This window comes from Lolium perenne, chromosome 1 (genome assembly GCF_019359855.2).
Source record: "Lolium perenne isolate Kyuss_39 chromosome 1, Kyuss_2.0, whole genome shotgun sequence".
NCBI classification, from domain to species: Eukaryota; Viridiplantae; Streptophyta; class Magnoliopsida; order Poales; family Poaceae; genus Lolium; species Lolium perenne.
This window is the reverse complement of record NC_067244.2, coordinates 160,314,788-160,386,876: the sequence shown is the minus strand read 5'-3', so window position 1 is coordinate 160,386,876 and position 72,089 is coordinate 160,314,788. Positions and strand designations below refer to the sequence as shown.

The following is a 72,089-nucleotide window of genomic DNA, read 5'->3' as shown; positions in this document are numbered from 1 at the left end:
TTATTTTCAGATTTTTATGAAGCTTAGAAATATGATTTTTAATTTATATTTCGAAGTGGGATCACTGGTGCTCATGTGCACCAAATCTCTATCCGTTGAATTCTCAAAATAAAACACAACATACCTCGAAATTGAATGAAATTAAGTAACCACGGGACTAATTAACTGATCGGATTAACCACGCACATTTGCATTTCTCTACATGTGATGTATGTTTAATTAGAACTCAACCAATTTATCAATTAGGCTGTTGCTGCTTCCACGTGTTCTCTTGTAGTCATCTTCGCATACTTCAGCATCGCCAGAGGATCCACCACCTGCAACAACATATCGTGCAAATAATTAAAGCGTTGATCATTCATCCTTTAATATTTTCTAAGCGAGCCGTGACACGATGGCAGTAATTATTTTCGTGATAATGACTGAAATCCAATCTACTACAAATGTTGAGTTCCCTTTGCATTCGGCCCTAATTCTTATTGCTTGGAAGGGAAAAAAATTGATTATGAGCACCATGTGTACTATAAATCAAAATGACTCGTATTTTTTTAACTTTAGTGAAACTTTAGAGTTTAGAATAAAAAAAAAGTGTAGTGCTCTCGGATTTGTTTGCAAGGGAGAAATGTTGGATTATCGTCTAATTTACTACTCTACTGATTAAATTACCTGGGTCATGTTCGATGAGTAGACAATGACGATGTTGGGTGCTCCATGCGTTTCCACCCTTCGTCGCTCGCCACGCCCGCCATGTGCTCGGCAGCCTAGTCGAGCAGCGCGGCCTTGGCCAGTGTGAATTTCCCGCACAGCCTCCAGGCCTCCTCCTCCTCCGACGCGCACCAGGCCACCTCTTCCTCCAGTAGCGCTTCCAGGAGTGTGCCTGGGAGCTCCGTGAACCACTCCTTGATGAGGCCCGTGAGGTAGTGCACGTCCGCTGCGGCTCCATCATCGTCATATTCAAGGATGATGCCGGCAAGGTCTAGGTGGTGTCGGACGCACTGCTCCTATAGGTGCCGTTGGCGGCCATGCGGAAGAGGACCTCCATGGCGAGCCTGCCCTGGCTGTAGAGGCGGCACTGCCAGTGGAGAATGATTGACGGGATATTGTTTTCTCGGGCATCATGCTTGCACTGCGCTCCGTCGACAAGCCGAATGCCATCTTGTTGCATACACGGCAGCGATGCATGGTTGGTCTGGGTGAAGGAGAAGCGTTAACATTTGCTCGAGCCTTCCTCTAAATATATGGAGAACCGGAGACCATTGGGAGCAGCACTGAACCGATCAATACGCCGTCAGGGTGAGCGCCGCCGGCGGCCAAGATCAGTGCCACCTCCGCCCGCCGGCCTGAAGTTGGACGATCCAATTTCGTCATCCCCGCGGCGAGCAGAAGAACGGGGAGTCAACATTGCCAAGCATGCCACCCTGCTCTGCTCTACTAACGGCTCATTCACAAACCGACTGGCTTTTTCGTCGAACGGCTAGGACACCGACACCCACGGCAACGAAGAGAGCTACACAATCTTAAAACGAGAGCTACAAGCCTAGAAGGCTAGAACGTACATGCTGGGTGAAAGCTCGTCATTCTCCATGAGCAAATACTCCAGCCGCGAATTAATTTTGTTTGAGAAAAAAGGGATATGGTGCCAAGAAAACAAACATCGTTGCGTGACTATACTCTGTATAAACGGAAAGAAGAAAACTGATTTAATTGCATGCTAATGATTTAGGAAAGAGAAAAAATGATCTGATTCAATCCGGATTTACCGTTGTAGGATATGCAATGAATTAATTATTTAATTGCATGTGGACCAATAGTAGGAAAGGAATACAGAAAAATTGATTTGGTACGGACTTAGCAGTAACAAAGAGAGGGCAGCAAACGAAGAAAAGAAATCGGATGGTACGGATATGATGCTTCCAATCTCCTTCATCAAATATATTGTACGACCTACGATCAACGCAAATATAATAGTATAGAAGAAATATATATAACAGATTGCGAAAAAACTTAGCTAGATGTGACGATGGCATTGCTGATACTGTAGAGACGCAAAAAAGATTTTCAAGCAGGTCCTTAGCAACCCCATGCCCAGCGGTTGGAGCTCGAAATCCATGGCTTGCATGTCGGAAGCTCTGAACGACGTCATCTTCATCTCCTGGGCTTGCTCAACTGAAGGCATCTTGCGTCCCAGCTGTGACGACTGCCGACCTTCCGTTTGGTCTAGAAGATGTAGAGTTCAGGACAGGCCAACGCTTGAGCTGATTCTTCCTTGATTCTTCAAGGCACTGTATTTTTTATCCCTCTCTTACCTTCACCTGTTTTTCATTAACTACTACCATGAAACAGATCACAACCGGTGAAAAGTAACCCCCGGCCATTCTCGAAAGAAAATTGGCTGCATAACTAATACGCATCAATGGTCCAGTCTGCAATATGATGATTTCTCAAATATAAATTCTTCAGAAAGATAAACGAAAGCAAAACTAACAAAGAAATTATGTACTCCCTCCGACCCGAAAAACTGGGCGGGCGGGCGTTTTAATTCAATTTTACAGAAAGCCCCTTAAAATTTTAAAAACTTTTACAATCAGGTCCTCCCGTCCTGTTCCTCGCATCCGGCGACCGCGCGCTGCTGCTCCCCGGCGACCGCGCGCCGCTGCTCCCCGGCGACCGCGGCGCCCGCACGCCGCTGCTCCCCGGCGACCGCACGCCGCTGCTCCCCCGGCGACCGCGGCGCCCACACGCCGCTGCTCCCCGGCGACTGCGCGCCGCTGCTCCCGTCGCCGCTGCTCCCCGGCGACCTTGCGCTGCTGCTCCCCGGTGACCGCGCGCCGCTGCTCCCCAGCGACCGCACGCAGGTACGCGCCCACCGTCCATGCTCACCTTGACGTACAGCCCACCGCCCGCTGGTTTCCTGTACACGCCCACGGGCGGCCAGCCCACCACCTGCACCCTGGAACCAAGAAGTCACGTAGCTGGGTCATGTTCATCTGTCAATGCACTGGCGTAAAGCAGATTACTATTGCTATTGCTCTGGTTCTAGAAATTGAGAACGCTGGCGTAGAAGGGAGACAAGCAGAGGCTCTCCATCCAGGGGCTCCTCAGCTGCGTCAGGAATGGGTCATCTGTCAATGTTCATCTGTCAATGCTGGTTAGGAGGAGGGTCTCACCTGTTTCTGCAGTTGGGAGCTCCTTTCCCTGGATAGGATCATGCAACTGCAATAGACTGCTCCCATCATAGCCAGTACCAAATATGCCACTTGTATCTTCGCTACTCCAGCATCAACTAACCTGCGCTGATCCAGCATATCTTTTCCAGTGATACCGCCAGTTATCTTCAAGGATGCCACGGCCTCCCTACACATTTCAGTTTGAACTGTGAATATCATGTCTGTAGGCTGCTCTAAGGGAATATCATGTCATTGAATCTTAGTTTGGCCAAAAAAAAAAGAGAACTTCAACTGTAAATTGGCAGGACCCAATAATCTACAAGTTGCACCTGGCAGCACCCAATAAATTGGCACCAAAATCACACAAACACTACCATGACTGAATATATCAACATAAACAATACATAAGCAATCCATACTACTCCTTACTAGCCTTCCTTACCTGCTCTGCTGCTTCTGGTTGCCATTACTACCATGGTAAAACTGACCTGTATATTTAAACAAGCAAAAGATGACACCACAGAAGAAGGTTGGTCCAGGAGCTCGGAGCCCTTGAGCACATACTCGCCGTCTGTGGCCGGGAGGACGAGGTCATCCTCGGCGAGGTCGTGCCACATGAACCCGTTCTTGTAGCTCCTGAAAAACGTGCACATCTTCTTGTCAGGCTCACCAAAATTCAGAGAACTCAAAATTTGAGGTCGTCAAGGGCATGAGTAAACCGCATACAGTGAGCTCGTCAAGGACATGAGTGGACATACCCAAGTCACCGAGCGATAATTCCTCGGAGCTAGAGAGACCAACCTGCGTGCACTGCTTCGCATTGTGTCCAAACAATCCACAGTTAAAGCAAGTTTCCAATATAGTTTCCCCGGGATCAAAGTATCTTGGTATCCGCTGATCATAAGCAGAAACAGCATAACTACCAGGTTACCACGTTGTTGGACACAGGGACACCGACGCCATCTTCTGCTTGTGATCTGCATCAAAGGAAGTAACAATCAGTATAAAATCCTGCAGACCATGTAATCATGTAATGCTTAGTTTAGGTAGCTGCCATGAATCACTATTATCATGCCAGAATCTCGATGTAAAGCAGATGTTCATGCAATGGACAGTAAGGTAACAATCATATTAGTTGTCGTGCTTTTTGCGGCGATGTTGGTGTGCTTCTCCACTAACTGCTCCTCCTCATACCTGAAGTGGAACAAGAAGATTAGATGAGCTTACACAATACTAACCATCAGTAGTATGCTACAGTCATGCTTATAATATGGAACATTGTACTGACATGGATTTCTTTTCTGCAGCTGGTCCATAATACGCGAAAATGGTCCTGCTCATTGATATCAACTCAACTCCTCCAGAAGTGGAGGATGATGTAGGGAGGGTTCTGGATCTGAACTTCAGTCCACATACTCCAGAAGAACAAGAACAAGCTGCTCAGCCAGGTCACATTCCAGACGAACAAGAACAAGAACAAGCTGTGGAGCTAGACCAGAATCCAGAACAAGAACAAGCTGCGGAGCTAGACCAGAATCCAGAAGAAGAACGTAATTTGCAGCGGCGCCGTAAAGATGTGCCAGAGAGAAGCAAATTTGCCTCATATATTGCATTGAAAGCTTTAGGCAAAGATAGACCTGTTGTGAAGGCAGATAAAGAAAATGTGGCTCAACTCTTGGGAATAAGTCTTCGGTCAGTCGAGAAGGCATGGAAGAAGGCAATGGATCAAGAGGCCAGGAATGAAGTGGTTGATTTCTCCAATAATCGGAAGATGTGTGGAAGAAAGAGGAGAGAGCTTAATCTGGATGAAAGGGTTCCTCAAGTTCCATTGAACCAAAGGGGTACACTGAGGGCGCTGGCAAGGTCCCTTGGTGTCCCTTTCTCAACACTACAAAGACGGTTGGCATGGGGCGATTTAAGGCGCCATACTAATAGTCTGAAGCCATATCTATCTTTGGAAAATAGACTAAGAAGACTGCTATATTGCATCTCAATGATAGATGAACCATCAATAACAGATGCAAAGGTTATCTTCAAAATGATGGGGAACATAATGCATATGGATGAAAAATGGTTTGATATGACAAAGCGCAATCGAACATATTACCTAACTCCCGGAAGAACCGGATCCAGTTCGCACTATCCATAACCATAACAACATCGGTAAGGTGATGTTCCTAACTCTGGTTGCAAGACCAAGATTTGATGCACAAGGTAATATGACATTTGATGGAAAGGTCGGAATTTGGGCTTTTGTCATAGAGGATGTGGCCAAGTACAACTCAAAGTATCAAACAAAAGGCGATTTGATGCTAAAGAATCTCAATGTTACTAGAGAGGTGATGCGGGAATACCTCTGTGAGAAGGTAATTCCAGCAATTGTTGAAGTATGGCCCGACGATGGAGACGTGGGAACCATATGGATACAACAGGACAATGCAAGAACACATGTTCCGCCTGATGATCCTATTTTTCAAGCCACCGTAAAAGCTTCAGGATTGGATATTAGGTTGACTTTTCAACCTCCTAACTCCCCAGATGTGAATGTTCTGGATCTCTGCTTCTTCAGTTCAATCCAATCCTTGGCATTTGAGAGTGCACCTAATACTCTCAAAGAATTGATAGAATCAGTAGAACAAGCTTACGATGCATATGACGTGAATACACTTGCCAAAGTGTATGTCACCTTGCAGTCTGTCCTTGTGCAGATTATGAAAAACCAGGGTGGAAATACGTACAAGCTAATTCACATGGGCAAGGACAAAATGATAAAGGAGGGAAACTTGCCTGACACACTAGAGGTTGATAGCGAACTATATGAAGAAACCTTAAAGTTGATAGAGGAATATGAGAAGCAACTAAAGGAGGAAGAGGAGAAACAAATCAAGGCTACAGAAGCAAAGAAAGCATCAAAGAGAAAAGGAAGATCCCAAATAATTGTGGACGATGACACCATTATCGCAGCACCTAACTCTGGCTACCATTTCAGATCGAACCCAGGGTCAAACTGTAGGAGTTCAGACGGACTAAATTATGCTGGCAAACGGAACATCTGCAACGGCAAGCCTAATAAACAGTTGACTGAATTGAGCAGCAGCGAAGCGGGTAAGGAGGATCTGGACCTGGAACTCACGCTCGACGGCGTGGGCGGACTGGAGGATGGCCCCGGCGGGCTTCTTCCGGAGCACGTAGCGCCGGGTCTCGGTGGCGGAGGCGGCCCGGAGGCAGTAGGTGGGGTTGGACTGGCCGTGGCCGAACTGCGTGAGCGCCAGCGCGGGTGCCGGCGCGGGGAAGCCCTGGACGTGCGCGGCCGCGTAGCGCAGCAGCCAGGCTCGGGTGCTGCGCTGGGCAGCTGTCGGCCACGCGCGCGGCGACCGGCAGACCCTCCTCCTCCGGTGAGCTGGACGACGGCGACCGGCAGACCCTCCTCCTCCGGTGAGCTGGACGACGGCGCCGGCGAGGATTTGTGCAGCCGCCGTCGAAAAGAATCGAAATTGGATTGAAAAACATAGCCTTGATGAGCCTCGGCTAGGGTTTGTGGAGGGGCTGCGTAGCCAAGCTTCCAGGCCATGGGATCTACAAGGATCGACCGGAGATGGCCTGGGCGGTGGTCGCGCGGCGAAGTGGTGGGCGGAATCGACCGGAGTTGGCCTGGCGCCGGCGGCGGATGAAATGGGGAATGGGAGGCGAAGCTGGCTCACGAGGGACGAACTGATTTCCTCAGGTGAAAAAGTGCGGGGGCGTTTTCGTAAAATTACCCGCCCGCCCAGTTTTTCGGGTCGGAGGGAGTATATCATTTAACTGCACTCAAATTGAAAGTGTGTCTGGACTCTCATGTGCTTGCTGAATCCTGCTGAGGAGATATGGCGATGACAAACTTCTGGTTGGCTGAGAAGCTGCATTCTAGAGAGCATGGCGTGGCGACTCGAGGATGGCTCGGAGATGGCCGGCGGCTACTGCGACCAAGCGAACCAAACAGGAGATAATTAGAAGTCTGCTTGCAAATTACTTTAAGGTCTGCTTGTGAGGAAAGTTTCAATCGGGTACCTGGCAGCCTCGTGCCCATGCCCATCGAGTAGAGCTTCAAATCCATGGAAGAAATAGGAAAGACACAATATTAAAATAGGAAAGTATCTTCTCATACCATAGCTCCTGGACGTAATTACTGTAGGCGTGATTGATGATACTATAATTGCCTTGAGGCCTGATTTGGTGTGAAGTTAAATCGGATGAAGCGGAGACGTTAGATTAGATCGAACAGTCAGGATGTTCCCAATCTCCTTCACCAAACGCGTTCTATGACGTACGACCAACTGCAATATAATAGTAAAGATTATTAACATCATCATTTTCAGAATTAGTTTCCCAGAGATTTTCAATATCAAAAGTACTGTGCTCTTTCAAATCATGATCACTAATGTAGGTAAAGGGCATATGAAGATCATTGTACTCAGATTCATTATCATAATAATCATTAGGAGCAACATACGTACGGTTACCTATCGTTATCTCATACACGCGGGGATATGACGTTACCTCTTTCTCTTTATTCCCCTTCTTCTTCTTCTTCTTCTTCTTCTTCTTCTTCTTCTTCTTCTTCTTCTTCTTCGTTCCCTTCTTCTTCTTCTTCTTCTTCTTCTTCTTCTTCTCTTCCTTCTCCTCGTTCCTTTCTTTAGGAGGAAGAGGCTTGAAGGTAGGCTTCTCCACATAACCTGATTTATTTCCAGAAACAATAGAAGAAACTTGGGAGGATTCCTCCTTTTCATTAATAAGTTCAAAACACACAGCGGTCCTATCATATTTTGGCAAAGTGTCATCTTCTAAAATATTTTGTATGTAAGTATTTGTATGGCAATTATCAATGCAATAAGAAAAACACCCACGCAGGACATTGATACGTCTCCAACGTATCTATAATTTCTGATGTTCTATGCTTGTTTTATGACAATACCTACATGTTTTGTTCACACTTTATGATGATTTTATGCGTTTTCCGGAACTAACCTATTGACGAGATGCCGAAGTGCCAGTTCCTGTTTTCTGCTGTTTTTGGTTTCAGAAATCCTAGTAAGGAAATATTCTCGGAATTGGACGAAATCAACGCCCAGTATATTATATTTCAAGGAAGCTTCCAGAGCACCGAAGAGGGGCCAGAGGAGAGCCAGGTGGGCCCCACACGTGGTGGCGGCGCGGCCAAGGGGGGCGCCCCCCTGGTGTGTGGAGCCACCGTGGCCCTTCCGACTCCGACTATTCGCCTATTTAATCCTTCCTGACCTAAAACATCAAGACGAATAAGCCACGATACGGAAAACCTTCCAGAGCCGCCGCCATCGCGAAGCCAAGATTCGGGGGACAGAAGTCTCTGTTCCGGCACGCCGCCGGGACGGGGAATTTCCCCCGGAAGGCATCTCCATCCACACCACCGCCATCTTCATCACCGCTGCTGTCTCCCATGAGGAGGGAGTAGTTCTCCTTCGAGGCTAAGGGCTGTACCGGTAGCTATGTGGTTAATCTCTCTCCCATGTACTTCAATACAATGATCTCATGAGCTGCCTTACATGATTGAGATCCATACGATGAGCTTTGTAATCTAGATGTCGTTATGCTATTCAAGTGGATTTTACTTATGTGATCTCCGGAGACTCCTTGTCCCACGTGTGTAAAGGTGACAGTGTGTGCACCGTGTGGGTCTCTTAGGCTATATTTCACAGAATACTTGTTCACTGAGTTATGATTTGAGTTGGATGTCTCTATGAAATTGTGGTGTGTTAGTACCTCCTATGAATGCTCACAGTGACAGCATGTGGTGTTTATTAGTACTTGGGAATACATCTTTAAGGTTTGCCTACATGATGAATTAGAGTTTGTTATCTTGCCAGAGTAATTCAGAATAGCATAGTGAAGTGCTTATTTATATTCCATTATGATTGCAATGTTGAGGGTGTCCACTAATGAAAGTATGATCCCTAGGCCTTGTTTCCACACATCGAATCTCCGTTTATTTACTGTTCCACTGCATGTTTACTCGCTGCCATATTTTATTCAGATTGCTATTACCACTCATATACATTCATACTACTTGTATTTCACTATCTCTTCGCCGAACTAGTGCACCTATACATCTGACAAGTGTATTGGGTGTGTTGGGGACACAAGAGACTTCTTGTATCGTGATTGCAGGGTTGCTTGAGAGGGATATCTTTGACCTCTTCCTCCCTAAGTTCGATAAACCTTGGGTGATTCACTTAAGGGGAACTTGCTGCTGTTCTACAAACCTCTGCTCTTGGAGGCCCAACACTGTCTACAGGAAAAGAAGCGTGAGTAGACATCAAGCTATTTTCTGGCGCCGTTGCCGGGGAGGAAAGGTAAAAGGCACTCGCACTCCGGTTCCCGGCAACTAAGCTATTTTCTGGGTGAGTGCTCGAAGCTATTTCCTTTAGATCCTGCAATTGCATCTTTTTGTTTCTTGCTTTTCACTAGTTAGGCATAATGGAAAATAACAGTGAGCTTTTTTAATCTATTTCCTGAGTTAAGACATGGATTGTTTGATGCGAAAATTAAAAAACCTATGGAACCTTATTTGCATGCTAGTAGCAATGATATTAGTATGAACGCTTTGAACACCATTGTTGCTAATACTATGGAAAATTCTATGCTTGGGGAAGCTGGTTTTGATGAGCATGATATTTTTAGTCCCCCAAGCATTGAGGAGAAAATTTTCTTTGATGACACTTTGCCTCCTATTTATGATGATTATAATGATAGTGGTCTTTTGGTACCGCCTACTATGGAGGACAAATTTTATTATGATTATACTATGCCTCCTACACTTGATGAGAATAATAATGATAGCTACTTTGTTGAATTTGCTCCCACTACAGTTAATAAGAATGACTATGCTTATGTTGGGAGTAGTAATTATTTTATGCATGTAGCTCATGATAAGAATGTTTCATGTGATAGTTATATTGTTGAGTTTGTTCATGATGCTACTTAAAATCTTTATGAGAGAGGAAAATATGGTTGTAGAAATTTTCATGTTACTAAAACACCTCTCTATATGCTGAAATTTTTGAAGTTACACTTGTTTTGTCTTCCTATGCTTATTGCATTATGCCTACATGACTTGTTTATTTACAAGATTCCTTTTCATAGGAAGTGGGTTAGGCTTAAATTTGTTTCATATTTGCTTTTTGATGCTGTCTTTTGCTTCAACTCTTATTTCTTGGGAGTGCATCATTGAAATTACTGAGCCCATCTTAATGGCTATAAATAAAGCACTTCTTGGGAGATAACCCATGTTTTTATTTTACTACAGCAATTTTTGTTTTATATTTGAGTCTTGGAAGTTTTTACTACTGTAGCAACCTCTTCTTATCTTTATTTTATTGCATTGTTGTGCCAAGTGAAGTCTTTGATATCAAGGTTGATACTAGATTTGGATTACTGCGCAGAAACAGATTTCTTGCTATCACGAATTTGGGCAGGGTTCTTTGTAGGTAACTCGGAAAAATCTGCCAATTTTTGTGCTTGATCCTCAGATATGTACGCAACTTTCATTCAATTTGAGCATTTTCATCTGAGCAAGTTAAGTGCCAATAAAAAAATCGTCTTTACGGACTGTTCTGTTTTGACAGATTCTGCCTTTTATTTCGCATTGCCTCTTTTGCTGTGTTGGATGGATTTCTTTGTTCCATTAACTTTCAGTAGCTTTGTGCAATATCCAGAAGTGTTAAGAATGATTGTGTCACCTCTGAACATGTGAATTTTTGATTATGCACTAACCCACTAATGAGTTTGTTTTGAGTTTGGTGTGGAGGAAGTTTTCAAGGGTCAAGACAGGAGGATGATATATGATTAAGAAGAGTAAAAAGTCTAAGCTTGGGGATGCTCCCGTGGTTCATCCCTGCATATTTCAAGAAGACTCAAGCGTCTAAGCTTGGGGATGCCCAAGGCATCCCCTTCTTCATCAACAACTTATCAGGTCACCTCTCTTGAAACTATATTTTATTCGGTCACATCTTATGTACTTTACTTGGAGCATCTGTGGATTTTATTTTCGTTTTGTTATTTTCATTCTCTGAATAAATGCTTGTGTGGGAGAGAGACACGCTCCGCTGGTTCATATGAACACATGTGTTCTTAGCTTTTAATGTTCATGGCGAAGGTTGAAAACTGCTTCGTTCATTGTTATATGGTTCGAAACAGAAAATGCTACATGTGGTAAATAGGTATATGGTCTTGAATAATTTGATACTTGGCAATTGTTGTGCTCATATAGATCATGTTTAAGCTCTTGCATCATATACTTTGCACCTATTAATGAAGAATTACATAGATCTGGTTAAAATTTGGTTTGCATGATTGGTCTCTCTAAAGTCTAGATATTTTCTGGTAAGGTGTTTGAACAACAAGGAAGACAATGTAGAGTCTTATAATGCTTGCAATATGTTCTTATGTAAGTTTTGCTGTACCGGTTCATACTTGTGTTTGCTTCAAATAACCTTGCTAGCCTAAGCCTTGTACTGAGAGGGAATACTTCTCGTGCATCCAAATCCTTGAGCCAAAAACTATGCCATTTGTGTCCATACCTACCTACTACATGGTATTTTTCTGCCATTCCAAGTAAATACTTCGTGTGCTACCTTTAAACAATTCAAAAGTTATTACCTCTTATTTGTGTCAATGTTTTATAGCTCATGAGGAAGTATGTGGTGTTTTATCTTTCAATCTTGTTGGGCAACTTTCACCAATAGACTAGTGGCTTCATCCGCTTATCCAATAATTTTGCAAAAAGAGCTGGCAATGGGGTTCCCAGCCCCAATTAATTAACCTTCATAATTTTACAAAAATACACTCCTCCATGGTATGTGATTGTTGGAAGGCACCCGAGGATTCGGTTAGCCATGGCTTGAGAAAGCAAAGGTGGGGAGGAGTGTCATCTCTAAATAAAAACTAAAATAAATAGACACTCCTTCATGGTATGAGATTGTTGGAAGGCACCCGAGGATTCGGTTAGCCATGGTTTGTGAAAGCAAAGGTTGGAAGGAGTGTCACCCAAAAATAAAATAAAAGATTTTTCATGGGAGCCGCTCTTTGAAAGTCTGTCTCGCAAGGGGGTTAGAGTGCCCACTACCATTCGTTGACAACAACAAACACCTCTCAAAATTTTACTTTTATGCTCTCTTTATGATTTCAAAACTTGAAAAGCTCTAGCACATGATTTATCCCTGCTTCCCTCCTCGAAGGGCCATTCTTCTACTTTTATGTTGAGTCAGTTTACCCACTTCCTTCCATCTTAGAAGCAAACACTTGTGTTAACTGTGCATTAATTCTTACATGTTTACCTATTGCACTTATTATATTACTTTATGTTGACAATTATCCATGAGATATGCATGTTGAAAGTTGAAAGCAACCGCTGAAACTTAATCTTCCTTTGTGTTGCTCCAATGCCTTTACTTTGAATTTATTGCTTTATGAGTTAACTCTTATGCAAGACTTATTGATGCTTGTCTTGAAAGTACTATTCATGAAAAGTCTTTGCTATATGATTCAGTTGTTTAGTCATTATCTTTATGATTGCTTTGAATCACTTCATTCATCTCATATGCTTTACAATAGTATGATCAAGATTATGTTGGTAGCATGTCACTTCAGAAATTATCTTTGTTATCGTTTACCTACTCGAGGACGAGTAGGAACTAAGCTTGGAGATGCTGATACGTCTCCAACGTATCTATAATTTCTGATGTTCCATGCTTGTTTTATGACAATACCTACATGTTTTGTTCACACTTTATGATGATTTTATGCGTTTTCCGGAACTAACCTATTGACGAGATGCCGAAGTGCCAGTTCCTGTTTTCTGCTGTTTTTGGTTTCAGAAATCCTAGTAAGGAAATATTCTCGGAATTGGACGAAATCAACGCCCAGTATCTTATATTTCAAGGAAGCTTCCAGAGCACCGAAGAGGGGCCAGAGGAGAGCCAGGTGGGCCCCACATGTGGTGGCGGCGCGGCCAAGGGGGGGCGCCCCCCTAGTGTGTGGAGCCACCGTGGCCCTTCCGACTCCGACTCTTCGCCTATTTAAGCCTTCCTGACTTAAAACATCAAGACGAATAAGCCACGATACGGAAAACCTTCCAGAGCCGCCGCCATCGCGAAGCCAAGATTCGGGGGACAGAAGTCTCTGTTCCGGCACGCCGCCCGGACGGGGAATTGCCCCCGGAAGGCATCTCCATCGACACCACCGCCATCTTCATCACCGCAGCTGTCTCCCATGAGGAGGGAGTAGTTCTCCTTCGAGGCTAAGGGCTGTACCGGTAGCTATGTGGTTAATCTCTCTCCCATGTACTTCAGTACAATGATCTCATGAGCTGCCTTACATGATTGAGATCCATATGATGAGCTTTGTAATCTAGATGTCGTTATGCTATTCAAGTGGATTTTACTTATGTGATCTCCGGAGACTCCTTGTCCCACGTGTGTAAAGGTGACAGTGTGTGCATCGTGTGGGTCTCTTAGGCTATATTTCACAGAATACTTGTTCACTGAGTTATGATTTGAGTTGGATGTCTCTATGAAATTGTGGTGTGTTAGTACCTCCTATGAATGCTCACAGTGACATCATGAGGTGTTTATTAGTACTTGGGAATACATCTTTAAGGTTTGCCTACATGATGAATTAGAGTTTGTTATCTTGCCAGAGAGTAATTCAGAATAGCATAGTGAAGTGCTTATTTATATTCCATTATGATTGCAATGTTGAGGGTGTCCACTAGTGAAAGTATGATCCCTAGGCCTTGTTTCCACACATCGAATCTTCGTTTATTTACTGTTCCACTGCATGTTTACTCGCTGCCATATTTTATTCAGATTTCTATTACTACTCATATACATTCATACTACTTGTATTTCACTATCTCTTCGCCGAACTAGTGCACCTATACATCTGACAAGTGTATTGGGTGTGTTGGGGACACAAGAGACTTCTTGTATCGTGATTGCAGGGTTGCTTGAGAGGGATATCTTTGACCTCTTCCTCCCTGAGTTCGATAAACCTTGGGTGATTCACTTAAGGGAAACTTGCTGCTGTTCTACAAACCTCTGCTCTTGGAGGCCCAACATTGTCTACAGGAAAAGAAGCGTGAGTAGACATCAGACATCATCAATATCAAGATCACTCATATGTAACAAAGAGATTTTTCTTGATAACTCTTCACACCACAAAAATAAAGTAAGTTCATCATGCTGATTAGGAGTAATTTCATCATCACAATACAAATTTGCAGCACTCATGGGGTGCGAATTATCATTGGAGGAGCATTGAAAATTAAAATGACCCACTTTATGACAAAGTTCACAAATAAAAGGATAGGTGGCACAAACTTTTTTACCAAGATCATCTAGAGCCCTAGACCACTTTCTAGTTTTTTCATTCATATGATGGATACAATATTCATCTTCGATTTGATTAATTCCATAGGGTCTATGCATTCCACAAAAATTAACATGCTTATAAGAAATAGCATTTTCAGAAGTTTGGGCATGTTTATTGCAATCATTAATAACAATTTCATTTTTCATGCGAGCCTCTTTAAAAGGTTCATGATACTTATCAAAATTCTTCCTAGGCAATTCAAAATGAGAGGAAAAAGCTTTATAAAGATTTGCAGCAACTTGAGAGTCAAGACCATAAGTAGCACTCATATTTCAAAATTTACTAGTATCCATAAAAGTTTCAATGCATTCATAATCATAATTTATACCTGATTCTTTACCTTTGTCGTTCTCCCAATCTTCAGTATTCTCCTGAATCCGATCAAGAAGGTCCCATCTAGCTTCAACCTCCTTGCTTGTGAAAGATCCTTCCAAGCAGGCATCTAGGTAGTCCTTGTGATGTCCTGAAAGCCTTACATAAAAATTATTAATAATAACATTACGGGGAAGCTCATGAATGGGACATTTGAGCATTAGTGACTTCAATCTCCCCCATGCTTGGGAAATACTCTCTCCATCACGAGGATAAAGTTATAAATGTAATTCCTATCAATATGCACTTCATGAGGAGGATAAAATTTAGAATAAAAGAGAGATACAATTTCCTCCCAACCAAGAGAATGACTATTCTTCAGCAATTTATACCAATGCGCCGCTTTACCAGACAGCGAAAAAAAGAATATTTTCTTCCTCACTTCATCCATAGAGATACCTGCACACTTGAATAATCCGCATAATTCATGCAAAAACAGTAAATAATCTCCAGGATGGACAGTTCCATCCCCTTCATAGCGGTTATCCATAACACGTTCAATAATTTTCATGGGTATCTCGAAAGCAGTGCTTGCAGTAGGTGGATTTAAAATATCACAAGCATCATTAGAGTTATCGCATATGGGAGATAAAGTATTATCAGGGCAAATTTTCTCCCCTAAAGATGGGAAGCTAAAAAGATCATAAAAATTAGCTTCCCAAGCTTAGACTTCTCCATAGCATTAGGAGTGATTGCGTTCATACTAATAACATTGCTACTAGCATGGAAATAAGGTTCCATAGGTTTTTTAATTTTCGCATCACACAATTCATGTCTTAACTTAGGAAATAAATTAAAAAGCTCACAGTTGTTTTCCATTATGCCTTACTAGTGTAAAACAAGAAACAAAAAGATGCAATTGCAGGATCTAAAGGAAATAGCTTCGAGCACTCACACACCGGCAACAATGCTAGGAAATAGCTTAGTAGTCGGAGGATGTGAATACCTTTTACCTTACATCCCCGGCAATGGCGCCAGAAAATAGCTTGCGGTCTACTGTTGGCTTCTTTTCCTGTAGACAGTGTTGGGCCTCCAAGAGCAGAGGTTTGTAGAACAGCAGCAAGTTTCCCTTAAGTGAATCACCCAAGGTTTATCGAACTCAGGGAGGAAGAGGTCAAAGATATCCCTCTCAAGCAACCCTGCAATCACGATACAAGAAGTCTCTTGTGTCCCCAACACACCTAATACACTTGTCAGATGTATAGGTGCACTAGTTCGGCGAAGAGATAGTGAAATACAAGTAGTATGAATGAATATGAGTGGTAATAGCAATCTGAAATAAATATGGCAGCGAGTAAACATGCAGTAGAACAGTAAATAAATGGAGATTCGATGTGTGGAAACAAGGCCTAGGGATCATACTTTCACTAGTGGACACTCTCAACATTGATCACATAATAAAACCATTCTACACTCTCTTGTTGGATGACAAACACCATTAATTGTGTAGGGCTACAAGAGCACCTCAATGCCAGAGTTAACAAGCTCCGCAACATTCGATGTTCATATTTAAGTAACCTTAGAGTGCATGATAGACCAACGCAATTATACCGAGTACTAACATAGCATGCACACCGTCACCGACAGGCTATGAAAAGGGGAATAGATCACATCAATACTATCATAGTAATAGTTAACTTCATAATCTACAAGAGATCACAATCATAGCTTATACCAAGTACTACATGATGCACACACTGTCAACATTACATCATGGAGGACGAATAGACTACTTTAATAACATCACTAGAGTAGCATATAGATGATATTTAACTAGATCACAAAGAGAGAGATGAACCACATAGCTACGGTAGAGCCCTCAGCCCGGGGGTGAACTACTCCCTCCTCATCATGGGAGACAGCGATGGCGATGAAGATGACGGTGGAGTCGATGGAGATGACTCCGGGGGCAATTCCCCGTCCCAGCGGCGTGCCGGAACAGAGACTTCTGTCCCCCGAATTGGAGTTTCGCGATGGCGGCGTCTCTGGAAGGTTTTCCGTATCGTGGCTTATTCGTCTCGATGTTTTAGGTCAGGAAGGCTTAAATAGGCGAAGAGTCGGAGTCGGAGGGGCCACGGGGGCTCCACACACCAGGGGCGCGCCCCCCCTTGGCCGCGCCGCCACCACGTGTGGGGCCCCCAGGGCTCCCCTCTGGTCCCACTCTGGCTCTCTGGAAGCTTTCGGGAAAAATAAGGTTCTGGGCGTTGATTTCGTCCAATTCCGAGAATATTTCCTTACTAGGATTTCTAAAACCAAAAACAGCAGAAAACAGGAACTGACACTTCGGCATCTCGTCAATAGGTTAGTTCCGGAAAATGCATCAAAACGATGTAAAGTGTGAACAAAACATGTTGGTATTGTCATAAAACAAGCATGGAACATCAGAAATTATAGATACGTTGGAGACGTATCACACCTCCTCTTGAGTTATCGCTGCAATGAGAGTGGATTTGGTAACCGCGTGTATACGTGAGCACGCATCTATTACCGTTGGATGCATATCACCACCGCTGGATCGGCTAACAGCCACTAAACGTCTGTTTGTGCATTTGTGAGGACATGTCCTTTTTGGTTGGTTGAAACATCCGCCAATCCCCTCTTCCCCTGCCTATCTCTCCACCTCCCGGCACGTACGCGGCCGCCTCGTGCCCTCCGCCACTCGTGGCGTCGTGGTCCTCCCGCCGGCCGGAACGGACGCGCTCGTCGAGCACCCCCCGTCGCTCTCTGCCGTCGTCCTCCCGCCGGCCGACACGGACACGCCCGCCGCTCCTCCACAACCTCCTCCTAATAAATCGAATCGAAATCGCATGGAGGCGAAACTTGTCCAGTATGTCCAGGGAGGGAATGGAACGGAGGAGGTCCTCGCTCGAGCCCTGCCCTCCCGCGCGCCTCCAAGGGCCACCACGCCCACCAGCACACCGTCGAGCCGCTCCGGCAGTCATGGTCGCCTTGAGCCAGGGGAAGCAGCCAAAAAGGGGGAAATAGGGGCTGGGAAGCGATGCAGGGAAAGCAGCCAAACCGATGGTGAGCTCCGTGGTGAGCAGCGCTGCTCTTTGCCGCCGACGTGCTCATGCGCGCTCATGGAATATTATGGGAATTGCTTTGATAAAACAACATGGTAATTGGAATATATAATCTGATGGCTCTGAATGATTAATCTGGTAGTTGAAATATATATCCTGGTAGCTGTGACCGATTAATCTGGTTGTTCGAATATATAAACTGGTAGCTGTAATCGATTAATCTGCAACCAATTTCTGCCATCGTTCTGACGCACAGCTAGGCTGCGAACAACTGCAGGTCGTCACGGCTTCGGCGCCCATCTCCGGCTCGAACGACGCCGACATGAGGCCTAGCGAGCGAGGCCACAGGATGAGCGGCGCGAGGTGCCGCATCAAGTAGTCCCCGCAGTCGAGCAACGCCTCCCCCATGGCCCCGCCGCCTCGGGACCTCTGTGGAAGCTATTGTTAGCCAGACCACTCAAATTCAACGATTCCTTTGCCGGGGACATCTCGCTCAGAAAATCACCTGACCTCAGGCGGGGACGACTACGCCGCTCCTCACTGCACCTCCACAAATCCCCCAAACCGGTTGCTCAGCTCAGGGCACCTCCTCTCGATTCCTTTGCCGGGGACTAGCAGAAGACAGCCGTGATTTGCTCGGCTGAGGGCACCTCCTCTCGATTCCTTTGCCGCTCGGCTCAGGGCACCTCCTCTCGATGGGAGCTCATCTTCTAGCAGCACGACTTCGATGCCGCCGACCACCATGGTCATCTCGACGGAGGGCAAAGCTGAGCAGCTGCGAAAGAGGCAGGTGAGGCCGAGGTAGGCGATATAGTGTCGACGTCGAGGTATTCCTTCGTGTGGCTTTGGGGGCGCGATGGCAGCCGGCGGCGGACGGTCGATCTGAGAGCTGGATGGTTGTTGCGGTAGGGAGAGTAGTATGTGGAGTTGGGAACCTGGTCAAAATGAGTTGCGGTAATCAGTTTTAATATTCCTCATGCTTTTCAATCTTCTACAGTTCCACCCCTATGCGTCATCGAAGATCCATTTTCGTGACTTGTCTACCCGTCAAAAGAACAACACGCCAGCGTTTCCACGCGCCAATCTCACAGAAAACAAACGTCCGTTAGATACGTGGCAGTCAATCAGCGCGTGCTCACGTATACACCCGGTTACCAGGCTTCATCCGTCGCTGCAATAGCCTCATCAATAGTAGGCACAGAAGTTTGATGCGGAAAGGATGCTTTCTTCCATCAAAGCAATGTTTGAGACCCTCCAAAAGTTGCAGCACATGTTTGCGTGTTATCCATTGTTCCCCGACTCAATGCATGACACATCATTGATCTCAAGATGGCCACAATTATCTTGGTCTGCCCACAATGTCTGCAGCTCTGCCACGTATGCCATCACTGATTTGTCATCTTGGCACAAACGACGAATCTTGCCATCAGTCTAAGCAATGAGAATGACATTGCTCTTGCCAGAGTATTGGGTGGACAAGGTCTTCCATATGTCAGCAGCTGTGGATAGACCCTCCATAGAGTTTCCAAGGGAGGGCACCGCTGAGCTCTCAACAGCCACCCAATCAGTAAGGTGTTGATGGCCTTCCACTTCTTTCCCTCCGCACTAGCATTAACTCTTGGTTATCCAACAGTACCCAACAAGTGCCCATCAAGATCCTTTTGCTCCACAAGAAACATTGCCCTCCAAGACCAACTCACATGGTTGGCAGCACCCACAAGTTTTATGTCAGTTGGCAACAACACAAGTTTCTATACCACTTCCCGTTGAGGAACGATGGCCCTTGAGGTCGATCCATCTGCCTTAGAGGTGAGGAACATCGCAAGATTCTCCAAAGCCTCAGCTAGGATCTTTGCATCGGCCATCTTCTTCCCTTCCAGAGCAGCTGCACACAACAACTTTCTCAACAGCAGCCCCCCTCAGCCGCCACCACCGCCCGCAGCTCTGATACCATGTAGAATCACACTGAGGCTCACCTCTTTGTTCCTAGTAGCACTAGCGGATGGGGCTGTGTTGTGTGTTAGGTTTTGCTCTCCTCCAGCTCCTTTATATAAGTCAGTTCCCACACTGGTTTGGGTCTCTTGGGATGCAATCTTTTTTAATATGTTCAACATGCAGTTTGATCTCTCTTTCAATCAAGTATGCACATAAAAGTTTCAGAGTTCACCTAAATTAGACATATGTTTTGACTACATTTGTTAAAGTATGTACCTTTTAGAATAAAACACACATATTACCTACCGATATCTACGACGCGTGGTTGGTAACATCGATGTTGCCTTACTGATGTAAAGACCCCATTTGTTCGTAGTCCATGGGTATACCGAAAATGACATCATATCTCTAAATAATTAACCAACAAAAATTAGCAGGTAGAATCTCATCAGGATGATCTTTACTTAGACAGTTGCAGTCATCAATCCTTGCATAGAAATCTAATTAGTCGTATACATGAAAGCTTGAGAATAACTTCTTAGTGTCTTAGGATAATAATTTTTTAATCTGTAGCAAATCAGTTTTTTATCTGCAACAAAACATAGGGTTATTTTATGATGGTTCAAATAACATTTATTTGATATTACAGAGAGTGATCCTTTTGTATCCCCAGTCTTCACTTGGCTTGTAATAAACCATAACTCTTTTTTATTCAATGAATGCGGCAAAGCTTTTGCCCCCCCCCCCCCCCCCCTCCCCCTTGCAAAAAAAATAAAATCTTGAAGAGACAATATTAACAAAGTACCTTTCATGCATACATTAGGATAGTACAGATATTGTCTCGTCGAAGTAGCTTGAGAGATTGGAAGGAACATAACTCGGTTGAAAGAATTGCAACATTTCACCAAAACATTGTGCACAAGATTCAACCGTCAGGCTCCCGGTGTTGACGGTAAGCAGCAACGTTGTTGCAGGGTACGAGTTCATCTTCACTACCAGGATGTAAACAGTATTGTCATCACGCAAGCTCAGGGTGAGGGTGCCGGAAGAAAAATTCTTCCAGGTGAGCTCCTTCTCATCGACCAAGATTTCAGGCAAGAGATGCAGGAAGCCTGAGTCATTAGGGACCGATATGTCGGACGTATCAAAGGTGACGCCCTCGTGCCAAACATCCGAAGTAATCAGCCTGGTCCATACGGTAGCCATCCAGCCTTGATCGTCCCGTCGCTTCACGTTGAAGGCGGCTTCCGCGTGAAACTTCAAATCGACAAACTTCATCACGCCATTGTACACTGTCACATGGCGGTGTCGCCGGGGGTTAAAATCGGCTTCATACTCCAAGTCGGTGGGTGTTTCGCCGGGCTGCGGCACCGGCAGCGCCACGAAGCGGACGGTGGGTTTCTCGTCGAGGACATTGCAGAGAAGAATCCCCCGCCAGAGATCGATCCAGCCTATAAGCCCGGATCCCGCGTATACCGCGCTCGTGGCCTCCATTAGCGGGTCGAGGATGGCATCCAGTGTTTCCGTGCTCTCGTCGGGCACCACCTGGGTAGCGCGCCACGCTTTGCCATCATCGGAGCGGTAGACATGCAGGGTGTATCGGATGCGCTCGGGGGACTCAAACGGGAAGAGCTGTATATCAGGGAGCACCACGGCGAAGTGTTGGCTGTCATCGTCGTCGTCGTTGCAGATGGGCAGGACGGCGAAATTGCTCGGCTGGAACGTGGTCGGGTAGGGGTCCCGGGAGAAGGTGGAGAGACGGGACGCCTGGCCCCGCTCTGTAGACGAAGAAGTCCACGTCGCCGCCGTCGGAGAAGGGGACGGACAGAAGCGCCAAGCCTCCTGCCGCGCAGAGGATATTGGTCAGCTGCTGGGCACAGCGCTGTCTCCCGGCGGCGTCGTAGCAGCGGGCGAAGCAGAGCGAGAGGGCCGGCGGATCGCGGATTTCGAAGGACACCTCGACGGAGAGGCCTTCCCTGTTCTTGGTTTTGGCAGAGGTGGAGTTTTGACAGGAACCGATACGGCAGTTCTTGTCCAAGAGGATCTCGGGGCGGAGGACAGGCATGTCGGAGGAGTGGGACGGCGGCGACGAAGACATGGATCTCAAGGGGGAGGCGAGCGGCGGAGATCGTGGGGGAACAAGAGGGATTCCGTGTAGACAGCTCTGTTTTCTAGGGCTGAGCAGAAAAAAACTGAAGCTTAACCAAATATAGCCGGCCAGGCGCGGTTTCGGTGTGCCATATAGAGAATCAATCAACACCGACGCTCAGTCCAGTATCGTCAAAGGCCCAAAGCCCAACAAAAGCCCACATACTCTCCCAGGCACCTTTTCTTCAGAAAAAAAAGTCCACAATAATTACCTGCGGCTTCCCAACAGAGTCTCCTCGCCGGCCGTCGTCCTCGCCGCCGCCCTACCCGCCTCGCCGGCTGCGTTGCGGTCCGCGGAGGAGCATGGATGCCATGGAGGAGAACACGTCTCCGCCGCCACCTCCACCGCCCACGACGTCAGTGGGCGCCTCCCCTGCCTCCCCTGCCTTCTTGCCCTCCTTCCATTCCCTTGCTGTCTCTAGGTCACGCGGAAGCAAGCTCACATCTCCCCCTGATTGGGGCGTCGCGTGGTGTGCAGGGGCGCGAAGCCGCCGCCGTACAAGGATCCCGACGACGGGAGGCAGCGATTTCTCCTGGAGCTGGAGTTCATCCAGTGCCTCGCCAACCCCATCTACATCAACTGTACTTTTCCTCTCCCCCTCTCCTTCGCTCTCTCCCATTTTACCTAACTGGTTAGGGTTCACCTTATTTGGGTCATGCTTGCTTTCGCGGAGCGAAGTTGGGGAGAAGGTAAAGCACAGACCAATACAAGTTTCTTGTTAGTCAATTTGGGGGTTAAGTGCTGCTGCAAGTAGTTAGCTCATTGACAATACAGAGATTTGTGTGATTTGATTGTGTTAGTCAGTGAGTGTTATAATTTTGTGATTGGCAATGACTCCGATGACTGCTTAGGGCCACGTTTGGGAGCTATGCAAGCTAATAGCCTGGTAAACAGGATACCAGTGTGTTTCACTAAGCACCGTGGAAATCGGTGGTCACGGGACCTTTTTTTTTTTTTGATTAGACTTGTGTTTGGATGCAGTTTAAATCTTGTCACTTACAACCTCTGGAGTGAGCTAGAAGATAGATTATTAAAAGTACTGAACTGAGACAACAGTACGAGCTCATTTCTGAAGTAAGCTCTTGAGCGGCCGATATTCTAATTGATCTGAGTGTTAGAGTTTGTTAGTGCGTTAGTATCCTGCACTGAGCTGCTGCCAATTTCTCAAATGTATATTATGACAAGAACAAATCAAAGAAGGAACTAGTTATGTGCTCTAAATTGTGCTATTGTCATTTAGCCCACTTTGGATGTCATAATTACAAGCGACCAGGTGAGGACGCGGGCGCATGTCGGGGACTGGCGCGAGAATGACCTGGGCCGGGACTCATTCCTGGTGTGCGATTCCCTGGTATCCGTCAGTTTGGGAAACCGACCTTCCCCTCAATTTCCTTTTTCCACTGAAATCGGGAATATTCTGGATTCGAACTGACTCAAAACCGGTTTTCCAAGCAACACTTTGTGACTTGTGCAAATTTAATTTTGGGCTTGTAATTTACTGTCGTATCAGGCCGAAAACTGCTTTTCCAAACGAGCCCTTAGTGGGGGGGAAACCAGGGTGATTGAATTATGTATTTTTTTTGCCTTGCTCCTTGTGCATCTGATGTTTTATGAATCGATCTGCTGCACACGTATCAAACTAAATTCTGCATGGGAGAAGTCATCATCTATTATTTGTTATGTTCGAGCAGATCTAGCTCAGAATCGATACTTTGAGGATGAGGCATTTATCGGATATCTCAAGTACCTCAAGTATTGGCAGCGTCCGGAGTACATCAAATACATAATGTGAGTCAGCCTATACTTTTGATTTGCCTACAAGTAGGTATGCTTGCAGACAAAATAATGTGCTCATAATTGTTGATGGTGCAGGTATCCGCACTGCCTTTTCTTTCTTGAGCTCCTCCAAAATGCAAATTTCCGAAATGCAATGGCACACCCCGCAAACAAGGTGACCTGACCCCATTTTGCTAGAGTTGCACTCAAGCACCATTCTCACCCTTTTATTTTACTGTTTTACAAGCTCCTTTTCTCTTTTCAATTCCTTTCTTCTGAATCTTCTCTTTGGAGAGTATTACTTTTACTGTACTATAGATTGCTAGTGGTTAGGAAGGAGCAAGAAATGATAAAATGTTGGTACGAATGCTCTTGCAGATATATAAATGGGTATGCTTATTTGCTTTGGAATTAATTAAAGAACACCACATGTTATCGAAGCATATTAAGCTTGAAGCACACTTTCAGATTTTCATGATTTTATCTGCATAATATTCTGTTAGCATTCTAAGTAGATCTGTTTAATCAGTTAGGACTTGTAATCATTAGTATGAAACTAAGTCTTACCTGCAAATTGCTTGACAGGAAGTTGCTCATAGGCAGCAATATTTCTTCTGGAAGAACTACAGGAACAATAGACTGAAGCACATCCTACCCCGTCCTCCTCCGGAACCAACTCCTGCGCCAGCACCACTGCCGACACCTCCACCAGTGCCTGCACCACCGTCATCTTTGCCAACTATGTCAGCTGTTGGTGCATCTGCAATGCCCCCCATGCAGTTTATAGGAACTCCTGGCACCAATAACCCAAAGAACGACATGAGAAATGTTATGGGTGGCAGAAAGAGAAAGTATGTACCTCCCTTCCTTTCAATCATTAAATAAGATCTCTTATGCAAGTTATTAGTTGTCGGTGCAGTGTTACTACAAAGTTATTAGTTGTAAATTCAATTCCTTTTCTTACAAGTTTGTGTGTTGGAGCATGGTCCGCCTCAAAAAGTGTTATCTTCATTCTGCCAACCTAGATTATGAACTATGAAGTTCCTATGTACTGATACAAGGAAGATGGTCGAGGCTCTCGACATGCTTCATATATAGGGGAGCTGAATCAATCCTCCTGTATCGGAGCAACAGTCCTCCGTTGAAGAAATGGAGGAATCTGTTCTACTAGCTTCTCTTTTCTTAATCCATGATTTAATGAATCGTGAGATTTTGTGAATAATGCAAGGCTCACAGTATTATTGTGCCCTTGCAGCTTGGTAGTCAATTTGAATGTGAAAGACGGCAATATGTGATTTTAGTTTGAGCTACAACAGCTTATTTCTTTTCGCTCTTGTGATGTATAGCTTGAACTTGGGATTATGATGTGTCATGTTCAATAAAATTATTTACAATGACTGATTGTGCTCTGTGCATGTTGGCTGCAGGATGGGCTAGCGTAGCATATTGGTCAACCTGACAGTGGACAGCATTTCATGGAAGCCCAGAGTCGCCCCTGTGTCTTGCAGGCCTTTGAAGTTGCGGACAAGTTAGAAGCAAATGCTACTGTCTAGTAGTTGGAGATATCTATATGGCACTGCACCCTATTTGATCGAATGATTTCTTGGCCTTGTTGTAGTTAAATGAAATATTTGTTTGGTGAAACTTTGTGCAAACAATGGGAGCAATAACATTCAGCACCTGTTCTTAGATAGAGCCATAGCAACTGAACTTCATGAATGCTCCATTGCTTGTTCATGATTTTGCCGTGCAGTTTGTGCCTTGTTTTGGAGTCTAGTAATCAGCCGCACTGTCAATTCGACTGTGATATTCCATGATCGAAACTAGTGAAGTGCTAAGAGATGAATGTCATTGCATTGTGTAGGTAATTAAGCCAGTGCCATATTTGTACAAGTGAACATTAATTGGGAACTCTCAATCATCAGTAACGTGGAAGTATTCATAGCGACTTGTTATTAAGGAAGTGTAAAATCACTAAGCACGCATTTGAGCTTCATCTCTTTCAAAAAGGTGGCAAGTCGTCAAAACTTTTCAAACACTAATCAGGCAATTTGGCCATTGGCCCATTGCTCGTCCGAGCATATGAAAGAAGAGGAGAATAACCGTACCATCAATGGCACTGATCGAGTGATCTTTGATCGTAACCAACACAAATGATAGCGGTACTCCTTCCTGAAGACTCTAGGCTCCTCCAGTCCTCTCCAGAACCTTCTAACCCCTTCTCCATCCCCTTCCCCAAGAAATCATACTGTAGTCCATGGCACCTACAGCAGCCAGCACGAATCCTAAAGCCATGGTTCTGGAAGACTCGAGGCCCATCCGGAGCTCTCCAGAACCTTCTAACCCCTTCCCCATCCCCTTGCCCAAGAAAGGCGACGCCTTCAAAACCCCCCTTCATTCCGCTCCTCCTCCTCAGTCACAAGAATCCAAAATCACAAGAGAGAAAGAGAAAAGAGAGAGAGAGAGATCCATGGCTACCGCCGTCGCTTGCGCTGATCCCGCGCTGGCCAGCCTCAAGAAGCTGCTCGCCGAGCCGTCGCCCACCGGTGCGCCCGTGGCCTACTGCGCGCTCAGCCCGGCCGCCGTCCGTCGCCTCTGCAGCACCCAGGGCAAGGAGGCCCGCCGCTCCAACGACGACGACGACGACACCAAGGGCGAGCAGGAGGATGCCGACGCCGCGGGTCGCCGCCGTGCTCGCGACTCCGACCTGGTGCCCAGCTTCTTCTCCCACGGTATGCGTGACATGCGTCGACCTCGCTTTTCTTGCGTCTGTTCTCTGCCTTCGCTCCTGTGAATATTGTGGGACAAATCCGTCAACTTTCTTCTTTTGCGTTCTTAATTCTTCAGACGTGTTCGACCGGTTCGGCGCGCCGACGAGCCTGCGCCGTCTGCTGGGTCTGATGGAGGACGCGGTCGCTGCTCCTGGTCTGGGCGGCCTCTCCTCCACGGCGCAGTGCGGGTGGTCGGTGGCGAAGGAGGACGACGAGGCGGTGTACCTGAAGGTGCCGATGCCGGGGTTCGGGAAGGAGCACGTCAAGGTGTCGGCGGAGAAGAACATCCTGGTGATCAAGGGGGAGGGCGAGAAGGATGCCTGGGACGGTGACAAGGAAGACGCCGCGGTGCCGAGGTTCAACCGCCGCATCGAGCTGCACGCCAACGCGTACAAGATGGACAAGATCAAGGCCGAGATGAAGAACGGCGTGCTCATGGTGACCGTGCCCAAGCTCAAGAAGGAGGAGCGCAAGGACGTGTTCCAGATCGCCGTCGAGTAGGGAGGGAGATGAATCGATCGTGAGTCCTAGATTCCTACTTTCCTAGTAGTAGTAGTAGTAGTGCTAATGGAAGGGCCGGTGCTAGTGGAGTTGAGAGACGCCTTGTTGATGTTTTAGCTTCTGTGATCGTCTTTCGTAGCTCAGATCTGATCGAGTGGTGGTGAAATTGGTCAAGAACTTTGTTGATTTCGAACTGCTTTGGTGGTGAAATTGGTCATGAACTATTTTGATTTCAACTTGATGGACTGCTTTGTTGCTGAAATTGGTCAAGAAATTTGTTAGTTTCCTCGTGCTTTAGAAAATGTGACTGGAGTCGCTGGACGATTGTTGTAGCTCACTGTTATGAGAAATGCTTGCGTTTATCCTGTGTTCATTTTCTTGGAAGAACAGTAACTGTACACGTTTGTAGGTGTGACGTTCTCTTGATCACAATTCCTCAACTTTGTCTGCAGATCAAACATATTTTGATTGGGCCTGTGCGTTTAAAATTTTGTGGTGATAAATCAAGATAAAATTAAAATACTTTCACTTGTATATTTATGGTGATAGTGCTAAACAAGTTGTGCTTCCTGTATTAGTTGTGGTTTCTTGCTGTTAACCTGTTGCACACACTACTTCTGGGGCAATGTGAAGCTAATCTCGGAGATTTTGGTGACGAGCTAAACCACTGAATCTTAGTGGTGATGAACCATTGGAACTTTTTTATCTACTGGGCTATTTATCTGCCATGTTTGCAACTGGGCAGTGTTCACCTTGGATCCAGGGAAATGTAGTATTTTAGTTTCCTCGTGCTTTAGTGATAAATGTTACTGATCGTTAGTGCTCACTAGGTACTTTGTGAATTGTGAAATGCTTCCGTTTATCCTGGAAGAACAGAAACTGTTCAAGTTTGTGGTTGCGGTGTTTTCTTGAATCTTGAGCAACAATTTACGAGCTGTGAACAGGCATATAACGGTGGTGAAATGGATCACAAACAATATTGATTTCCGCAACATTGTCTGCAGATAAAACAATTGGGCCTGTTAGTTCTAAATTTTGCAGTGATAAACCAAGATGAAATTAATGTACTTGCACTTGTATATTCATGGTGATAGTGCTATGTCAGTTGTGCTTCCAGTATTATTTGCGGTTTGTAGCTGTTGCACAAATTACTTTTGGGGCAATGTAAAGCTAGAGATTTTGGTGACGAGCTAAACCACTGAATCTTAGTGGTGATGAACCATTGGATCTTTTCATTTACTGAGCTATGCATTTGCCATGTTTGCAACTCGGCAGTGTTCACCATGGAAGCAGGGAAATGCAGTGTTTTGATTTTATCAGGTGAGCCTTACAGAACACTACATCGCCATAGTTAGCTGCTATTTGTTCATATGAAAGTTCCTTCTCTCTCTTGAATTCACATAGTGCAGGTTCCTTTCCTTTCTCAAGGTATTTTTCCATGAGAGCTCAGAGTTGTTCCTATTAATTCCAGTTGATAGATTTTTTTAGATATCCATTCATTGTTTATATACTGAAATTAGTGTTATTTTAGTTTTCATTCATGGTGCTAACTTTGCAAGACGGTTCTCCAAAAATGAAGGTATACACATACCCTTAAGGTTACTGAATGTATGCAACAGCCATGTGATGTGTTCTTTTATCTTATCATACTCTGAAGGTATACACATACATACTCCTAAGGTGTTCTCTAATGCGTTGTACTCCTTTATTTTATCATTTTTTTAATCATGAGCCAATTTAAAATCCATATTGTTATTCTCCTGAAATAATTTATCTACGAACATATTAAATTCTACTATACAATAGGAGATTTAGCAAACAATATTATTGTTGTGCATGATCAATTGAGCCTATATATTTTGGGGACTTCAAAACTCTTTTCTAATTAGTTTTCCCTTCAAATTTAGGAGTGCATTGCATACACAACCATACACACATGATCTGATGGTAGTTTATCAAGTATAAGCGCATACATATTTTATTATCCTTATGTTCATGCATACATACATATTACTTTTATATACAAGCATTTAAATTTATTTTGAGTCGGTCACAAACCATGTATAAAAAAGAAGACACAAATTGGGTCAGTATAACGGAAAAAAAATATTGATACGATGCTATTTATTTTAAAAATGACAAATGTGGACATCAAATAAATTGAGCATATCCGGCGTTCAATGCAAACTTTATAATAATGTACGGTTAGAGAAAAATTGTAACCAACATAGTGGTACATTATTGCACCGATCTCACCTAGTTCAACAATCTTTTTGGATAGAAGGTTAACCAATTACACTCAGCCTCTGCAACAACGCAGTACCCTAATGGCATTACAGATGCACAAAACAAAAAAGAGAAAAAGAAAACTATGAAATAAAAGTCCCGCGCTAAAATATCCTAGCCTTACCAACAACAATACATCCACCGCCAAGACAACACCTGAAATTCAGACTCTCCAAAAGCGACGCCTCCAAGAAGGGAATAGTGCACCAGCGCCGTCATCGCCTGATCAAAGATCTTAGGTTTTCATCCTCAAGATAGTCCTCGCTCTCAAAACAATGCCTTCAACAAGGAAATTGCCAGGCACAACGAGTTAAGGCCAGACCTTGGATTTTCACCCTGAAAGATAAGACTCTGAACTTCACATGTGATGCCGCCCCCACTTTCATACCACTGTTACGAAGCCCGGAACACCAACAAGTCCCTCAACAGTGCAGAGACTTGAACCTTCCTTAGCTAGTCCTTCAGCCTTCATGATATTCTCTTCTTCTGACTTCACCATGGACTAAATGTCACTTGATGTCAAAACAGAACAGAGCTTCGCGCAGCTCCCTCCAGAACCAAACGGTCGGAATAAAAGCATGGGTGCGCATGACCGAATACCACCGATTCGGCAAACTCCAGGCAATAGAAGCACTGTTACATTCGCCGATGGTGCCTAACAAAACTGAACACTCCGGCCAGATCAAGAAGGGCAGGCCTCAGGTAGGTCTTCATCTTCGCCCAGAGACCCTAGGACCTCCGCCTTTATTCAGGTCGGGCCCCCACGCCGGCGACCATCCCATGCTGGCCAAGGTTACCGCCGGAGACACCAAGCGGAGATCGCGTAGTCCGGAGACACCGCTCATGCCTGGGCAACGCCGCAGCCGAAACGCTAGCCCCCACCGCCGGTGGTCGCGAGGAGAAGAGGACCTAGAGTTTCCCTCCGCCGCCTGCATGGCTCACCACCGCCCTCGGCCACACCGCCCGCGGCTCTCGCCGCCCGAGCGGGGAGTGAACCACCACCTTGTCGCTCGTCGTGCCGCCGTCGAGCGGAGGCCCCCGACGAGAGGGCCGCGCCCTGGCCCGATGAGGGAGACCCGCGTCCAACCCCCAGGCGCGAGAGGACGAGAAGTCCCCGCCGCCGCCGACCAGTCTTTGCCTGGCCGCGCCCCCCGGCGGCGGCGAGGGAGAGGGGGGTGGCGGCCGCACGGTTTTTAGGGTTTCTCCCGGCCGCCACGCGGGGGCAACTCGGGAGCTCACTCCTTAGATCTTTCTATCGGATAGAAGGTTAATGAGTGTCTAGCTTTAAATTATTAAAGCCTCATAGCCAGGTTTTACAATGATGTTGACGAACAACTTACAAACAACAAATACAACAAAAGATAAGCATCGGTGTCCTCAAACGCGAATGAAGCACCAGGGAGCAACCAAGGGAGATCTTGGGGTGGGAGCATCGTCAAAGAAGTGTTGACCTCGCTGGTGGGTATCTGGCAACACCTTTCATCATTTTGCGCAGGTGAGATTTTGTATGTTTCTTCTCTTTTCCTCTTTAGTTCTTACTCTTTCTATTTCTTTTTTTCTATCGTAGGTTTTCATATGGGGTTGAGCTACCTCTTGGTTTCCTTGAAATTTTCAGGGATGATTTAGGCTACATAATATGAGCCTGTGATTACTTAACACTTTTGGACTCTGGTCATGAGAAGACGCAATTCTGGGAGGATGATAAGAAATGTAGGAGCCATGGTTGTGGAGCAATGATAGTGTGCCTACAAGCTTGGGGTGTCACCAACGTGGTGATGAAGAGTGGACATGGAATGGTAGAATACAACTACAAGCTAATTTTTTATCTTCATCCCAAGGTCATGATTCATGTTCCTTCTCCCCACCGAAAATTCAACATTTATGCAGGGTAATGGAAACTAATTTATTTCTCTTGCTATGTGGTTTTATCATTGCTAAGGTTATAAATATGTTTATATTCTGTTGAGGCTAGAATTTCTTTCAATATTCATCTTTCATACATCCTCGGAACTTAATAAACATTTTTCATTATCCTAGAGCGCATCATTGAATGAAATCTCGTTGTTTATATTAATGTTAGTGTTACTCTCCTGTTTGTGAAATTTTGATTTCTGGTCTTATTGATCATTGGATGGACTATATATTTTCGTTTCATGCATAATTCTTTTACCATTTATAAAGTTGGTTGTTCCTTTTAGACAATATAAAAAAATCTAGGCATGATTTTGTTCTCCTTTGCCCTTTCCAATCGTGGGAAGAAACTAAAACTGAAAGATGGCCACCAATATGTGTATGTTGCTTTTTGATATTTCCATTCGTTTTTTAGTTAGACCATAGGCCATAGTTGGTTTTTTGAATTCTGATTTAGCTGAGAATGAAAAACATGTTGTTATTTCCATGTATAAACCTCCACTTCTAAGGTCCATTGCTTCTTCACAATCTCGATTGGCCTACTGTTTCCTAGAAGAATTTCCAACGAGTTGTTTACATATGTGGGAGCGTTAAATTTCAAATTTACATGCTAGGATTCGCAAACATCACATATGTAATAGGTTGCAGTTAGGTCTGGATATATTAGTTTAGCTCATTTTTTTCTTAGCTTTTTAAATATATTGACAGTGCTTTCATACTACAGTATAGATGTGAATATTTTTTGTGTTGTTTGATCTTCAGATTTTTGATTTTCACTTATGCAGGGTTGGCACTATTCTGATCAGCCGAACTGACCCCATGGATTTCAGGGTGTCATGTGAGTTAGCTATGCAAATGTGCTTATTTGTATCAAATCACAAACAAAACAAAGTACATAGATTATGTCTATTTTATACTTGAGTTGATCACAGCAAACTTATTCTTTGCATCAAGTTTTCGGTACAATTACCGCAAGGTCACAGTTCCCATGTAGTATGGTACCTTCATTTGTTACGCCGTGTTTAGGTTCTAGGTACTAACTGGTTATATTTGGATGTACACCGGAACTAATTGGCAATTTTGTTTTGAAATTAGATAAAGCAGTGCTACATATTTGATTGTTTATGTTATAGATTCCAGGTTGAATCAGATTCATCTATAGCTATGATTGTGCTACCATACGCGTGTTCCTTTTAGGACTTCTACTGGCTGGCAAAATTATCATTGCAATTAGCTAGCACAATGCTACATATTTCATTGTTCTGATATAGGTTACATGCCAAATTTGATTCACATGTATATCTTAGTACTGATAATTGTGATACCGAGTTCCTCAGTTTGTTAACTAAATTGGGATTTCAAGTAGATTTTGTACCTTTGAATAATTGCTTCAGATTCTAGCTGATATACCTATGTCTATTTTTTTTTAATAAATCAACCCTACCGGTGCTTACAACCCACTTGAATTGACCTACTTCTAGATGTGGTCTAATTAATCCGTTGATATCCACTAAAATACGCATCCACAGCTGGCCCTAAAGGAGACTGACCTATATGTTTGGTCGTGTAAATATATTCAGGTTCAACAAACATACCAGTGAAATGGAGGGTTGTGCTAAGTGTTTTTATGGATACAGATACAAGTTACTCTCATATTTATGATTTTTTCCTTTGAGATAGCTTAGATTTACTGAAAAGTCATATAATCATTTACAAGTGAGATTTGGGAAAATTACTAATCATTTGCAGCTTTGGGATCAGCCCATGCCACGGCAGAAGCTGCTTGCACGTTGTTGGACTTGGATTAGGTACAATCCTCCTATCCGTTGGTCCAATGACTGTCATATGTGGAACTTTTAGACTGCAGATTTATATTTCATGAAACAACAAAATCAGCCTACAAGACTATTATTTTCGGTTTTTAATACCACACAAATGCCATGAGAAGGTAACCTCACTGATGGTTGGATTTTACACTATTCGGTCATAGTTATTCTGTCCTACAAGTACAATCAAGGTGAATGGTTATAATTTTGTATTGGAAAAGTTACTATGAAATTCAAATAATAGTCCCTGAACACCAGTTATTATCTCAAATTGATTATTTAGGATATTTTTTCAAGAAGAGCAAATTCAAGCTTGAACTTCCGCATATTATTTCTGAGAAATTTCCGTCATATAAACTAACGCTGTAAATGTTGTAATTCTCTGAACCCTTATATCTTTTAAGAAACCATTGCTGTTCTTTGTAACTTAAGGGTAGTTCTATTTCACACTGATGCTTCTCTGTATTATGATCAGGATTTTTGTTGAAGGCTTGGCCACAGTAGTCATTCCATCGCCTTTCAAAGAAGATAGAGATTTACTTAATTTTTTCAAACGATCCGTTTCAACATTTCACTCTAATTTAAATCTCATTGTGCTTTTAAGTTGATATTGCACCACATGAGAAACACAAAGCCCCAAAAAACAATCCAACCATTTTCCTTCGTCTTACATAGTTCACTGCCATATGACTTGTGCCTTGTTATGCAGTGCTAGAGCCACAGCAACTGAACTTCATGAATGACCCACTTCTTGTTCATGATTTTGCTATGCAGTTTGTGCCTTGTAGCCCCTGATCGTACATCAACAAACACGAATCCTAAAGCTGTGGTTCTGGAAGACTCGAGACCCATCCGGAGCTCTCCAGAACCTTCTAACCCCTTCTCCATCCCTTCCCCAAGAAAGCCCTTCCTTCAAAAACCCTCCATTCCGCTCCTCCTCCTCCTCCTCAGTCAAAAGAATCCAAAATCACTTTCACACTTTCACAGGCGAGAGAGAGAGAGAGAGATCCATGGCTTCCGCCGTCGCTAGCAGCGGTCCCACCCTGGCAAACCTCAAGAAGATGCTCGCCGAGCCGTCGGCCACCGGCGCGCCCGTTGCCTACTGCGCGCTAAGCCCGGCCGCCGTCCGTCACCTTTGCAGCACCCAGGGCAAGGAGGCCCGCCGCTCCGACGACGACGACGACACCAACGGCGAGTACAAGGATGCCGACGCCGTGGGCCGACGCCGTGCTCGCGACACCGACCTGCCCAGCTTCTTCTCCCACGGTATGCGTCGATCTCGCCTTTCCTGCGTTCGTTCCTGTGAATATTGTGGGACAAATCCGTCAACTTTTTTCTTTTGCGTTCTTAATTCTTCAGATGTGTTCGACCGGTTCGGCGCGCCGACGAGCCTGGGCCGTCTGCTGGGTCTGATGGAGGACGCAGTCTCTGCTTCTGGTCCGAGCGGCCTCTCCTCCGCGGCGTGGCGCGGGTGGCCGGTGGCGAAGGAGGACGACGGGGCGGTGTATCTGAAGGTGCCGATGCCGGGGCTGGGGAAGGGGCACGTGAAGGTGTCGGCGGAGCAGAACAGCCTGGTGATCAAGGGGGAGGGCGAGAAGGATGGCTGGGACGGTGACAAGGACGACGCCGCGGTGCCGAAGTACAGCGCTCGCATCGAGATGCCCGCCAACGCGTTCAAGGTGGACAAGATCAAGGCCGAGATGAAGAACGGCGTGCTCATGGTGACCGTGCCCAAGCTCAAGAAGGAGGAGCGCAAGGACGTGTTCCAGATCGCCATCGAGTAGGTAGCTAGGGAGACGGAACGATCGAGAGTAGTCCTAGTCCTAGTAGTTGTAGTGCTAATGGCGAGTGGGGTTGAGAGACGCATTGGTGATGTTTTAGCTTCTGTGATCGGCTTGCGTAGTTCCTGATCGAGTGATGGCGAAGTTGGTCCTGAACGCTGTTGATTTCGAACTGCTTTGGTGGTGAAATTGGTCATGAAGTTTGTTGATTTCGACTTGATGAACTGCTTTGCTGGTGAAATTGGCCAGGAACTTTGTTTGTTTCCTCTTGTTTTAGTGATAAATGTTACTGATCGTTAGTGCTCACTGCTATTGCTATGTGAATTCTGAAATGCTTGCGTTTGTCCTGGAAGAACAGTAACTGAACAAGTTAGCTGTTGTGGCGTTTTCTTGAATCTTGATCACAATTTACGAGCTATGAATGAACAAGCATGTCGGTGGTGAAATTTTCGTCAACATTGTCCGCAGATAAAACAATTGGGCCTGTGAGTTCTACATTTTGTAGTGATAAACCAAGATGACCTGTATATTCATGGTGATAGTGCTACGCCAGTTGTGCTTCCGATATTATTTGCGGTTTCTAGCTGTTGCACGAATTACTTCTGGGGCAATGTGAAGCTAGAGATTTTGGTGACGAGCTAAACCACTGAATCTTAGTGGTGATGAGCCATTGGATCTTTTCATTTACTGAGCTATGCATTTGCCATGTTTGCAACTCGGGAGTGTTCACCTTGGAAGCAGAGAAATGCAGTACTTTGATTTTATCAGGTGAGCCTTACACAACACTACATCGCCATAGGCATCCGCTATTTGTTCATATGAACCGTCCTTTCTCAAGGTATTTTTCCATGAGAGCTCCGAGATGTTCCTGTTAGACAACATGTATACCGTATAATGTACGCCATGGTAGAGGCTTTTTCTACCCTATATAAACACGTAACACGAGCCAGGGAGAGGCATCGTTTCTGCCCACATGGTATCAGAGCCACCTCTTCCCAAACCCTAGCCGCCGAACGATCACACAAAAATCGCCGCCGCCGCCGCCCATCTGGCCGCCGCCGCCGCTCCACGACCCGCCGCTGTGGTGCTCTGCACTTCCGCCGCTAAAACCACGACCTAAAACCCTACACCCTGCGGCCGCCCTAGCCCTCTGCTTCGGCCACCGCCAAAACCACGACCCAAAAACCCCACGACCTGCCGCCGCCCTAGCCCTCTGCTTCGGCCGCCGCCAAAACTACGACCCAAAAACCCCGCGACCTACGATCTACAACCTTGCCGCCGCCCTCGACTCTGTTCTTCGGCCGCCGCCACGACAACAACGACCAATCTGATGGCTTCTTCCTCGATGGTTCCCCTCGGTGTCATGCTCGGTTCTCCGCCGGCCACGAAGCTCACACACTCCAACTTCCTTTTCTAGAAGACCTTGGTGTTCCCCGCCATCCGCGGTGCCATGGTTATGGGTCTCCTTGAAGGTACTGACCGTGCACCTGCAAAACTCATCTCCTCCAAGGACGCCGATGGCAAGGACATCAGCATCACCAATCCTGCTTATGCTGCATGGATGGCGCGCGACCAGGCAGTCGTCAGCTACCTGCTGCAGTCGCTCTCGCCGGAGCTCCTTCCCCACGTCTTCGGCCTCGAGACTACCGAAGCCGTCTGGAACGCCATCACACGCATGTTCTCCACCGCGTCTCCTGCCAAGGTGAACGCGCTACGTGGAGCCCTCAACAACACCAAGAAGTCCTCCATGACTATGGCGCAGTTCTTCGCCAAGATGAAGGGCTATGCATCCGAGCTGGTCGCCCTCGGCAAAACCCTCGATGAGAGTGAACTCATCACCTACCTTCTCAATGGCCTTGACGGAACATACAATGACGCCGTCACCTCCGCTAATGGACAACCTGGTATCACTGTTGATGAACTTTACGATCAGTTAACTGCTCATGATCTTCGTCATTCCATGCTCCAGGACACAGGCGACAGTTTCACCTCCTCTGTCAACCTGGTTCGTCGTGGCCAGGGTGACACACGCCCTCGAGGACGCGCTGCTGCTGATGATGACCGCGGCCCCCGCGGTCGTGGCGACGGTGGCTACCGCCACGATGCTGATCGTGGTCCCCGTGGCCGTGATGACGACCGTGCACCACGCCGTGATGATGATCGTGGCTATGGCAATCGCCGCGATCGTGACGATGATCGTGGTTCCCGTGGCCGCGGCGACCGTCGTGATGATGGTGGCGTCCGCCGCCGTGATGACTCCACTTGGCGCCGTCGTGATGATGGCCCCGGCGTGATGGTGGTCGCGGCAGTCCCGCGCACCCACTCCATTTGTTGATGTTACCTGTCAAATTTGTACTATTCATGGCCATCCCGCCAACGAGTGTTGGTGGCGTTATCAAGACCGCAACAAGGAGGATTCTGATGATGAAGTTGACCGCCAGGACAAATCTGCCAATGCTGCCTCTTATGGAGTCGATACAAACTGGTACACCGACACAGGTGCCACAGACCACATCACTAGCGAGCTAAGCAAACTCACCACCCAGGAGAAGTACAAGGGCCACGACAATGTCATGGTATGCAAATCTCTCATGTTGGTCATTCAGTTTTGCATACCCCATATAGTTCCTTGCATCTAAACAACATCTTACATGTTCCAAGTGCCTCTAAAAACTTGCTTTCCGTTCATAAACTTACACTTGACAACGGCGTTTTCATTGAGTTTCATCCTTTTTTCTTTTTGATTAAGGACCAGGCCACAAGGGAGGTTCTGTTTAAGGGTCCATGTCTTGGTGGTCTTTACCCTCTACTTCCAGTTTATAGTGGGGGGGCGCAAAGAAGCTTTCATCACAATAAAGCCATCTTCATCTACATGGCATCGTCGTCTAGGCCATCCATCATCCTTTGTGGTGAATCAAATAATTAGGAAAAATGAACTCTCTTATTCGCCAGAAATAAATCCATATGTCTGTGATGCTTGTCAGTTAGCTAATAGTCACCAGTTGCCATACCCTGTATCTACTAGTGTCTCTACAGTTCCTCTTGAACAAGTGTTTTCTGATGTATGAGGTCCAGCACCTGCTTCTGCTGGTAAACATGAGTATAATGTCAGTTTTATTGATGATTTTAGCAAGTTCACTTGGATTTACTTGCTTAAGAAACGATCTGAAGTGTATCAAGTTTTTCTCAACTTTCAGAAATATGTTGAACGAAAGTTTGAAAGAAAAATTAAAACTATGAAAACTGACTGGGGTGGTGAATATGAAAAACTCAACAGTTTCTTTCAAAAGGTTGGCATAGTTCATCATGTCTCATGCCCACATGCTCATCAACAAAATGGTTCTGCTGAACGCAAACATCGCCACATCGTTGAAGTTGGTTTGTCTCTTTTAGCCAATGCCTCCATGCCACTAAAATTTTGGGATGAAGCTTTTCTCACAGCCACATTCCTGATAAACCTTCTCCCTAGCAAAGTCATTAACTTTGAGACACCAGTTGAGCATCTCATGAATACCAAACCCAACTACGAGTCTCTTCGTGTCTTTGGTTGCGCTTGTTGGCCAAATCTTCGGTCATACAACAAACGAAAACTTGCGTTTCGATCTACACGGTGTGTTTTCCTTGGGTATAGCCCTCTTCATAAAGGTGTCAAATGTCTTGATGTCAAAACTGGTCGTGTCTATATCTCTCGTGATGTTGTGTTTGATGAACACGTTTTTCCCTTTGCTGAACTTCATCCTAATGCCGGCCGTCGCCTCCGTAATGAAATTCTTTTGCTTCCGACTGATATATCTTCACCCACTTCCACTATTGGGGATGCACAAACTAATGACTACATGCCTTTGCCTATTGTGCCTGTTGTCGCTAACCATGATCAGGTACACCAAGAAGATGTAGTCTATGATGATAGTGCTTCTGATTCTGATCAGTCTGATGAAAATTTTGCTGAAAATGATCAAGAAATGGCCCTGGTAGAGCAAGAACAAGATCCTGCCCCGTCTACACCGCCACGGGGCAACGCTGGCGCGCGATCCCAGGCGGATTCGCCATCTTCCTTGGATCGGCCGCCGCTCGATTCCCCTGGTCGCGCCAATGATTGGCTGCCAGGACGAGACAGCGATGCTGACGCCGCGCCCAGTCAGTTGCCGCCACACGTGTGCACCAGCTTGGCTCCCGCGCTGTCTTCTCCGCCCCGCGCCAACTCACCGCAGGAGGCACGTGCCCCTGCCTCCCCTCCCGCGACCGCGCCTCCGACAGACGGCGCTGTGGCGCGCCAACCTGCGCCAGCCCTGCCTGACTCTGCTGCTGCGGGATCCTCTGCAGCACCAGCGCATGTGGCTTCCTCTGCGCCGGGAATGCGCACACGCCTACAGCAAGGTATTCGACAGCCCAAAATTTATAAGGATGGTACCGTGCGCTATGGATTACTCACATCTTCAGGAGAACCTCAGCATTTGTTTGAAGCTCTTTCACATCCTCAATGGCGGGTTGCAATGGAGGAAGAATATACTGCTCTTTTGAATAATCATACATGGCATCTTGTTCCTCCTGTCAAGCACAAGAACTTGATTGACTGCAAATGGGTATATCACATCAAAAGAAATTCTGATGGCACCATTGACAGGTATAAGGCTTGGCTTGTTGCAAAGGGATTCAAGCAAAGGTTTGGCATTGATGTGATATACCCATTTGCAGAAAGGGACAAGGTGCGGGCACTATTAGTACACTATGCATGAGGCTTGCAACTTGTAAGATATAATTTACATGATACATATGCTTTATTACTACCGTTGACAAAATTGTTTCATGTTTTCAAAATCAAAGCTCTAGCACAAATATAGCAATCGATGCTTTTCCTCTATGGAGGACAATTCTTTTACTTTCAATGTTGAGTCAGTTCACCTATTTCTCTCCACCTCAAGAAGCAAACACTTGTGTGAACTGTGCATTGATTCCTACATACTTACTTATTGCACTTATTATATTACTCTATGTTGACAATATCCATGAGATATACATGTTACAAGTTGAAAGCAACCGCTGAAACTTAATCTTCTTTTGTGTTGCTTCAATGCCTTTACTTTGAATTATTGCTTTATGAGTTAACTCTTATGCAAGACTTATTGTTGCTTGTCTTGAAGTGCTATTCATGAAAAGTCTTTGCTTTATGATTCACTTGTTTACTCATGTCATATACATTGTTTTGATCGCTGCATTCACTACATATGCTTTACAAATAGTATGATCAAGATTATGATGGCATGTCACTCCAGAAATTATCTGTGTTATCGTTTTACCTGCTCGGGACGAGCAGAACTAAGCTTGGGGATGCTGATACGTCTCCGACGTATCGATAATTTCTTATGTTCCATGCCACATTATTGATGTTATCTACATGTTTTATGCACACTTTATGTCATATTCGTGCATTTTCTGGAACTAACCTATTAACAAGATGCCGAAGTGCCGATTCTTTGTTTTCTGCTGTTTTTGGTTTCAGAAATCCTAGTAAGGAAATATTCTCGGAATTGGACGAAATCAAAGCCCGGGGGCCTATTTTTCCACGAAGCTTCCAGAAGTCCGAAGACGAAACGAAGAGGGGCCACGGGGTGGCCAAACCCTAGGGCGGCGCGGCCCCACCCCTGGCCGCGCCGGCCTATGGTCTGGGCCCCCCGTGCCGCCTCTTGACCTACCCTTCCGCCTACTTAAAGCCTCCGTGACGAAACCCCCAGCACCGAGAACCACGATACGGAAAACCTTCCAGAGACGCCGCCAACGCCGATCCCATCTCGGGGGATCCAGGAGATCGCCTCCGGCACCCTGCCGGAGAGGGGAATCATCTCCCGGAGGACTCTATGCCGCCATGGTCGCCTCCGGTGTGATGAGTGAGTAGTCTACCCCTGGACTATGGGTCCATAGCAGTAGCTAGATGGTTGTCTTCTCCCCATTGTGCTATCATTGTCGGATCTTGTGAGCTGCCTAACATGATCAAGATCATCTATCTGTAATTCTATATGTTGCGTTTGTTGGGATCCGATGAATAGAGAATACTTGTTATGTTGATTATCAAAGTTATATCTACGTGTTGTTTATGATCTTGCATGCTCTCCGTTACTAGTAGATGCTCTGGCCAAGTAGATGCTTGTAACTCCAAGAGGGAGTACTTATGCTCGATAGTGGGTTCATGCCTGCATTGACACACAGGACGGTGACAGAAAGTTCTAAGGTTGTGTTGTGCTGTTGCCACTAGGGATAAAACATTGATGCTATGTCTAAGGATGTAGTTGTTGATTACATTACGCACCATACTTAATGCAATTGTCTGTTGCTTTGCAACTTAATACTGGAAGGGGTTCGGATGATAACCTGAAGGTGGACTTTTTAGGCATAGATGCAGTTGGATGGCGGTCTATGTACTTTGTCGTAATGCCCAATTAAATCTCACTATACTCATCATGATATGTATGTGCATGGTCATGCTCTCTTTATTTGTCAATTGCCCAACTGTAATTTGTTCACCCAACATGCTGTTTATCTTATGGGAGAGACACCTCTAGTGAACTGTGGACCCCGGTCCAATTCTCTTTACTGAAATACAATCTACGGCAATACTTGGTCTACTGTTTTCTGCAAACAATCATCTTCCACACAATACGGTTAATCCTTTGTTACAGCAAGCCGGTGAGATTGACAACCTCACTGTTTCGTTGGGGCAAAGTACTTTGGTTGTGTTGTGCAGGTTCCACGTTGGCACCGGAATCCCTGGTGTTGCGCCGCATTACATCCCGCCGCCATCAACCTTCGACGTGCTTCTTGACTCCTACTGGTTCGATAAACCTTGGTTTCTTACTGAGGGAAACTTGCTGCTGTACGCATCACACCTTCCACTTGGGGTTCCCAACGAGCCTGTGCTTTACGCGTCATCAATGTCCTAGAGCTGAAACCCGTTTCCTGAAGCAAGCGCTTTTTCTCTCCTTCCCGTCCATCCATCTGCAACAAGTTAAATTTGAGTACAGAACCTTGCACAGCAATGCAAACTATTGATCGAAACAGCGGCAGCATCAATATAAATAATTAACTACATATGCCAGCACACATACAGTGTGAGCAAGATCTGCTTCTCCCGCTGAAGGATCATTATATGGTTCACCATGATAAACCCACCTAACATATGTGCGGTCCATCCCAAAAATGTGTAAATGATCTTCCACTACATGGTGAGGCCTCTTCTCACCATTCATACATGTGCAGCGCGGGCAATACACGTCCAGGTTGTGACCTTCATGAGCTCTAATAAACCCCATAAAGGGTTGAACACCATTTATATATGAAGGGGAACATAAGTGTCCATGCAGTATCCAAGTTCTGTCCATCTGTTTAATTATCAGATACAATGGTTGGTGATTAATTTTTAAGGCGAAGTAGGAAATGTATATCCATCGAGTACAAAACTATACTACATGATTATGCATTTCAGCAATCATGTCAAGTACAAAACAAAAAATGCCCATCGATATTTTAGCAAACAGATCGTGTACAAAACTCTGCCATGGCATTTCAGCAAATTAACGGATCGAGTGCAGAACTGACTCTATATGCCCACGCAAATGAACAAATTGATCGAGGACAAATCGAGCGGAAAACTATAAAGTGCCAATTAGTTCGAGCATACTGACGATTTTTTAGCAGCATCAAGAAAATATAAATCGTTAGGCCGTCTTGCCCGATGCATGATTGAGCTAGAGATAGCAGCCCTACCGTGGATCAACTTGACCGCCGGTGCGTCTCGAGAAGAACGACGGGGAGGGGAAGCTTCTTCTTCGCACGGACGGGACGGGGAGGGGAAGCTCTTCGCATGGACGGGGATAAGTTGTGTAGGGGTGGGTGGGGGGTCATGCGGCCGGGCCGCCCGGTAGGTGGTGTTTAATGGAGTTGCGTGTGTAATTTGCCGTGCACAAGGTTGAGGAATAGGCCGTTCCCTTTGCCGCGCGCACAATTCAAACTATCCTGCCCATGTAGTTTAAATTCGCCCTATTTTCGTTAAATCGACATAAAGTCATGTGAGTGGGTGGAAATTAGCAAAGTTGCTTGAAAAATAGTAAAACTCTGGAATTATCCTTTAAATATGCTCTACTTCGTGTGAAAATCGGGGTGTGGAGGCATGTTGAGCTGTTTTATTTGTACTTTCTTCATTAAAACTCCCATTTTATGCACTTTGGATGGAAAGAAATCATTTGTACATAAATTTTGACAATGCCATTTGCAAACATTAATTGTTTTACATGCCAAGATGCACCCATCCACCAAATATGGGGCAAAAGTTTATCACAATCTAGATATATATGTATAATTAGTGAGGGACCCCTTTTAATTTTGTGCAATTTCCACTAATTAGCTAGAGAGAAGGGGTCAATTAATTAGGCCATGTTAGGGGCTATGTGTTTTAGATTAGGGTTGTGTGGATTCAAATACAACTTCTTTATTTGTGTGCTATGATTAATCAAAACTAGATCGATCGACTACGCACACATTATTAGAGGCACATGCATTTGCGCACAAAGTGCAGGTTAGGGTTTAGGGTTTAGTGTTTAGGGTTTAGGGTTTAGGGTGTAGTGTTTAGGGTCGGTTTAGGGTCTAGGGTTTAGGGTTTAGTGTTTAGGGTGTTTAGGGTGTACGTTTAGGGTATAATTAGGGATTAGGGATTAGGGTTTTAGGGTTTAATGTTTAGGGATCATCGATCGAGTGCACACACACACATTATTAGAGGCACCCGCGCCTTTGCGCATAAAGTGCATGCGTATATAAAAGTGTGTGTTTTGGCCACCAACGATATATAGATCGAGAGAGAGATTAAAAAATATATATATATATATATATCCCCAAGAATATGTTCAGATTTATATTGAAATATATGCACGAATGATATGTGCAAGGTATGACATGCGCGCATGCACACACTAATTGTATATATATTATGAGGCAACTTAATCAAATGTGTTTTCATATATTCGAGAGAACTGCTTGTCAAAATTCAAGTTAATTAATTTATCAGCACTAATTAGTTGGTCGCCTGCTTGATGCGCAATGAAGTGTCGTTGGCCTATATATATATGTAGGGTTTAATTAGGGTTTAGGGTTTAGGGTTATCTAGCTAGGGTTTTAGGGTTAGGGTTAGGGTTAATTAGGGTTTAGGGTTTAGGGTTTAGGGTTTAGGGTTTGGGGTTTAGTTTTAGGGTTTAGGGTTTAGGGTTTAGGGTTTAGGGTGTAGTGTTTAGGGTTTAGGTCTAGGGTTTAGGGTTTAGTGTTTAGGGTGTTTAGGGTGTACGTTTAGGGTATAATTAGGGATTAGGGATTAGGGGGTTAGGGTTTAAGGTTTAGGGATCATCGATCGAGTGCACACACACATTATTAGAGGCACCCGCGCCTTTGCGCATAAAGTGCATGCGTATATAAGTGTGTGTTTAATTTTGGCCACCAACGATATATAGATCGAGAGAGAGATTGAAATGTATATATATCCCCAAGAATATGTTCAGATTTATATTGAAATATATGCACGAATGATATGTGCAAGGTATGACATGCGCGCATGCACACTAATTGTATATATATATATTATGAGGCAACTTAATCAAATGTGTTTTCATTCGAGAGAACTTGTCAAAATTCAAGTTAATTAATTTATCAGCGCTAATTAGTTGGTCGCCTGCTTGATGCGCAATGAAGTGTCGTTGGCCTATATATATGTAGGGTTTAATTAGGGTTTAGGGTTTAGGGTCTAGGGTTTAGTGTTTAGTGTTTAGGGTTTAGGGTCTAGGGTTTAGGGTTTAGTGTTTAGGGTGTTTAGGGTGTATGTTTAGGGTATAATTAGGGATTAGGGATTAGGGTTTTAGGGTTTAAGGTTTAGGGATCATCGATCGAGTGCACACACACATTATTAGAGGCACCCGCGCCTTTGCGCATAAAGTGCATGCGTATATAAGTGTGTTTTTTGGCCACCAACGATATATAGATCGAGAGAGATTGAAATGTATATATATCCCCAAGAATATGTTCAGATATATATTGAAATATATGCACGAATGATATATATATATATATGTGCAAGGTATGACATGCGCGCATGCACACTAATTGTATATATATATATATTATGAGGCAACTAATTAATCAAATATGTTTTCATTCGAGATAACTTGTCAAAATTCAAGTTAATTAATTTATCAGCGCTAATTAATTAGTTGGTCGCCTGCTTGATGCGCAATGAAGTGTCGTTGGCCTATATATATGTAGGGTTTAATTAGGGTTTAGGGTTTAGGGTTATCTAGCTAGGGTTTTAGGGTGTTAGGTTAGGGTTAATTAGGGTTTAGGGTCTAGGGTTTAGGGTTTAGGGTTTGGGATTTTGGGTTTAGGGTTTAGGGTTTAGGGTCTAGGGTTAGGGTTTAGGGTTTAGTGTTTAGTGTTTTGGGTTTAGGGTTTAGGGTGTAGTGTTTAGGGTTTAGGGTCTAGGGTTTAGGGTTTGGTGTTTAGGGTGTTTAGGGTGTACGTTTAGGGTATAATTAGGGATTAGGGATTAGGGTTCTAGGGTTTAAGGTTTAGGGATCATCGATCGAGTGCACACACACATTATTAGAGGCACCCGCGCCTTTGCGCATAAAGTGCATGCGTATATAAGTGTGTTTTTTGGCCACCAACGATATATAGATAGAGAGAGATTGAAATGTATATATATCCCCAAGAATATGTTCAGATATATATTGAAATATATGCACGAATGATATGTGCAAGGTATGACATGCGCGCATGCACACTAATTGTATATATATATATATTATGAGGCAACTAATTAATCAGATGTGTTTTCATTCGAGAGAACTTGTCAAAATTCAAGTTAATTAATTTATCAGCGCTAATTAGTTGGTCGCCTGCTTGATGCGCAATGAAGTGTCGTTGGCCTATATATATGTAGGGTTTAATTAGGATTTAGGGTTTAGGGTTATCTAGCTAGGGTTTTAGGGTTAGGGTTAGGGTTAATAAGGGTTTAGGGTTTAGGGTTTGGGGTTTAGTTTTAGGGTTTAGGGTGTAGGGTTTAGGGTCTAGGGTTTAGGGTTTAGGCTTAGGGTGTATAGTGTTTAGGGTTTAGGGTTTAGGGTGTAGTGTTTAGGGTGTAGGGTCTAGGGTTTAGGGTTTAGTGTTTAGGGTGTTTAGGGTGTACGTTTAGGGTATAATTAGGGATTAGGGACTAGAGTTTTAGGGTTTAAAGGTTTAGGGATCATCGATCGAGTGCACACACACATTATTAGAGGCACCCGCGCCTTTGCGCATAAAGTGCATGCGTATATAAGTGTGTTTTTTGGCCACCAACGATATATAGATCGAGAGAGAGATTGAAATGTATATATATCCCCAAGAATATGTCCAGATATATATTGAAATATATGCACGAATGATATGTGCAAGGTATGACATGCGCGCATGCACACTAATTGTATATATATTATGAGGCAACTTAATCAAATATATTTTCATTCGAGAAAACTTGTCAAAATTCAAGTTAATTAATTTATCAGCGCTAATTAGTTGGTCGCCTGCTTGATGCACAATGAAGTGTCGTTGGCCTATATATATATGTAGGGTTTAATTAGAGTTTAGGGTTTAGGGTTATCTAGCTAGGTTTTAGGGTTAGGGTTAGGGTTAATTAGGGTTTAGGGTTTGGGGTTTAGTTTTAGGGTTTAGGGTTTAGGGTGTAGTGTTTAGGGTTTAGGTCTAGGGTTTAGGGTTTAGTGTTTAGGGTGTTTAGGGTCTACGTTTAGGGTATAATTAGGGATTAGGGATTAGGGTGTTAGGGTTTAAGGTTTAGGGATCATTGCTGGCGTGAAGTTGACGTGGGAGTTAGAGATCTCTGTAGTGTAACTTTTCTTCAGGTCCCCGGCAACGGCGCCAGAAATTTAGCTTGATGGCGTGTAACTCACACGTTCGTTGGGAACCCCAAGAGGAAGGTATGATGCGCACAGCAGCAAGTTTTCCCTCAGAAAGAAACCAAGGTTTATCGAACCAGGAGGAGCCAAGAAGCACGTTGAAGGTTGATGGCGGGGGGATGTAGTGCGGCGCAACACCAGGGATTCCGGCGCCAACGTGGAACCTGCACAACACAACCAAAGTACTTTGTCCCAATGAAACAGTGAGGTTGTCAATCTCACCGGCTTGCTGTAACAAAGGATTAACCGTATTGTGTGGAAGATGATTGTTTGCAGGAAACAGTAGAACAATATTGCAGTAGATTGAATTTCAGTAAAGAGAATTGGACCGGGGTCCACAGTTCACTAGAGGTGTCTCTCCCATAAGACAAACAACATGTTGGGTGAACAAATTACAGTTGGGAAATTGACAAATAAAGAGAGCATGACCATGCACATACATATCATGATGAGTATAGTGAGATTTAATTGGGCATTACGACAAAGTACATAGACCGCCATCCAACTGCATCTATGCCTAAAAAGTCCACCTTCAGGTTATCATCCGAACCCCCTCCAGTATTAAGTTGCAAAGCAACAGACAATTGCATTAAGTATGGTGCGTAATGTAATCAACAACGACCTCCTTAGACATAGCATCAATGTTGTATCCCTAGTGGCAACAGCACAACACAACCTTAGAACTTTTCATCCTTGTCCCAGTGTCAATGCAGGCATGAACCCACTATCGAGCATAAATACTCCCTCTTGGAGTTACAAGCATCTACTTGGCCAGAGCATCTACTAGTAACGGAGAGCATGCAAGATCATAAACAACACATAGATATAACTTTGATAATCAACATAACAAGTATTCTCTATTCATCGGAACCCAACAAACGCAACATATAGATGATCTTGATCATGTTAGGCAGCTCACAAGATCCGACAATGATAGCACAATGGGGAGAAGACAACCATCTAGCTACTGCTATGGACCCATAGTCCAGGGGTAGACTACTCACACATCACACCGGAGGCGACCATGGCGGCGTAGAGTCCTCCGGGAGATGATTCCCCTCTCCGGCAGGGTGCCGGAGGCGATCTCCTGGATCCCCCGAGATGGGATCGGCGTTGGCAGCGTCTCTGGAAGGTTTTCCGTATCGTGGCTCTCGGCACTGGGGGTTTCGTGACGGAGGCTTTAAGTAGGCGGAAGGGTAGGTCAAGAGGGGGCACGGGGGGCCCAGACCATAGGCCGGCGCGGCCAAGGGGGGGGGGCCGCGCCGCCCTATGCTCTGGCTGCCTCGTGGCCCCTCTTCGTCTCGTCTTCGGACTTCTGGAAGCTTCGTGGCAAAATAGGACCCTGGGCGTTGATTTCGTCCAATTCCGAGAATATTTCCTTACTAGGATTTCTGAAACCAAAAACAGTACTTGACAGCAATCGGGCACTTCGGCATCTTGTTAATAGGTTAGTTCCAGAAAATGCACGAATATGACATAAAGTGTGCATAAAACATGTAGATAACATCAATAATGTGGCATGGAACATAAGAAATTATCAATACGTCGGAGACGTATCAATCATCGATCGAGTGCACACACACATTATTAGAGGCACCCGCGCCTTTGCGCATAAAGTGCATGCGTATATAAGTGTGTGTTTAATTTTGGCCACCAACGATATATAGATCGAGAGAGAGATTGAAATGTATATATATTCCCAAGAATATGTTCAGATATATATTGAAATATATGCACGAATGATATGTGCAAGGTATGACATGCGCGCATGCACACTAATTGTGTATATATATATTATGAGGCAACTTAATCAAATGTGTTTTCATTCGAGAGAACTTGTCAAAATTCAAGTTAATTAATTTATCAGCGCTAATTAGTTGGTCGCCTGCTTGATGCGCAATGAAGTGTCGTTGGCCTATATATATGTAGGGTTCAATTAGGGTTTAGGGTTTAGGTTTTAGGGTCTAGGGTTTAGTGTTTAGTGTTTAGGGTTTAGGGTCTAGGGTTTAGGGTTTAGTGTTTAGGGTGTATGTTTAGGGTATAATTAGGGATTAGGGATTAGGGTTTTAGGGTTTAAGGTTTAGGGATCATCGATCGAGTGCACACACACATTATTAGAGGCACCCGCGCCTTTGCGCATAAAGTGCATGCGTATATAAGTGTGTTTTTTGGCCACCAACGATATATAGATCGAGAGAGATTGAAATGTATATATATCCCCAAGAATATGTTCAGATATATATTGAAATATATGCACGAATGATATATATATATATATATATATATATATATGTGTGCAAGGTATGACATGCGCGCATGCACACTAATTGTATATATATATTATGAGGCAACTAATTAATCAAATGTGTTTTCATTCGAGATAACTTGTCAAAATTCAAGTTAATTAATTTATCAGCGCTAATTAATTAGTTGGTCGCCTGCTTGATGCGCAATGAAGTGTCGTTGGCCTATATATATGTAGGGTTTAATTAGGGTTTAGGGTTTAGGGTTATCTAGCTAGGGTTTTAGGGTGTTAGGGTTAGGGTTAATTAGGGTTTAGGGTCTAGGGTTTATGGTTTAGGGTTCGGGATTTAGGGTTTAGGGTTTAGGGTCTAGGGTTAGGGTTTAGGGTTTAGTGTTTAGTGTTTAGGGTTTAGGGTTTAGGGTGTAGTGTTTAGGGTTTAGGGTCTAGGGTTTAGGATTTAGTGTTTAGGGTGTTTAGGGTGTACGTTTAGGGTATAATTAGGGATTAGGGATTAGGGTTTTAGGGTTTAAGGTTTAGGGATCATCGATCGAGTGCACACACACATTATTAGAGGCACCCGCGCCTTTGCACATAAAGTGCATGCGTATATAAGTGTGTTTTTTGGCCACCAACGATATATAGATAGAGAGAGATTGAAATGTATATATATCCCCAAGAATATGTTCAGATATATATTGAAATATATGCACGAATGATATGTGCAAGGTATGACATGCGCGCATGCACACTAATTGTATATATATATATATTATGAGGCAACTAATTAATCAGATGTGTTTTCATTCGAGAGAACTTGTCAAAATTCAAGTTAATTAATTTACCAGCGCTAATTAGTTGGTCGCCTGCTTGATGCGCAATGAAGTGTCGTTGGCCTATATATATGTAGGGTTTAATTAGGGTTTAGGGTTATCTAGCTAGGGTTTTAGGGTTAGGGTTAGGGTTAATTAGGGTTTAGGGTTTAGGGTTTGGGGTTTAGTTTTAGGGTTTAGGGTGTAGGGTTTAGGGTCTAGGGTTTAGGGTTTAGGCTTAGGGTGTATAGTGTTTAGGGTTTAGGGTTTAGGGTGTAGTGTTTAGGGTGTAGGGTCTAGGGTTTAGGGTTTAGTGTTTAGGGTGTTTAGGGTGTACGTTTAGGGTATAATTAGGGATTAGGGACTAGGGTTTTAGGGTTTAAAGGTTTAGGGATCATCGATCGAGTGCACACACACATTATTAGAGGCACCCGCGCCTTTGCGCATAAAGTGCATGTGTATATAAGTGTGTTTTTTGGCCACCAACGATATATAGATCGAGAGAGAGATTAAAATGTATATATATCCCCAAGAATATGTCCAGATATATATTGAAATATATGCACGAATGATATGTGCAAGGTATGACATGCGCGCATGCACACTAATTGTATATATATTATGAGGCAACTTAATCAAATATATTTTCATTCGAGAAAACTTGTCAAAATTCAAGTTAATTAATTTATCAGCGCTAATTAGTTGGTCGCCTGCTTGATGCACAATGAAGTGTCGTTGGCCTATATATATATATGTAGGGTTTAATTGGGGTTTAGGGTTTAGGGTGTAGTGGTTTAGGGTTTAGGGTGTAGTGTTTAGGGTTTAGGGTCTAGGGTTTAGGGTTTAGTGTTTAGGGTGTTTAGGGTGTACGTTTAGGGTATAATTAGGGATTAGGGTTTTAGGGTTGAAGGTTTAGGGATCAACGATCGATCGAGTGCACACACACATTATTAATTAGAGGCACCCGCGCCTTTGCGCATAAAGTGCATGCGTATATAAGTGTGTTTTTTGGCCACCAACGATATATAGATCGAGAGAGAGATTGAAATGTATATATATCCCCAAGAATATGTTCAGATATATATTGAAATATATGCACGAATGATATGTGCAAGGTATGACATGCGCGCATGCACACTAATTGTATATATATTATGAGGCAACTTAATCAAATGTGTTTTCATTCGAGAGAACTTGTCAAAATTCAAGTTAATTAATTTATCAGCGCTAATTAGTTGGTCGCCTGCTTGATGCGCAATGATGTGTCGTTGGCCTATATATATGTTGGGTTTAATTAGGGTTTAGGGTTTAGGGTCTAGGGTTTAGTGTTTAGTGTTTAAGGTTTAGGGTTTAGGGTCTAGGGTTTAGGGTTTAGGGTTTGGGGTTTAGGGTTTAGGGTTTAGGGTCTAGGGTTAGGGTTTAGGGTTTAGTGTTTAGTGTTTAGGGTTTAGGGTTTAGGGTGTAGTGTTTAGGGTTTAGGGTCTAGGGTTTAGGGTTTAGTGTTTAGGGTGTACGTTTAGGGTATAATTAGGGATTAGGGATTAGGGTTTTAGGGTTTAAGGTTTAGGGATCATATATCGATCGAGTGCACACATATTAATTAGAGGCACCCGCACCTTTGCGCATAAAGTGCATGTGTATATAAGTGTGTTTTTTGGCCACCAACGATATATAGATCGAGAGAGAGATTGAAATGTATATATATCCCCAAGAATATGTTCAGATATATATTGAAATATATGCACGAATGATATGTGCAAGGTATGACATGCGCGCATGCACACTAATTGTATATATATATATTATGAGGCAACTAATTAATCAGATGTGTTTTCATTCGAGAGAACTTGTCAAAATTCAAGTTAATTAATTTATCAGCGCTAATTAGTTGGTCGCCTGCTTGATGCGCAATGAAGTGTCGTTGGCTGATGTCTACGGGTGCTTCTATTCTTGTAGACAGTGTTGGGCCTCCAAGAGCAGAGGTTTGTAGAACAGCAGCAAGTTTCCCTTAAGTGGATCACCCAAGGTTTATCGAACTCAGGGAGGAAGAGGTCAAAGATATCCCTCTCAAGCAACCCTACAACCACAAAGCAAGAAGTCTCTTGTGTCCCCAACACACCTAATAGGTGCACTAGTTCGGCGAAGAGATAGTGAAATACAAGTGGTATGAATGAATATGAGCAGTAGTAACCGCGAGAAAAAGTGCTTCTTTGGCGTGCGATTGATGGTAGTAATATTGCAGGAAGTAAACAAGCAGTAAAACAGTAAACAAGCAGCGATAGCAGTATTTAGGAACAAGGCCTAGGGATCATACTTTCACTAGTGGACACTCTCAACATTGATCACATAACAGAATAAATAGATAGATGCTAGACTCTACACCCTCTTGTTGGATGATGAACACCACTAACTATGTAGGATTACACGAACCCTCAATGCCGGAGTTAACAAGCTCCACAATATTCAATGTTCATATTTAAATAACCTTAGAGTGCATAACAGATCAACATAACCAAACCAAGTACTAACATAGCATGCACACTATCACCTTCACACTACGAAAGGAGGAATAGATCACATCAATACTATCATAGCAATAGTTAACTTCATAATCTACAAGAGATCACAATCATAGCCTACGCCAAGTACTACACGATGCACACACCGTCACCATTACACCGTGCAGGAGGAATAAACTACTTTAATAACATCACTAGAGTAGCACACAGATAAATTGTGATACAAAACACATTGCAATCATAAAGGGATATAAATAAGCACTTCACTATGCCATTCATAACAGCGAATAAGTATTCTGTGAAATATAGCCTAAGAGACCCACACGGTGCACACACTGTCACCTTTACACACGTGGGACAAGGAGTCTCCGGAGATCACATAAGTAAAATCCACTTGACTAGCATAATGACATCTAGATTACAAGCATCATCATATGAATCTCAATCATGTAAGGCAGCTCATGAGATTATTGTATTGAAGTACATAGGAGAGAGATGAACCACATAGCTACCGGTACAGCCCCGAGCCTCGATGGAGAACTACTCCCTCCTCATGGGAGACAGCAGCGTTGATGAAGATGGCGGTGGTGTTGATGGAGAAGCCTTCCGGGGGCACTTCCCCATCCCGGCGGCGTGCCGGAACAGAGACTCCTATCCCCCAGATCTTGGCTTCGCGATGGCGGCGGCTCTGGAAGGTTTTCTCTGGTTTCGTCGAACGTCATAGGGTTTTCGCGACGGAGACCTTAAATAGGCGGAAGGGCAGCCTCGGAGGGGGTCTGGGGCCACCAGACACTAGGGCGGCGCGCCCCCCTCCTGGGCCGCGCCGCCACCATGTGTGGGCCCCCTGTGGCCCCTCTCTGGCGGCTCTCAGGTGTTCTGGAAGCTTCGTGGAAAAATAGGATGCTGGGCATTGATTTCGTCCGATTCCGAGAATATTTCCTTACTAGGATTTCTGAAACCAAAAACAGCAGAAAACAACAACTGGCCCTTCGGCATCTCGTCAATAGGTTAGTTCCGGAAAACGCATAATAATGACATAAAGTATGCATAAAACATGTAGATATCATCAATAATGTGGCATGGAACATAAGAAATTATCGATACGTCGGAGACGTATCAGCATCCCCAAGCTTAGTTCCTGCTCGTCCCGAGCAGGTAAACGATAACAAAGATAATTTCTGGAGTGACATGCCATCATAACCTTGATCATACTATTGTAAGCATATGTAATGAATGCAGCGATCAAAACAATGGTAATGACATGAGTAAACAAATGAATCATAAAGCAAAGACTTTTCATGAATAGTACTTCAAGACAAGCATCAATAAGTCTTGCATAAGAGTTAACTCATAAAGCAATAAAACAAAGTAAAGGTATTGAAGCAACACAAAGGGAGATTAAGTTTCAGCGGTTGCTTTCAACTTATAACATGTATATCTCATGGATAGTGTCAATGTAAAGTAATATAACAAGTGCAATATGCAAGTATGTAGGAATCAATGCACAGTTCACACAAGTGTTTGCTTCTTGAGGTGGAGAGAAATAGGTGAACTGACTCAACATAAAAGGTAAAAGAATGGTCCTTCAAAGAGGAAAGCATCGATTGCTATATTTGTGCTAGAGCTTTTATTTTGAAAACATGAAACAATTTTTTCAACGGTAGTAATAAGCATATGTATCATGTAAATTATATCTTACAAGTTGCAAGCCTCATGCATAGTATACTAATAGTGCCCGCACCTTGTCCTAATTAGCTTGGGTTAACACGGATTATCATTGCATAACATATGTTTCAACCAAGTGTCACAAAGGGGTACCTCTATGCCGCCTGTACAAGGGTCTAAGGAGAAAGTTCGCATTTGGATTTCTCGCTTTTGATCATTCTTCAACTTAGACACCCATACCGGGACAACATAGACAACAGATAATGGACTCCTCTTTTAATGCTTAAGCATTCAACAGTTAATATTCTCATAAGAGATTGAGATTTTATGTCCAAACTGAAACTTCCACCATGATTCATGGCTTTAGTTAGCAGCCCAATGTTCTTCTCTAACAGTATGCATACTCAAACCATTTGATTGTGAAAACCGCCCTTACTTCAGACAAGACGAACATGCATAGCAACTCACATGATATTCAACAAAGGTAAAAAGTTGATGGCGTCCCCAGGAGCATGGTTATCGCACAACAAGCAACTTAATAAGAGATAAAGTGCATAAGTACATATTCAATACCACAATAGTTTTTAAGGCTATTTTGTCCCATGAGCTATATATTGCAAAGGTTAAGAATGGAAATTTTAAAGGTAGCACTCAAGCAATTTACTTTGGAATGGCGGAGAAATACCATGTAGTAGGTAGGTATGGTGGACACAAATGGCATAGTGGTTGGCTCAAGGATTTTGGATGCATGAGAAGTATTCCCTCTTGATACAAGGTTTAGGCTAGCAAGGTTATTTGAAACAAACACAAGGATGAACCGGTGCAGCAAAACTTACATAAAAGACATATTGTAAACATTATAAGACTCTACACCGTCTTCTTTGTTGTTCAAAACTCTTTACTAGAAATTATCTAGACCTTAGAGAGACCAATTATGCAAACCAAATTTTAGCAAGCTCTATGTATTTCTTCATTAATAGGTGCAAAGTATATGATGCAAGAGCTTAAACATGAGCACAACAATTGCCAAGTATCAAATTATCCAAGACATTTTATCAATTACTACATGTAGCATTTTCCGTTTCCAACCATATAACAATGAACGAAGCAGTTTCAACCTTCGCCATGAATACTATGAGTAAAGCCTAAGGACATATTTGTCCATATGCAACAGCGGAGCGTGTCTCTCTCCCACACAATGAATGGTAGGATCCATTTTATTCAAACAAAAACAAAAACAAAAACAAACCGACGCTCCAAGCAAAGCACATAAGATGTGACGGAATAAAAATATAGTTTCAGGGGAGGAACCTGATAATGTTGTCGATGAAGAAGGGGATGCCTTGGGCATCCCCAAGCTTAGATGCTTGAGTCTTCTTGAAATATGCAGGGATGAACCACCGGGGCATCCCCAAGCTTAGACTTTTCACTCTTCTTGATCATAGTATATAATCCTCCTCTCTTGATCCTTGAAAACTTCCTCCACACCAAACTCGAAACAAACTCATTAGAGGGTTAGTGCATAATCAAAAATTCACATGTTCAGAGGTGACACAATCATTCTTAACACTTCTGAACATTGCGCAAAGCTACTGGACGTTAATGGAACAAAGAAATCCATCCAACATAGCAAAAGGAGCAATGCGAAATAAAAGGCAGAATCTGTCAAAACAGAACAGTCCGTAAAGACGAATTTTAAAGTGGCACCAGACTTGCTCAGATGAAAATGCCCAAATTGAATGAAAGTTGCGTACATATCTGAGGATCACTCACGTAAATTCGCATAATTTTCTGAGTTACCTACAGAGAATTAGGCCCAGATTCGTGACAGCAAGAAATCTGTTTCTGCGCAGTAATCCAAATCTAGTATGAACCTTACTATCAAAGACTTTACTTGGCACAACAATGCAACAAAACTAAGATAAGGAGAGGTTGCTACAGTAGTAACAACTTCCAAGATACAAATATAAAATAGAGGTACTGTAGCAAAATAAACACATGGGTTATCTCCCAAGAAGTGCTTTCTTTATAGCCATTAAGATGGGCTCAGCAGTTTTAATGATGCACTTGCAAGAAATAGTAGTTGAAGCAAAAGAGAGCATCAAGAGGCAAATTCAAAACAAATTTAAGTCTAACATGCTTCCTATGCATAGGAATCTTGTAAATAAACAAGTTCATGAAGAGCAAAGTAACAAGCATAGGAAGATAAAACCAGCGTAACTTCAAAAATTTCAGCATATAGAGAGGTGTTTTAGTAACATGAAAATTTCTACAACCATATTTTCCTCTCTCATAATAACTTTCAGAGGCATCATGAACAAACTCAACAATATAAGTATCACATAAAACATTCTTATCATGAGCTATATGCATAAAATTATTACTCTCCACATAAGCATAATCAATTTTATTAGTTGTAGTGGGAGCAAATTCAACAAAGTAGCTATCATTATTATTCTCATCATCAAATATAGGAGGCATATTGTAATCATAATCAAATTTATCCTCCATAACAGGTGGTACTAAAATACCAATATCATTATAATCATCATAAATAGGAGGCAAAGTATCATCAAAGTAAATTTTCTCCTCAATGCTTGGGGGACTAAAAATCTCATGCTCATCAAAGCCAGCTTCCCCAAGCTTAAAATTTTCCATATCATTAGCAACAATGGTGTTCAAAGCGTTCATACTAATATGTTCCATAGGTTTTTTAATTTTCGCATCAAACCATCCATATCTTAAATCAGGAAATAGAATAAGAAGCTCATTGTTGTCCATTATGCCTAACTAGTGTAAACAAGAAACAAAAAGATGCAATTGCAGGATCTAAAGGAAATAGCTTCGAGCACACACACAACGGCAACGGAAAAGTACTTTACCTGGGACCGGAGTATGAGTGCCTTTTACCTTTCCTCCCCGGCAACGGCGCCAGAAAATAGCTTGATGTCTACGGGTGCTTCTATTCTTGTAGACAGTGTTGGGCCTCCAAGAGCAGAGGTTTGTAGAACAGCAGCAAGTTTCCCTTAAGTGGATCACCCAAGGTTTATCGAACTCAGGGAGGAAGAGGTCAAAGATATCCCTCTCAAGCAACCCTGCAACCACAAAGCAAGAAGTCTCTTGTGTCCCCAACACACCTAATAGGTGCACAAGTTCGGCGAAGAGATAGTGAAATACAAGTGGTATGAATGAATATGAGCAGTAGTAACAGCGCCAGAAAAGTGCTTGCTGGCGTGCAGTTGATGGTAGTAATATTGCAGGAAGTAAACAAGAAGTAAAACAGTAAACAAGCAGCGATAGCAGTATTTAGGAACAAGGCCTAGGGATCATACTTTCACTAGTGGACACTTTCAACATTGATCACATAACAGAATAAATAGATAGATGCTAGACTCTACACCCTCTTGTTGGATGATGAACACCACTAACTGTGTAGGATTACACGAACCCTCAATGCCGGAGTTAACAAGCTCCACAATATTCAATGTTCATATTTAAATAACCTTAGAGTGCATAACAGATCAACATAACCAAACCAAGTACTAACATAGCATGCACACTATCACCTTCACACTACGAAAGGAGGAATAGATCACATCAATACTATCATAGCAATAGTTAACTTCATAATCTACAAGAGATCACAATCATAGCCTACGCCAAGTACTACACGATGCACACACCGTCACCATTACACCGTGCAGGAGGAATAAACTACTTTAATAACATCACTAGAGTAGCACACAGATAAATTGTGATACAAAACACATTGCAATCATAAAGGGATATAAATAAGCACTTCACTATGCCATTCATAACAGCGAATAAGTATTCTGTGAAATATAGCCTAAGAGACCCACACGGTGCACACACTGTCACCTTTACACACGTGGGACAAGGAGTCTCCGGAGATCACATAAGTAAAATCCACTTGACTAGCATAATGACATCTAGATTACAAGCATCATCATATGAATCTCAATCATGTAAGGTAGCTCATGAGATTATTGTATTGAAGTACATAGGAGAGAGATGAACCACATAGCTACCGGTACAGCCCCGAGCCTCGATGGAGAACTACTCCCTCCTCATGGGAGACAGCAGCGTTGATGAAGATGGCGGTGGTGTTGATGGAGAAGCCTTCCGGGGGCACTTCCCCGTCCCGGCGGCGTGCCGGAACAGAGACTCCTGTCCCCCAGATCTTGGCTTCGCGATGGCGGTGGCTCTGGAAGGTTTTCTCTGGTTTCGTCGAACGTCATAGGGTTTTCGCGACGGAGACCTTAAATAGGCGGAAGGGCAGCCTCGGAGGGGGTCTGGGGCCACCAGACACTAGGGCGGCGCGCCCCCCTCCTGGGCCGCGCCGCCACCATGTGTGGGCCCCCTGTGGCCCCTCTCTGGCGGCTCTCAGGTGTTCTAGAAGCTTCGTGGAAAAATAGGATGCTGGGCATTGATTTCGTCCGATTCCGAGAATATTTCCTTACTAGGAGTTCTGAAACCAAAAATAGCAGAAAACAACAACTGGCCCTTCGGCATCTCGTCAATAGGTTAGTTCCGGAAAACGCATAATAATGACATAAAGTATGCATAAAACATGTAGATATCATCAATAATGTGGCATGGAACATAAGAAATTATCGATACGTCGGAGACGTATCATTGGCCTATATATATGTTGGGTTTAATTAGGGTTTAGGGTTTAGGGTTATCTAGCTAGGGTTTTAGGGTTAGGGTTAATTAGGGTTTAGGGTTTAGGGTCTAGGGTTTAGGGTTTAGGGTTTGGGGTTTAGGGTTTAGGATTTAGGGTCTAGGGTTAGGGTTTAGGGTTTAGTGTTTAGGGTTTAGGGTTTAGGGTTTAGGGTGTAGTGTTTAGGGTTTAGGGTCTAGGGTTTAGGGTTTAGTGTTTAGGGTGTATGTTTAGGGTATAATTAGGGATTAGGGATTAGGGTTTAAGGGTTTAAGGTTTAGGGATCATATATCGATCGAGTGCACACATATTAATTAGAGGCACCCGCACCTTTGCGCATAAAGTGCATGCGTATATAAGTGTGTTTTTTGGCCACCAACGATATATAGATCGAGAGAGAGATTGAAATATATATATCCCCAAGAATATGTTCAGATATATATTGAAATATATGCACGAATGATATGTGCAAGGTATGACATGCGCGCATGCACACTAATTGTATATATATTATGAGGCAACTTAATCAAATGTGTTTTCATTCGAGAGAACTTGTCAAAATTCAAGTTAATTAATTTATCAGCGCTAATTAGTTGGTCGCCTGCTTGATGCTCAATGAAGTGTCGTTGGCCTATATATATATGTAGGGTTTAATTAGGGTTTAGGGTTTAGGGTTATCTAGCTAGGGGTTTAGGGTTAGGGTTAGGGTTAGGGTTAATTAGGGTTTAGGGTCTAGGGTTTAGGGTTTGGGGTTTGGGGTTTAGTGTTTAGGGTTTAGGGTCTAGGGTTAGGGTTTAGGGTTTAGGGTGTAGTGTTTAGGGTTTAGGGTCTAGGGTTTAGGGTTTAGTGTTTAGGGTGTTTAGGGTGTATGTTTAGGGTGTAATTAGGGATTAGGGATTAGGGTTTTAGGGTTTAAGGTTTAGGGATCATCGATCGAGTGCACACACACATTATTAGAGGCACCCGCGCCTTTGCGCATAAAGTGCATGCGTATATATATAAGTGTGTTTCTTGGCCACCAAAGATATATAGATCGAGAGATAGAGATTGAAATCCCCAAGAATATGTTCAAATATACGCACACACATGAATTATTAGAGGCACCCGCGCCTTTGCGCATAAAGTGCATGCATATGTGTGTTGTTCTAGCCACCAATGATAGATCGAGAGAGAGAGATTGAAATCCCCAAGAATTAGAGGACCCCCTTGCACAAGTGTTGGCCATCTATATATAATATGAATCCCAATAATGTTCATACATGATAGGCTATATGTGAATCAATTTTTTCTTCCAAGAACTTGTCAAGATTCAAATTTATCGGTGCAAATGGAAACTAGTGCACATTAGAGGACCCCCTTGAACACGTGTTGGCCATATATGTATAGTTTGAATCCCAATAATGTTCATACATGATAGGCTATATGTGAATCAATTTTTTCTTCCAAGAACTTGTCAAGATTCAAATTTATCGGTGCTAATGGAAACTAGTGCGCACTAGAAGAGCCCCTTGCGCAAGTGCTGGCCATTACATATAGTAGTTTAAATCTTAAGAATGTTCATACATGATAGGCCATATGTGCAAAGAATTTTTTTTCCCGTGAACTTGTCAAATTTCAAGTTTATCGTTGCAAATGGAAACTAGTCCAAAAAATTACATAGAGGTCCAAAAGAACTAGACAATAACTAATAGGACCTGCAACTTTACAAAAAGGACCCCAAAACATATAGAAGAAAATCAATCGAGTCCTTCTGGACCGCACATCAGATCTCTGCTCCGCATCCTTTCCAGCAACTCCGTCGCCGGGGACGCACCACTTGGGACGGTGTCGCCGGTAGTCACCAGGACGAAGGAGAAGAATGGCCTCAGCAACGGCATATTGGCTCTGAGAAGGGCCGCTGAAAGGCCAAGATGTTCACGGGCAAGACGGATGACGCCGTCGTATGCCCCGAGCTTGTGAACGTTAGCTGCTTGACTTCCCCGTTGGCCAGATCTGAAGCACTGACCAAAGCAAGCCTCACCGTTAGCGCCATCACCTTGATGGCACTAGATCGGGGTTTGGCCGGCAAGATCCGCCAGATCTGATCCGCCAGATTCACCATAGGCCAGATCTGAAGCCGATGACGAGATCCCCGACTCCATTGCGCCATTCTGCTCATGGGAAACACTGGATCTAAGCTTACAACAACACTAACTCCCTCGGATCCAAATTAGCTGACTCAACTTTGCTTATCTAAATATGGATGTATCCACACATGTTTTTACTCTAGATACATACACGTCTAAGGAAAGTTGAATCAATTAATTTAGTTCGGAGGGTGTACGATATACAGAGAGAAGTCGGCCTCGTCTCCGGCCGGCGAGGCCGCCGGAGAGAAGGGGGAGAGGAGCCGGGGGAGTGAGAGAGACTCGAGAGAGAAAGAGAAGAGGAGAGCTCCCTGGGGAAGAACATTATTTTTGTCGTTCAGCTCGTAGCTTGAAACTGAAAATTTCGGCCCCGCGCCAAATCATCCCGCCGAATCCATTCGAAAATCCCGTGACCAGTTTTACCCTTTTAACCCTGGTCCGGAAGTTACAACCCACCGACCATGGAGGGCTCATTCGGTAACAATGAAATATCTTGCCTAGATCCCGAACCCTCCCCACAGGCCCACACCCACCCACCAACCATTCGCCCCATTAGCTCAAAAATACTCTCACACGCCAAAGCTCTGACTCTCTACAGTACTAGATCTGCTTTGCCGCCGGCATACTCCTCCATAGCGTAGCCTTATCGTGTTGGCTGTCCACCCACCTGATCCGCTCCCCCGCCGCCCTCGCCACTGACGGATCTGCTTCACCGCCGACCTCGCCACCGACGGATCTGCTTCAACGCCGACCTCGCCACCGACGGATCTGCTTCACCGCCGACCTCATCCACAGCATAGCAATCAACGCCTTTCCTGTCGACGCACCGGATCCTCTCCAACGGAACCGGGTCTACTTCACCGCGGCCCCCCTCCACAGAAGCCGATCTATTCCACCGACTAGCTCGGTGCACCGGCTGTATCAACTTCACCGAATCCCTTGCCAGCCAACCAGATCTGCTTCACTAACGCCCGCTTCTACTGAAACAGGGTCCACTCATCGTCTCCCGTGTTCGCCGCCGCTGGAATGCAAGTTGCCGCCCCCGTCCACCCCGCCGCAGCTTGGTTAGTACGCTGGCCCGTTAGATCGCGGTGTTTCTTTAGCCATGTTTTGTGTAGTTATTTGCAGATCTCATATGCCATTAACTTTCTTGATGTGTTACTTCGCATGAAGTTCGTTTAAATATTGTACAGTACAAAAGCATTATCCGGTCGCTACCATCCTGTTCATTCTACTGACACCTGTGTACATCCACATACTTATAGCCTTATACCCATTCATTTGCTGCCAACTGTTTTTGTACTGCATGCTATTCCTTTTATAGTCATGCTATGGGCATTTCCAATCTGGTTGTTCTTATACCACGTCATTAGCTCACCGCTAGCCGCTAGCTGTTTTCTCGTGCCTGCTATTCTCACACTGCTTTTATAATCATGCTATGTGCATTTCCAATCTGCTTGCTCTTATACGTCGTCTTTAGCTTATAGCTTTTTTTTCCATGAATGCTCCTGTCGCACAGCTTGTATAGTTATTGCTGCGTGCATGTCTGGTCTTTGTATTATCGTAGACTAACTTGTCAATGTTATTTTTCCTAGGGATTGATCATGCGAACCACTTATTAGAATATCCAACATTAACAGCGGGGACGCTAGGGAAGGTTGGAATCTGAGTTCTTGGTTGGTAATTTTGGCGGTTTACTTCCGTTATTATCTATAACCTATATGCATTGTTCCTTATGCAAGAGATTAACACTTGGAACCACCTGCCATAGCAATGCCATTCATGCTTTACTATGTTTCTGCCTATTTGATATGCTTGTCTTGGAGCAACTGCGAAGGTGATTTGAACCTGACATTTGGTCATTCTTAATGCCAGTTTACTTTATGTGGAAAACCTTGGCATTACCCTACTCTAAATCTGAATGTCTGAAATTCGTATCTCATGAAAAGCAACATCTAGTTAGTTTTAATCTGATATCTGGTAAATATTGGCTTATTCATTTGGCAGCTCAAGTTTTTTGTTATTTGAAACCAGCTGACTTGGTCTTAAATGTGATATCTAAACACAGATTAAGGACAATGGAGCAGGAGGATTAGCATTTCACTTGATGGCTGAACCTAAAATGATAGGCATGTCGACCACGACTAGTGCACGCAAGAGAAGGACCTGCAGCGAGCCAGTATGTGCTCAGTACATGCATCTTATCTTATCTTGTGCTTATTTCTGCTACATCTTTGTTATCTGATCTCTACATTGCGTAATACATGTTTGAATAGTTAATTGTTGTAACTATGTTTGCAATATTACCAGAATGCAGTTTTAATGAAGCAGTCATCATTAGAAGATAGTCGCCAAAGCCACCCTGTGCAACATTATGATGTAAGTCTGTGCTTAGTATAAGTTCCATACATTGTCTTATTTATGGAACTTGTTATTATCTTATATCTACATTGCATAATAAATGTTTGAATAGTTCACTGTTGTAACTATGTTGCATATTACTAGAATGCAGGTGTAATGAAGAAGTCCTTAGTAGAAGATAGAGCGCAAAAAAGGTTCCGGGGTGAGCCTATGCAACGATATAATGTAAGTCTGTGCTTAGTACTTGTGACTATCTTATATCGACAATGCTTAATACATGTTTGCATAGTTCATCGTTTAACTCTTTTTTGCATTATTATCAGAATGCAGTTGTGATGAAGCAATCTTCATCAGAAGAGAGGCTCACAAAAAGTTCTGATCTTTCTTCTGATGCATCCTCTCATAGCCGTCAACCTAGACCATTCCTTTCATCAAACAGTAAATATCTCAAGGTTGTACTTTATAAAAGACATGGTATTGCTGCTTTAAGATCTGTAGCTGATATGTTGACCAAGAGTACACAAGATTCAATCAAGGCGATTGCCAAATGTCAACGTGTTATTGATGATGCTAATAGAAGTCCTCAATGATTCTATGTAATTTTTTTATTTGGGCACATTAATTGCCTTGTAATTTTCCTAGTTATTTTATTTGTGTATGTAATTGTGTGTATCATTGATACCAGATTTTAGGCTCATGAAATTTAATGCAAGTTGACTAGTCAAACAACCAGGACCTTACAACAGATTGGGCCGGCCCAATTACAGTAGTGTGGGACCCACTTTCATTTTGGGTCGACCACCTACTTATCGGGCCGGCCCGTTAACAGGAAAGTGGGCCCCACCTGCTTATTGGGCTGGCCCACTATCTTGTTGGGCCAGCCCACTTGCTATATGGTGGACCCCACATACTAAATGGGCCGGCCCTTTAACAGGAAAGTGGGACCCACATGTGTTTTGGGCCCGGCCCACTATCTTGTTGGCCCGGCCCACTTGCTATATGGTGGACCCCACATACTAAATGGGCCGGCCCTTTATCAGGAAAGTGGGACCCACCTGTGTTTTTGGCCCGGCCCACTATCTTGTTGGGCCAGCCCAATTGCTATATGGTGGACCCCACATACTAAATGGGCCGGCCCTTTAACTGGAAAGTGGGACCCACCTGTGTTTTTGGCCCGGCCCACTATCTTGTTGGGCCGGCCCACTTGCTATATGGTGGACCCCACATACTAAATGGGCCGGCCCTTTAACAGGAAAGTGGGACCCACCTGTGTTTTTGGCCCGGCCCACTTTCTTGTTGGGCCAGCCCATTTGATCTATTGTGGACCCCACGTACTAAATGGGCCGGCCCGATAGCAGGAAAGTGGGACCCACATGCTAATTGGGCCGGCCCAATAACTTCTTGGGCCGGGCCAGTTGCTTTAAGGTGGACCCCACTAGTTAAATGGGCCGGCCTGATAACAGGAAAGTGGGTCCCACATGTCTTGTGGGCCGGCCCTTTTGCCTGTTGACCGGTCAAACGAGTGCATTCGGCCCGGCCCACATGCTTAGTGGGCCGGCCCATTAAAGTTTTGACCAGTCAACCTTAGAGGTTAGGCCCGGCCCACGTAACTAATGGACCAGCCCAGCTATATAGTTGACCGGTCAAACTAAGTCAGCTGGGCCGGCCCGCAAACTTAATGGGCCGGCCCGCTTAAGACGTGGCAGGCCACGTGTGGTCCTACCATCTACCACGGGGTTTCAGCCGGTTAACGCCGTTAAGCTTGCGATTAACGGCGTACGCCACGTATCGGTTGCATGACGTCAGCAGTCAACGGGCTCCCGGAAACACTTGGGCAACGGTCCGATTTTCCGTGGCGGAAGGGCGCCCAAGCGCGACGGACCGAAAAAATCGTCGTAGGACTTTGCCTGACGCAGTTTCGACAACAGAACCCATATCGTCGGGTTAGGTCCATAGGCGACGAAAAATACCCCTTAGCGGATGATTTTGAGACGTTGTCTATTAGAACTTTTCTTGTAGTGCTTCTTCGTGAGCTTGGTGTACGACTGACAGAAAGGCCTTGCTTATGGTGTGACAACTTGGGTGCTACGTTCCTGTCTGCCAATCCTGTTTTTCATGCACGCACCAAACATATTAAAATAGACTTTCATTTTGTTCGTGAACGAGTGGCAAGGAGACAGCTTGACATCAAGTTTATATCAAGCAAAGATCAAGTAGCAGCTGGGTTCACTAAAGCTCTTCCTGTTGTACGCTTACAGGAATTTAGACGTAATCTAAATCTTCATAGAAGTTTAGATTAAGGGGGGCTGTTAGATAACATGTATACATGTATACCGTATAATGTACGCCATGGTAGAGGTTTTTTCTACCCTATATAAACACGTAACACGAGCCAGGGAGAGGCATCGTTTCTACCCACAGTTCCTATTAATTAGTAGATAGATTTTTCATTATTTGAGATATTCATTCATTGTTTACATACTGAAATTAGTGTTATTTTAGTTTTCATTTACAGTGCTATCTTGCAAGACAGTTCTCCAAAAATGAAGGTATACACATACTCTGAAGGTTACTGAATGTATGCAACAGCCATGTGATGTGTTCTTTTATCTTTTCATACTCTGAAGGTATACACATTAGGTGTTCTCTAATGTGTTGTACTCCTTTATTTTATCTTTTTTTTATTATGAGCCAATTTAAAATCCATATTGTTATTCTCCTGAAATAATTTATGTATGAACATATTAAATTCTTGTATACAAGTAGGAGTTTTAGCAAAAAATTAATTGTTGTGCATGATCAATTGAGCCTATATCTTTGGGGGACTTCAAAACTCTTTTCTAATTAGTTTTCCCTTCAAATTTAGGAGCACATGGCATACACAATCATACACACATGATCTGAAGGTAATTTATTAAGTATAAGCGTATACATATTTTTACTATCCTTATGTTCATGCATACATACATATTACTTTTATATACATGCATTTAAATTTATTTGGAGTCGGTCACACACCATGTATAAAAAAGAAGACACATATTGGGTGAGTATAACAAAAAAAATCTTGATATGATGCTATCTATTTTAGAACATTAAATTTGGCAAATGCCAAAAATGACAGATGTGGACATCAAATAAGTTGAGCCTATCTGGCGTTCTATGCAAAATTTCTGATAATGTACAGTCAGAGAAATATTGTAACCTACATAGTTGTACATTATTGCACCGATCTCACCTAATTCAAACAATATTTTTTGGATAGAAGGTTAATAAGTGTCCTGCTTTAAATTAATAAAGCCACACAGCCAGGCTTTACAATGATGTCGATGAACAGCTTACAAACAACTAATTAATACAACAGAAGATAAACATTGATGCCCTCAAACGCGAATGAAGCACCAGGGAGCGACGAAGGGAGATCTTGAGGTGGGAGCATCGTCACCGAAGTGTTGATCTCGCAGGTGGATGGGTCGCAACACCTTTCATCATTTGGCGCAGGTGAGATTTTGTATGTTTCTTTTCTTTTCCTCTTTTGTTCTTACTCTTTCTGTTTCTTTTTTTTATGCATATGGGGTTGAGCTATGTCTTGGTTTCCTTTAAATTTTCAGGGCTGATTTAGGCAACATAATAGGAGCCTATGATTAATTAACACTTTTGGACTCTGGTTATGAGAAGACACAATTCTGGGAGGATGCTAAGAAGTGTGGGAGCCATGGTTGCAGAGCAATGACAGTGTACCTACACAGAGCTTGGGGTGTCACCGGCGTGGTGATGGAGAGTGGGCATGGAAGGGTAGAATACAAGCTCGCCAGCGTCCGGTGGCGGTGAAGCCCCTGTCCTTGATTGCTTTTTTATTGTTCTTGCTGGGGTGTTTTCTATAAAAAAAGAAGGCCTTATCTTCAAATCTTAGGTTTCATATGGCAATAGATGACATAGGGACTTTTTGTAACTTGTACCTGCCACGTGCTATTGAATGAAAGCTCCACCGGGGTCTCGACCCCTTCTCTGTAAAAAAAAGCTAATTTTTGTATCTTCATGCCAAGGTCATGATTCATGTCCCTTCTACCCACCCAAAATTGAACAATTATGCAGGGTAATGGAAACTAATTTATTTCTCTTGCTATGTGGTTTTATTATTGAGAAGGTTAGAAATATGTTTATATTCTGTTGATGCTAGATTCTATTTTAGGAAGCCTTTCTTCTTTGAAGTGTTTGCTACTGCCACCTGGAATTTATGGAAGCAACGGAATGTTTTTATTTTTGACAATGTAACACCTTCTATTTGAGCTTGGTCCTTTTCTTTTAAGAGGGACCTCTTCCTTCTCTCTTACAGAATGAAGGATGACCAAAAAAACCCTCTCTTATCTTGGCTAGACGCTTTGTAGTTATCTTTGGGTTATTCCCAGGGAGGCCCTTTTGTACATTCCCTCCTTTCTTCTCCTCTTGTACATATTTTTATCTCTTTTAATAAAATTTACTGTCGGGTGCCCCCCTACAGTTTTCAGCTCAAAAGGCTAGATTCTATTTCAATACTCATTTTTCATACGTCATCAGAACATAATAAACATTTTTCATTATCCTAGAGTGCATCATTGAATGGAATCTTCTTGTTTATTTTAATATTAATGTTACTCTCCTGGTTGTAAAATTTTGATTTCTGGTCTTATTGATCGTTGGATGGACTATTATCGTTTCATGCATAATTCATTTACCATTTATGAAGTTTGTCGTTCCTTTTAGACAATATAAATAATTTATACATGCTTTTATTCTCCTTTGTTGTTTCCAATCGTGGGAAGAAACTAAAACTGAAAGATGACCACTAATATGAGTACGTTGCTTTTTGATATTGCCATTCGTTTTTTATTTGGACCCTAGGCCACAGTTGGTTTTGTGAAATCTGATTTAGTTGAGAATTAAGAATAAGTTGTTATTTCCATGTATAAACCCCCAGTTCTGAGGTCAGTCACTTCTTCAGAATCTAGATTGGCCTACTGTTTCCTAGAAGAAGTTCCAGCGAGTCGTTTGCTTATGTGGGAGCATCAAATTTCGTATTTACATGCTAGCAGGATTTGCAAGCATCACATATGTAATAGCTACAGTTAGGTATGAATATATTAGTTCAGCTTATTGTTTTTCTCAGCTCTCTAAATATCTTGATAGTGGCCTCATACTACTGTACAGATGTGAATTTTTTTTTCTGTGTTGTTTGATCTTCAGATTTTTTAGTTTCAGTTATGCAGTGTCAACACCCGGATTTTTTAGTCCAGATGCCTGTTATGCCATACATCGCAATCCCAGGAATATTGTTGTTGCGAGACATAACAGTTGAATATCATAAGTCATCATTTATTACATACCATAGTCGTCTTACAAATAGAGATCACATGATCCAAATTACACAAATAGTTGATCTATTGATCAACGAACACAATTCATAGCGGAAGCGTAACGATAAAGGGACTCTCTAGTCCACAGGCCAACACTTGACGTCAGGAGTAGTCCTAGTTGTCGTAGACGTCCTGCTGTCCATCATCTTCATACTGCTGCTCCTCTTCATAGTCTGGCCATTTGAATAGCCAGGGACACAGCCGTGAGTACTTTAAAGTACTCGCAAACTAATACTAATGTAAGTACTAACATTTCTGGTAAGGGGGTGCTAAGCTCTAGTTTCTTTTGCATAAAGCCAATTTTAGTTCACAAGTATTTGAAATAAAGACCTTTCATGTGCTAACTAACTCAAGTGGGAACATTAGTGTCATTCCCACAACATTTGTTGTAATTCCAGTCAAATTCACCATTCACCTTTCAAGTTCAAGTCACAAATCATATGTCACATTTTTGAAAATGGTCTGATGACGGAACAGTATGGCCTTTCCAACCGTCCATAACCGTGGACGCGGCTATTCGAATAGTTCTACACTCTGCAGAGGTTGCACACTTGTGCCACAACATTTGATTACATCCGTCAGGAATAACCCTGAATAATCGTAACTCAGTACGCGGATCATCAACCATAACCTTTCACTTACATATCCTAGTATAGATATCTCTCCCCATGAGCTTGGCCTCCCAGTGAAGACCAACTGTCAACCTGGGAACTGCACAGGGCTTGGGCCGGACATTCACCTCGTTTCACGTCATTTCTCATCATTTCTTTTGTTGTAGAGGCAGCTTTCGGCATAACCCCGATGACGCTTGTTTAGAGGGAACCCATACTAAGACACATAAACTTCCGGTTAAGCCCTACCCATAATCAGGTATTGTGGGGGTACTTGTAAATTGGAATGGTTGCATCCGAACCCAACCATCAGTTTTTGTAAAGTTCACCATGTCATTCACAAGTCACATTCACCTTCAAAATCTTTCAATAGAATGACTCATCATTCCAAGGTTTTCAAATTCATTTCAAACTCACAAGTTCCCATCTAGAGTAGTCAATTTTATTTATTAGCACTAGCAACTAGTCATGAGGGGTGCTACTTAACTCATAAGCTCTTAGGCTAGGGTTGATACTCTTGATCTACTCTATACTTAGACCAAAGTTAACCATAAAAGTAAGCTTTAAATGAAATCAAGTAAAAGTTTGCAATGTAAAACTTGGGATAGGATTATTGACATCAAGTAAAGTGGAGTGGTGCTTTGCTCAAGAGAGCTTTGCACTTGCAAGAATATTAGCTTGCAACAATAGAGCTTGCAATGGTATTAGCTTGCCTTGGTTGGTGTATGGATCAAAATGTTCCTCCTTCTTCTCCGTAGATGTTCCCGTCGTCTCCTTCGTAGCCTTCGGTACTAGCGTCTATAAACGAATACGAGGATACAATCACCAAGCAATTCATTGGCTATTCTAAACATCACATGTATTCACCCAAACTATTCTATTCACACAATTAATACAAATTGGTGCATTGGTGGTCTTGCTTGAGGAAAAATAATTTCCTCTCATTACATATGTAAATGATAGTTACCATTTAGTTCTTGAGGAATAATTTCCTCTCATTGAATCTTCTTAAGATTTAACTTCCTCAAACAATTATACATGAAATCATGTTGACCTATGTCAACCATTCATCATCATCATTTGAGGAATTGATTTAAATGAGGTAGAGTACCTCACACCATTTAATAATTCTACAAATGATTTAAATCTCCAAGTATTTCATATAAGGGTATTCGACCAGGGGTTCAAACCTCATATGAAATCACTTGGAACAATATTTAAATGAAGTAAAAATACTTCATATGATTTACATAATAGTTTTGGACAATATCAACTAACTAAAATAGCCATATAGTCCTTTATTTAATTTGGGCCATGATCACTCAAGGTAACCATACCATATTTTTGCATAAACAATTAGTGTAAGTGAAATGTGAATTATAGCAATTGGATTTACTTCAAAAAGCGATTTGGTTGATTTTTAAGATTTATTTGAAATCGCAAAAGTCCCTGCCTTGTTATTTTTGTCATATTAATGCTACACAAGGATTCAAGGTGGGACCAGTGGGGTTGGATAGATCTTTTTGCAAGCTTTCCAACAACATAAAATTCATCAAATTTGGTTGGGTATATTTGAAACTATTTAATTGCTAAGACAGGACCAGTATTCGAATTTCTACCAAATTATGTAACCACATTTGAACAGATGGGCTTAGGCGGGAAAATTTGCTGGGCTGTGCAGCAGAGAGGAGTTGGGCCGGCCCAGCTAACGCTGCGGGCCAGCTGACAGCAGGCCCCACCTGTCAGCGAGCCAAACTCACCGAAGCGGTACGGTCCGATGTGATCCGTTCGATTAGAGAGGGATCCAACGGAGGCGAGTCGTCGTCGTCGTCGGGGAGAGAGGAGCTCTGGTGCGGCGGAGATAGGGGGTCGGCGGCGCTCCTGGACTCCGACGAGGGATGGAGACGATGCGAGGCGACGTTGTCAACGACGGGGAGTCGCCTGGTACCGGTGGCGAGGCTGGAGGTGGCCTGTAGCGGTGAATTGATCTACGGTGGATCGCGGGACTCCGGCGAGAAATTGGCGGGCTAGCGGCGGAGATGTGCAGTGGAGAGGGGCGGAGGAGATTTAGAGAGAGGAGAGGAGTGGATTTACTGTGGAGGTGAAGGCGCGGGGATGGCTCCTTTTATAGGGTTCGAGTTGGCCGTGAGGTGGGCGGCAAGGGCGACAGCAGAGCGGCGGCTCCGGCAAAGGAAGGGGGTCGGCGACGTCAGAGCGAGGTAGGCAGCGTCACGGCGGTACTAGGGAGCATGCTGGCGAGGTAGGGGACGGTCGGATGATCGCGAGGTACTGCGCGCCCGCGGCGGGATTTGGTCGCCGTCTCCGGCAGCGGCGGTCCCGGGTCGCGGTCTTGCGCGTGTCTGGCGGGATCGTGGTACGGTGGCGAAGCTCTAGGAAGAGAGAGGGGGTCCAGAGGTGGCGAAGAACGTCGAGGCGACGCGTGCACCGTGGGGCGCGTGGACGTGCACACGGCGACGTGGCCATGCCGCCCGTGTCGCACGGGACGTCGTGGGCGCGCGGTGGTTCGGTGCTTGCCGTCCACCGTTCGACCAACGGCGCACACCGGCGTGTTCAGAGGAGCAAGGAGGTACTGGGGGACATGATTTGCAGGGCTAGAGAGGAGAGGGGTGAGCTAGGGCATGAGTGCATGTGGGAGTGGCCGGCATGGCATTGCCATGGCCATGTTTGGCCTAGTTCCTAGGGTTCCTGTGCTGTGGTGAGTGAGAGAGGGGACAGTGTAGAGTAGTTTGGGGCAGTA

The 72,089-nt window shown here is 44.0% G+C and overlaps 3 protein-coding genes and 1 long non-coding RNA gene across 4 annotated transcripts; 3 read left to right on the top strand and 1 right to left on the bottom strand.

Annotated features, from left to right (window-relative positions):
• Positions 1-3,671: 3,671 nt before the first annotated feature.
• On the bottom strand, positions 3,672-4,678 carry LOC139830713 (uncharacterized). The gene is made up of 3 exons (XR_011744002.1): positions 4,456-4,678; positions 3,926-4,361; positions 3,672-3,803 (listed from the first exon to the last, which is right to left on the bottom strand). It is a non-coding gene; the product is annotated as an uncharacterized lncRNA (long non-coding RNA).
• A 17,597-nt stretch (positions 4,679-22,275) lies between these two features.
• On the top strand, positions 22,276-25,557 carry LOC127310099 (mediator of RNA polymerase II transcription subunit 31). The gene is made up of 6 exons (XM_051340804.2): positions 22,276-22,443; positions 22,566-22,669; positions 23,780-23,876; positions 23,961-24,039; positions 24,450-24,715; positions 25,292-25,557. The coding sequence occupies exons 1-6, from the start codon at positions 22,391-22,393 to the stop codon at positions 25,299-25,301; spliced, it is 609 nt and encodes a 202-aa protein (XP_051196764.1). The 5' UTR covers positions 22,276-22,390; the 3' UTR covers positions 25,302-25,557.
• A 714-nt stretch (positions 25,558-26,271) lies between these two features.
• Positions 26,272-27,372, top strand: LOC139829665 (26.2 kDa heat shock protein, mitochondrial-like). The gene is made up of 2 exons (XM_051340754.2): positions 26,272-26,596; positions 26,712-27,372. The coding sequence occupies exons 1-2, from the start codon at positions 26,335-26,337 to the stop codon at positions 27,134-27,136; spliced, it is 687 nt and encodes a 228-aa protein (XP_051196714.1). The 5' UTR covers positions 26,272-26,334; the 3' UTR covers positions 27,137-27,372.
• A 6,719-nt stretch (positions 27,373-34,091) lies between these two features.
• Positions 34,092-35,181, top strand: LOC139829978 (26.2 kDa heat shock protein, mitochondrial-like). Its single transcript, XM_051340760.2, has 2 exons — positions 34,092-34,425; positions 34,519-35,181. Exons 1-2 carry the CDS (start codon positions 34,170-34,172, stop codon positions 34,941-34,943), a joined length of 681 nt encoding a protein of 226 aa, XP_051196720.2. The 5' UTR covers positions 34,092-34,169; the 3' UTR covers positions 34,944-35,181.
• The last annotated feature ends 36,908 nt before the right edge of the window (positions 35,182-72,089 follow it).

What these genes read in the sequence shown, in the direction of transcription:
- LOC127310099 (XM_051340804.2), top strand. Translation starts at nt 22,391, where the DNA reads ATGGATGCCATGGAGGAGAACACGTCTCCGCCGCCACCTCCACCGCCC. An exon ending in CCACCTCCACCGCCCACGAC is followed by an intron (nt 22,444 to 22,565) that starts GTCAGTGGGCGC and finishes CGTGGTGTGCAG; the next exon opens with GGGCGCGAAGCCGCCGCCGT. An exon ending in TGGCACACCCCGCAAACAAG is followed by an intron (nt 24,040 to 24,449) that starts GTGACCTGACCC and finishes ATTGCTTGACAG; the next exon opens with GAAGTTGCTCATAGGCAGCA.
- LOC139829978 (XM_051340760.2), top strand. Translation starts at nt 34,170, where the DNA reads ATGGCTTCCGCCGTCGCTAGCAGCGGTCCCACCCTGGCAAACCTCAAG. An exon ending in GCCCAGCTTCTTCTCCCACG is followed by an intron (nt 34,426 to 34,518) that starts GTATGCGTCGAT and finishes TTAATTCTTCAG; the next exon opens with ATGTGTTCGACCGGTTCGGC.
- LOC139829665 (XM_051340754.2), top strand. Translation starts at nt 26,335, where the DNA reads ATGGCTACCGCCGTCGCTTGCGCTGATCCCGCGCTGGCCAGCCTCAAG. An exon ending in GCCCAGCTTCTTCTCCCACG is followed by an intron (nt 26,597 to 26,711) that starts GTATGCGTGACA and finishes TTAATTCTTCAG; the next exon opens with ACGTGTTCGACCGGTTCGGC.